General features: G+C 39.1%; 1 protein-coding gene across 1 annotated transcript; it reads right to left on the bottom strand.

Annotated features, from left to right (window-relative positions):
• Nucleotides 1–22,462: 22,462 nt before the first annotated feature.
• Nucleotides 22,463–56,025, bottom strand: GYPC (glycophorin C (Gerbich blood group)). Its single transcript, XM_033003918.2, has 3 exons — nt 55,850–56,025; nt 26,178–26,228; nt 22,463–23,201 (listed from the first exon to the last, which is right to left on the bottom strand). Exons 1-3 carry the CDS (start codon nt 55,881–55,883, stop codon nt 23,005–23,007), a joined length of 282 nt encoding a protein of 93 aa, XP_032859809.1. The 5' UTR covers nt 55,884–56,025; the 3' UTR covers nt 22,463–23,004.
• Between the last annotated feature and the right edge of the window lie 16,064 nt (nt 56,026–72,089).

The following is a 72,089-nucleotide window of genomic DNA, read 5'->3' as shown; positions in this document are numbered from 1 at the left end:
TTCAAGGTGGTCCTCATGTGCCCTTAGTGGATAGACTAGATAAGGGACAGTAAAGCAATGGCACTGGATCCCAGTGCAACATCAGAGGTTAGGGTTGGTCCAGGGGCAATGAAAGGACAGTAATTATATCCACCACAATGTTCATCATTACTCAGTGAGTGGTACCCATGAGCTTTATTCAGCATTTGCTGCCATTATACAAGCCAAATCCTCCTCTACATCTTTCTGGTCTAGAGGGTGTAAACCTCACATGTAGCACGAGCTTTCTAATATTTGTGGTGTCATCTGAGGATGAATTGAACAGGATAACTGCAACAACAATTTTATTGTTGTAGTGAGAACATTGCTTGGATGACATAATGCTGGTAAAGGTGGTTAAATCTGACTCCCTCAATCCTGCAAAAGCTATTTTAGTTTTCCTCTTTTTTTTTTTTTATTATTTTTTATTATTTGGCTTTGAAACACCCATATGAATTTTATTCAGTGTTTCATAGAGAACAGGAACAATCCAGGGAGGAGAAGCCCAGCATGCTTGGTGTATATTTCAGACACAGATGGCAGCTTTATAGCAGAGAGTTTGTGTGTAAAAATATTGAAGAGACAATCAAAACACCCCATGAACTCAAACACACTTAAACAAAACCATATGAAAATCAAAGCAACAATTTCTTGGGAACGTGCAGGATACTATTGAATATTATAGATCAAAGAGCTAAGGGTATAGTTTCCCTGTGTTTGACAGTTTGCCTGCCAGACTTACAGGCCCTACTCATGGCAGCTGAGGGAGTACTCCAAAGAAATAGTAACACAATTTTCAGAGTTCCCAATACTGACTTGTGCACATATATTGTAGTTATTTGGGGCTAAATAGTGTCAAATTACTGAAATTTTCAGTTTCAGCCAGATTTATCAAATTCTAATGCAGAACAAATGTTAAAGGCTAAAAATATCCTACAAAATTCAATAGCATCAACTCCTGTGCATGGTGAGATGTGTATCACGGGGGTGACATGGGGTGCTACCATAGTGCAGTGTTGGAAATTAATTTATGCTATGACATCCTGCACTAAATGAGAAGATGGGGCATGACACACAAGAATTATTCTCCCAAAGCACCACAATTTTCTATGGAAACCATTTTTTATGGGAAAGGAAAAAATTGGTGTTTGGGATATTTAGTTTTGTTTAAGTCAAAAAGTCAATTTTATATGTAAGCAAAACCATTATTTTACTTCTGAAAGATTTTTGAATTGAATATTTTCCTTGTATTAGTTATGAATCATCCCAGATGAAAGAATCAAAATTAGTCTCCCCTTTCCTAAGCCCACACTGCTTTAACTGCTACTAAAGCTCAAAGTCTGAAAGAGAAAGAGCAATGACCAGCTCAGTACATGCTCATTCTGGGTTCATCTACAAACAGCTTAGAGAGCTACTCACTTAGCTTCTTACATCAAGAGTTAGGAAAGAGTAAATTCACATGATAAAATAGGATAAGATAGGATAGTGTCATCTTTTCTGATAGAACAGGAGGGTCTCTTCAGATCTGTGATTTTGGACAGGATGGGGAAAGGCCCTGTCTTATGTCTCTGCTAGGTTTCACTTTGTTATAACTTTACCCTCTCCCAACATCTCTGGTTTTGTCTGTTTTTCTGGAAAGGATAATTAGCCTTCAAATGATAACAACCCCATTACAGAAACAGCAAGCTTTCCTCAGAAAGGCAAGAACAGTTCAAACCCTGTCAGGCAGGGAAGAGCAAATCTCAAGGTTTCTTTCCACATTTCCCCTCCCACCCTGTGGCATCCAGCTGCTACCTCCAGCTTTATCCTCTCTGCCTTTCCCTCAAGAGGTTCAATTGCTTTCATCTTTGCATTTACGGATCTTGCAATGACCTGTCACAACATGAGATCCCAGCAGCAAGAGGAAAGATACTGATTTAGGCTGGGGGTGGCTGAAAGCTCATTCCTTTTATTCTTCTTTCCAAATCCTGTTGAAAAGAAGAAGTAAGAGTTTCCAGGGAGAGAGGTAAGACCTCCCAGGTCTTCCCAAAATACAGCTGTTTGTAGGTGCCTACTGCAGAACTGTTCATGTGCATTTTACCAAACAACCCATGATCACAAGTGCTTTATGCATAGTAAATGGAAGCAGTGTTGCTGTCCTCAACCAAACCTTATGATCGGGTATTGAAGAGCTGTATTTAATTCCCTTGCAACTATGTATGACTTCAAATGCAACCATCCCCAAGGTCTGCAAGTCTAAGATCTGGTTATTTTGAAATACATGGTCTATGCTCTTCCTATTACTCTTCAGTCATTCAGACTCTTAGTAGTCCAATATTCACAAAGTGATAACAAGATAAATAGAATCTTATTGATGATGGGTGAGGATGGTTGGTTGCAAAAATCATCCCAGAGCCCATGCCCTTCTGTTTGAACTCATACTGAGCAAGAGCCCCTGCACAGCTACCCAGGGGAGGTATAGAAATCCCTTCTTCACTTGTCTATACTGTAGTGTTACATTGCAAAGGAGACAGGCCTGAACTTTTGGTATGTACTGCCCATCAGGCTGGGTGCATAGCCCAGCAAATGTTAAATTTAGGGTTGCAAAATGCTGAGTGCTTTGTGTCTGAGGCATGATGCATATTTAGAACAGAGTTACCAGTGAGCACTTTGTTCAAGAAAAGGGCAGGGATTGATTGTAATATTGTTCTAAGCAACATTGATCTAGGATGTATAAGGAAGCTGCTTGGCTAAAGGATTTAAAAAAGCAGCAGCCTGCGTGGACACAAACAAAATAAGGTGTCAGTGATGAGATGCTAACACAAAGGGTGAAAACCCAGTTGTCTTAACCCCAGGAAGCTGGGCAAGAGGTGGGAGCAAGGGATAATCTCATATTTTCAGTGCACAAATCAGGTGAGAGGCACAAAGTCTGGAAATGCATTAACAGAAACAGTTATTAACAATTATGATAATGAATTGGTGTGAGAAAGAAAAGTCACTATGATAATTTCAGAGCATTAGTAGTGAGCTCAGTTTTATTTATTTTGCTAAAAATATAATCTGCAAAGAGAACTTTGATGGAATGGAAAACTTTTTTGTCAGGCATATCAAAATAGGTAATTTCAAAATTTTTTTTGTTTGCTTTTTTTTTTTTTTTTTTAACTGAAAATGCTTTTCATATAAGAGATTCATCTAGATGGACTCATCCCTGCTAAAAGTTTTGTTTCCAAAGAAAGCAGCATTTCTTTTGAAAGGGAAAAGTGTTTGGTTAATAGAATTTCCAGCTGTCTTTAAAACACTAAAAGCTTAAGGAGATGAACATCACAGCAGTGTTGCTAGAGGTGAAATGTAAGAGGGGATGTAATGTGCATAAAAGGGTTATCCTGTCTGATTTGTCACAACTACTTATGTTGAGTCCCCTGAGAAGTGTTGTGAATTAATCTTCGGAAAAATGTTGAAATGTCAGTAAAATCACACAGTACATGCTACATTCTGATTTCCTGGGCTTCAGCTCCAGCTCTATAGACTTTGCAGGACACACATTTATTTCCATCAAACCACTTCTGAATTCTTCACAATTGTACCTTGAGTAATTTGGTATGAAGAAAAGCCTCTGAAGAACAATGCATGTAGTATGCCTATTTACTTTCTGCCTACTCCAAAGGGTGCTGAAACTAATGAAAGGTTTTCTGATGACCTCAATGGGCTCTGGATTTGGCCCATAGAGGGGTGGCAGACTTGCAAACAGTGGTGTTAGAAAGACTGGCAGCCAAAAAATAATAATTGCTAGAGGTATGCAAGATGAGAGGTAATTTCATTGGGCAACTGAGTTATGAGGCAGCAAGAGAGAAGTCTTGTCTTGCTGATTTATAAATTGTAAATCTATGTACTTTGCTGTGGCGACCCAGTCTTCTGCTGCTTATTAACTTGCATCATTCGATTTGCAAATAGGCAGACACACATGTAAGTGATTTTGGGCATGCTGCTATCCCATTTGCATAGCAAATAGAGCCTGAGATGTGCATGAAAAATTCCCTGGACAAATGTATGTAAGTTTCTTAAAACTTTGGTTCTGTCTTGAAACATGCAGGTGGTTGAGTGTCATCTCAAGGAATGGATGATATTTACAACATTCATTTTAGAGGTGTTTGCTCAGAAAATAATAGCCTAAGGTTTCTTTGGACCTTGCAAATCACTTCCCCATCTTAAAGAATTTATGACACAAAATATGTGTGTAAGTTCAGTGCAAATCCGGGGAAAAACTTCATGCCCAGTGCTGTAGAAGTTTTACTCCTCTTTCCACAGAGGCTGCATATCCCTCTGCTTACAAAGAATAATTTCCTTAGTGTCCCAATAATTAGGTCTGCACTTCCTAGTTTTTCTAGTATTTTCTTACAGATGCTTATAATTAATAATAATAACAATAGTAACAACAACAACAACAATAATAATAATAATGGCAATAATTATAATAACAACAATGGCAATAATAATAATAACATTTTTTCCCCATTTAGATATATTTACTATGTGGAAATCTTATCTAGGCAGAGTTTGAGGATGTGGGCCATCTGTCCAGAATTTCTAGCTGTTCCAGACATATGCATATACATAAATAGTCCAAACCACCCTGTGTCTCACAATTCCTTCCTGATTTTATCTATTTATAGCCTGGAAAGCTCAGATTGAAATTTGGGAGTCCCATTCATTGGGTATAATCTCCCAGGTATCATCTGCCATTGCATTGAACCTCTTACCTGAGTAAGCGGTACAACTCAGATACACCAGAATTTCTCAGCTGTGAGGTGGACCTCAAGGGTAAGCATAAGAGGCCCTTAAGGCAGGGATCTAGAAGAAGCCGTTCTGTTGGCAACAAGGAAATATGACCATTTGCAGTGAGGAAAAAGGGATGCAAGTTATGGAGATAATTTGAAGGGCGGAACTGTGAAGTATAGTATTTAGGAGAGACTGAGGCAAGTATTATTTACATCAGCCTCTACACCTCTGCTTTTGGTGAATTCTCAGCAATAATCTATTTACAAATTTATGTCTTTCATTACCTTATTCATCATTCCCATTTTCCTTCTCTACTGACTTGATTCAAGCGAACAGCAGCCTCTGAAGCATGTGGGGAGAAATTACAGCATCCATCTTTAAAGTGACCTGCCTTTCTTTTTAAGTAACTTCTTTGCCCTACCCAGGCTTTGGAGGGTTTATGCTGGATAATGTAAAATGACATTAACTGCACTATTTATATTACTGCAAAGTGACTACATGATGGGATAATTAGCAGTGCTATATCTGCTGGAGTGAGTGATAACACTGTAACACATTTTTGTGTTAAGCAGCACAAACAGTAATGCCTTCAGGTTAAACAGTACCTGAGCAGCTGATAGGCCTCCTGCACTGTTATTCCCGGAAGGCAATATCTACTGGCTTCATTCGTGTGTAAGGCACAGTTGTAATGCTTGTTTTATTACTTTTGCAGTACCTGTCCTCTATGCACATAAATGATTTTTGCAAGCAAGCTTTCTTGGGTCAAGTATGGGTATTCAAGACATTTTGAGAACAAATAAGTTTGTGTAGATTTGTAGATCTGCTAACTAAAACATGATCCTTGAAAGAAAAAGTTGAAGTGCTTGGCCAGTCGGTCTCACACTATTACTCCTGGATGGAGTCCAATAGCTTGTTCTGTGTTTTGTCTTACCTATTACTTCAGAAAACACAGCCAGTCTTGACCTGAAGTCTTAAAAGTGTGAATGCGATCCATTTACCCATGCCTAGATAGAAAGATTCTAGCTTTGCTGATGAGAACCCTGGCTCCTTTTAAGTATTAGCACAGACACAAATATAGAGAACAAGAACCTGTTATGCTTTGAATCACTGTATTTCAATGGTTAATCACACTCATTAAAAAATGTTTAACATGATTTTTTTCTATTCCAATTTCCATAAATTGTCTGTTATACTTTTCTTTGCAAGATTAAAGGACCACTTTGTATATGCTATTTTCTCCCCAGGAGGGTTACTAATATACTAACCATGGCTGTCTCAAGTCTTTGAGATAAGATCAAATTCAGTCTCCATAAATATTCTTCTCCATCCCTTGAGCTATGTTTGTGTCTCCTCCCTACACACCCTGTAATTTTTCAACATCCTCTTTAAAATGTCAACACCAGAACTGGACATGCCATTATGGAATGCAGGAAATATGCCAGCATCAGATGAGCAGTGCCAGACAGGGAAAAAAAAATCACTGTAGTGCTTGCTTGCTGGTGCATCCAAGGAATGAGTTTGTTCACCCATTATATCATCTTTTCAAAGTATGGTGAGTTGTTTCTTTGTTATGAACTATAAATATGATTCACTGATGACTGGGGTTCGGTTCCTCACTTATGTTTAGATCAGTAATATTGTATTTCACTTAGCTAAAATGCACTTTGTTTGGATGCACCAAGCTTTCAAAGAAAAATCCGTTACTGTCCTTATTGACCTTTATTCATCATGCCACTCTCTCTAATGAGGAGAAATTCTATATTTATCTCCAGCTCACCTGTCGGATACCCCATAGCAAGGTGGACTAGGAACTCTACAGCTCAGGCTTGTAATTACGTAGTTCTAATGCAGAGCTGTTTGATGTTTCACAAAAAGACAAGAGAAGTTCTATTTAACCTTGGTAAAGAATAGCATTATGATTGTGAAAAGAAACTAGAGAGTGATGTGTAGGTGAAACATTGTGGTAATGTTCCCGTGCTGTCAGCTAGTGTGAAATATGCCACCTCTATGACTCAAATTTATTCTGTCTGCATCCTGCAGCTGCTTTGAGTTAGCAGAGATTCCTGTGACCTATTTATCTGGATTCCATAAGCAAGTCCATCCAAAACAAGATAAACTCTGGGTTCAAGTCTGTTAGGCATCCATCAGGACATTGCCTTGCAAAATATCCTAGTTCAGTCCAATGAGTTCTGACACAACAGTTCGTTATCTGGGGAAGAGAACAGCTTTTCATAAAGTGGAAGCCAAATATCAATTTTTTTAATATCAAAGATACACATGAAGACAGTTCTGAAAACCCTCTAGTGGTCTACAACAACATGAAGGTTAAAATGCTGTCTGCTGCATAGAAGCATGGACTGCAGAGCGCTATCTTCTTGAATAAAGCTGCTGCCAAAAAGGTAGTGTCTTGCTGACTGTATTATGTAGAGACTAGGTGTCAAGCTTTAAGTCATTTAACAGAAGTTGAGGACAATGAGTAAAACATCTAAATACCGTATTTTTCTAGCTAATTTACTCACATTTTTTGAAAGCACTGTTGTAGTTTCCCTCATATAGGACAGCTCATGTTACTGTAGCTGTCTTAAGTAGCTGCTCACAATGTAGACAAGACTTCCAACTGACATGAGGGCCACTGAGGATGTAAATGGAAATAACAGTTGGCATTTGTCTGGATGCAAAGATGCCTAGGGTTCTGCTGAGAAACCACCAGGGACAGGTTCAGAACAAAGAAAAGGAAGTACTGTTTTATTACATGTGTTGTTGAGCTGCGTAGCTTCTTGCTTCATCATGTCTGAGACAAAAAAAAAAAAGTATGTGAATTCAAAACATTACCCTATAAGTTAATAGAATAAAAATCCTTGCAGTCTGAGAACACAAGCACCTTTCTCTATTATAAGAAATCTCTAAATTATAAATGTTTGGAGTATATTTTAGAGAAATAACACTGTAAGCTTCCTCTATTCTTGTATTCTTCCCTTTTGTACCTGCAATTGGTAAAGACTGGGAGATGAGGTACTAGGTTACATGGACCTTTTTTTTTGTCACAGTAAAGCTCTTTAATGTTATGCTTACCTTCTTACAGAGTTATACACATTCCCTATGATACCAGAGTCAGCCTCTAACTGCTTCTTCAGTTTACTGGGATATCAGTGCAAGGAGGGTGGGAGAGATTTGTTGGCCTGAATCAACTAGGGACAAAATAAACTGGAAGAAGAGGTCACTACACAAGGAACCAGACGTTATATTCACTGGTGGGAAACAACTACTCTAGTAGGAAAAAAATAAGGGCTGGATGCAGTCAAGAGGTTGATAACAGGGTAACAACAAGAGAGCAGGGTAGAGAGGTACTGCCCACCAGTGTACTTACTGGTCTCTACAACAGACCAGAGTGTGTGAGCCATGCCAGGGGTAGCTCACGTCTCAGTGGGAATCGTCCAATGTTGAGATCTGACCGAGAAGCCCACAACACACTGGCTGAGGTGTGCAGGGAGAGAGAGAAAGAGGATGGAAAAAATTGCACCCCCTTTAAGTATCCTGTTCTGCCAGAAAATCAGCCTGACATAAAACTGCCATATAGAATTACACAGAAATATGGACCTGCTCTCGTAATTCAGAGTATCCTGTTCTCCAAGAAGAGCTATTTTTAGGTGCTTTTCACTAAACATCACTGTATTTTCACACTGTAGTTTTTCCTCCTTCAAACTTTCTCCACACTTCATCTTTGGCTACAAATGCATTCTGAAACTCAAATGAAAGTCATTATATTTTACACCCCTCTAGCCAGATCAGAGGATTGACTGAGAAAGTTCCTTATAAAAGCCTCTCCCCAGCTGTGGCTATTTACTAAATAAGAGAGAATTAGCTTCTTAGTGGAAGCCGGCACATAAAAGTTAACTAAACCTAGTTGCTGTTTTAGATTTCAGACCCTAGATGACTGGTAGGGCTCATGGTTCTTGGATAATAGCAGTATTTTGGGGAATGGAATCCAGGTGTGCAGGGATTGAGTCAGTATCAAGAAGCAAGGTATGCTGGGAATTCTAAATCATTGATAAAAAGCTTCTCGTGATTGAAGACCAAAATAGCTTTGGTACAATATGAGTTCAGGCTGAAATGAGTTTGACGCACTTAATGGCAAAGTGCTATTGTCAGTCTTAGTAGCAAATGCATAAATAAAGTCTTTGTTATTGACATTACTAGGTAATAAGTAAGCTTTCTGAGATACCTCAAATGCATAGGTCTACCTCTCAAAGGCATCTCTGTCCAATTTTCTGTTAGGCCTAAAGGATCTGAATGTGTATCTCTATTTCTTACTATGAAGCAGTTACTGATAGGAAGGCTACTTCTGAAGATAGGGTTCAACTCTGACTTAAAAACTCTAATCAAGCCAGGGGTCTTCAGGCGGGTTCTGTTCTCAGTTATCTACGTGGAAATTGGTTTTATCAAAACCAGCTGATAGTATAAGAGCAGACGGGTGGGCAGTGTATGCTCTATGTAACTTTGTCTTCTAAATAACCTTCCTTGTACTGCTACTAAATCACAATATTCCTTCCCAAAGAGTATCTGAAATCACTTCCCTGCAGAACCAAAGAAGCAGAAAAATGTATCATATTCCTCTGTTTTCTATTTTACTCAGTCATGTACTTAATTAAAAAAATAGGAAAAATTACATAAATATTCAAAAATAATTGAAATTAATTTTCTGAACATTGAATCTTCACTCGCAGCTCACAGACTGAAGAGGTGGTAAAAGAAATTTGTTCTTCATATTATTTTATGCTTTATATTTAAGGGTGATGTCTTTACTTTGCAAAGTGCTTGGGTTCTGGATAATGGTAGAATGAATTCTATTTTCTATTCCTAATCATCTTGTCTGTGACTAACTCCAAATTTTACTCTCCTTACGTGCCTGTGATAATTTCTGGCTACCATGAACAGGATTACCCATTCTAAGTCCTATAGATCCAGAAGCCAATTCCTGGATCTCTGGGAATTCTGAGTCAGTGAACCATATTGTATGTGGTCTTTTAACATTAATAGGCAACTTATATTATATTGGCATTTTAGTATATATTTTTTTAAACTCCATGACTTTCCAGTAATTCTGATCAAAAGTAATTACACTTAACAAATCCATATTTTTTTCTCATCTGTTTCAATTTATTGACATTACTTTAAGCTGATGCTGCTCATAGAAAATGTGAGCAAAACTATGTGCCTTCTTAAGAGAGACTATCCAGTTTACACCCAATGCAAGATCTTGTGCAGGAGGTGAAAATCAATTACAAGTTATTTTTTAGTCCTCTAAGACAATATATGCCTGCAGTGTAGAACTTTCAAACTTTCCCGCTTGATCTGAATATTCCTGTGAGATAAATAACTTTGGACAGGCCCATAATACTGAAACACTGCCAAGAAATCTTCCTTTTGAAATGAGCAGGAAAACTTGTTTAAAGCACCTTCCATCTTTGAAAGCATTTTCCCCTTCATAAACCTTGAAGTGCTACAGCAAAGATGGAACTCTCTGTATACAGAAGCCTGCCTGTCACTTATGGAAAACTCAAATTTCATATATCAAGGGCTTGTGTGAAAATTGCTTTGAGTGTTAATTGCCCAAATGATTCAGCTTTATAAGAGCCTCTCTTATGTACTCAAGTATGTCTCATAGCATGTTGAGTGCCAAGCTCCAATAGAGAGCCAGCTGTGCTCTGCTCCCAGATGTTTGAAGAAGATAATTCTTGCCCATCATTTCAGTCCTCCTCCCAAATCCTGAGAAATTTGTTTAATGAAGTCATTAATGCACAATAGCATATTTCTTCTTTTTTTCTGTTAAAAAAATTCTCTCCCTAGAATGTATGCGTTTGCCTTGTCTTATAATTACAGTAGCACATTGTCAGATTAACTGTGCTGAGGAGATAAAACAAAAGCCATCAGTTCTGCAAAATTAAGACTCTGCCAATATAATTTAGAATGGATCAGATCCCTCTGCTTTCAAAGATGCTGTTTGTTTGAGGTCATTTTAGTTCTTCAATTTATCTATTGCAACATGAATTGCTGTTCGAAACCTAAAAAAATATATAGTCAGTCTTAAGTCTTGGATTCAAGCCTTTTCATAACTATTCTTCACCCAAATCTCAATTTTCAACATGTTCATTTATCAGATCCTTGACCAATTTTCATTGCTTAGTTTTTTTTTAAAGTCAAAATAGTTGCACTGAAGTCAAAGGTTCTCTGTTAATTTATAGCAGCTGCCTGTGGGCTGAGTTGAAACCCTGGGTCCAAACAACAAGAAAACAGCATTTTTACAGGGAGATCCTACCTGGACTTTGACTATCAGTGTGCAAGTGCAGAGAATTTCAAGGAGAGGCTTTCTGTGCTAAAGGGCAATAAAATACTTTTGAGATCCACAGTTTGATCTTCACAGTGAGTGACTACCACCAATTCCTACTCCTATCTGACTCAGCTGTCAGAAGGGATTTCTCTCAGACTATGTTGTAACCGAGTTTGAACCACCACAGAGAGGTGCTGGGTTAATGCAGCCTGTCTTTGCAGCCAGGCTGCTCTTGAATCACAAGTATATAGCTGTATTTACACAATGCAGGTGCTGGGCAATATGAGTTCACTTTCCATGGTTCCCAAGGTACACTGGTAGAGCTCTTCTGCCTTCTCAGGTCCATGTGTTTGTGTGTTCATCCACCAACACAGCATTTTGAACCCACAGGTTTTACAGCATCTAGTCCAGCTGCCGTTGCAAGTTATGGACTCTGCCCAGCATCTGTAGCCTCTTTCAGCCATTGTTAAAATTATTACAAAGTCCATTTTTGATGGTTCAGTCAGAGGTGATAAGACCCTTTGGGAAGCATTTTGTCTGTAGCTGATAGACCTCACAAGCTGGTGGCAGATGTTGATGTGGAGGTCTTTGTGCTTGCATGTAGATCTGAGAGATGTGAGACAGTAGAGCTCCTTGTAACTGGAATGGAGCAGCTGCTTTGAAACAGAGCCACAGCCACAAAAATCTACACAAGTCTGGGGCAGCCAGAGCGACTCAAGATACTTCTCTTCTTTATGAATCTAAGTGAGGCATTTGCTTGTACCTCTATCAAATTATCCATCCAAAATTAGGAGATACAGACCTGATCTTGTTCCTACTAGTGTTAATGGGTACAGTGGTGCAAAGCTTAACTTTCTCTATATGGGCTTAGCAAAAGACCTTAAGAAATACAATTTGTATTTCTGTCTTGTCTTGTTAGCTGGAATATGAAATTCTGTGGTTTGCAAGGTTGTTTCAGCAAGGTGCTGCACCGCCAGGTTATGTTGTTCAGAGTAAGTATGTGAGATGTATTGCTGTTTCACTCACCATCAGCAAGAACCTAGAAAACACAGACAGAAAGATACAGGCAGAGATTGGCCATCCACCAAGGTATGGAGATCTTTTTACTTCTGCTTTTTTACATTCAAATTTTGCCTGTAGGTAGAAATACTATGTGGAATTACACTTAGATTAGCAGCCACAACAGCCACTGACGTGACAATGGAATGGGTATGTAAATGTTCTGCATCCCAGCTGCTGCATAAACCCTTCTGGAGCAGAAGGCTATGTATCTTTGCAGGCATTATTTTCTTTTACTCCTACCAGGAATTTCACCAGCTAAGCTATAATGCTGTTAAAAAACAAAAAAACCAAAAAAACAAAAAAACCCCACTTTATTAAAGTCTCAGGGCAAATCAAGGCACACCCAGAGCCCTTGCTTGTATGACTAATGAAGTCCCTCATTCCTGCTTTCTCAGATCATTATAGACTGTTGCATTTCTGGCTGGGAATGCCAACTTGGTCAGCCTGGATAACTCACCTCATAGACTTCTTGGTCTGGCTGCTTGCTTTTGTCCTTGATTCCTTTACAGACTTCCCCATTCCAGTGTCCTTAACTGGAAGGACATGGAAAATCATAAGAATCCCAGTTTGCTTGAAAGCCAGTCAATCTTATGACCCCACGTGTTTACCAGATGATACCTTTATACAGTTGTTCACCTTGGCAAGTGGCCTTATCTCCTGAGCTCTGCAGTATTGACAATGCATGCCAACTGCTTTTAACTAATAGTGGATTTTTCGTATGAGAAATACTTTTAATAGAAGTGCTGGCTCCTTGTTACTTCAGAAACTTCTAGAAAAATAAGCCAATGTTTAACTATTTAATCGTTAATTTGGTATAAATGGATATCTCAAAAATGCATTATTTTCTTTATAATTATAATGAAATGCATAATTTTTATTCTGATGGACTTTGCTAAGCAAATAAACTGTAATGGGCAAATGTAGCTGCTGTTTTGGGGAAGTCATTTTTCTGATCCTTAACTCATAGAAGGCATGTGGTGACCCCATATGGTCCATAAGATACTGTACAACTGAAGGGAGCCTGCTAAAAATTATTTTCTAGCTGCAGTGGGATAAAATATTCATGTAAATTTGTTGGTGGGGCAGAGAGAACTAAAATTTCTGTTTTACTGAAAAGGTATACTCACTGAGTTTGTATCATGATCTAGTGGACAGAGAAGTGAGGGAAGTCACTTGTAATTTTTATAAGATGTCCCACTGTATGCTTATACCAATACATCTTTTGTGTATTAATTATTCCTGACCAATGAAGGATGTGAGAGAAACTCCAGTCTCAGCTGAAAGCTTTTAGTTGTTTAGCTAAATCTGGAATACTTTCTGCTTTTACCTTTAACAATCACAGTTTCAGTTCTCTTTATGACCAATGGCTTTTAAGATACCAGTATGTATAATTGCAGAAGTCTTCACCTTTGTGGAAGAAAACAGAGTGCCAAACTTCTTGTTAGGAATCACTGAGCTTTACCTGAGATACAGGGGATTTTTGATTTACTTGCAGAATCCAAAGGGTTTTCTGGTTTTCTTTAGAACCTGCTTCAACTAGGAAAGCGAAAGTCAGCTTTGACAATTTCAATTAACATGCAATGAACATCCCATAAACTGACTGCTAGTAAAAGTATATACCGTGACCCAGGTGCATCCTTGTGCAGCCTTGCACTGATAGATGGTGCTGTAATTTTTTTCAGGCTTTCTGGAAGAATATTAGCTGGGAGTTAAGACTGAGGAAATACAGTCTCAAAGTTGCACTCACAGCAGCAAGATGGAGAAGACAATGTTGGAAGATTGTTACCAAATAAAAAACAAGGATATGTTTTTGCAGATAATCTGAATAGTGTCTAGAGAGATACACAGTTTTAAGAAACTGTATAGCATTTTCTCAGGGGCTCAATTTTCCATAATAATACCAATAAAACAAAACAGAGTCCTTGGAAGGTGTGAATTCCTGCCTGTACTCAGATCTAGGCAATGAATGATTATATATATTTTCCCAGCTTCACCTTAACTCAGTAGTGCATGTAGAGAAAGAGGGCAAGACCTGGGAAGACACTGCACAAGAAAAATGTTTATTAGAGAAAATGACACAAACACATTACATGAATGTTACTACAGAGGGAAGACGAAACAAACATATTACTTTGCCTTTGTGCAATGTTAACACATTTTACTATGCAGCACAGAACTGCTGGAAAATAGTTTTAATGAACAATGACCTCGTATTCATTTGTTTGATTAAAAATATTTTTTCCTCAGACTGATTATTAATTTACTCTATTTCAGAGAAGAGACAATTATGAGGAGTTAAGAGATGAATTTTTTTCAAAAACAATTCAACTTTGGTCAAGAATTGGTTTATAGGAAAGGTATTGTTTGGTCCATGTCAGAACAATATTCTGGTAGTGTTTTATTTTAAAACTCCAGTGTCCCGTTGCTTTGAATAGGGAGGCTAACCTTCTTTGGGAATGTGACCTTCACTCGCAACTATGCCATTACCTTCCTTACCAAAATGCCTTATTGAATGGGGTTTCACAAAACTGTTTTGTCAAGCTGTAAGTTTTTTTGTAAGGGAAAAAAACACCCCACAAACAAACCAACAATAATCCCCTCCCTCCCCTGAAGACTGAATCTATGAAAAGGTCAGCCAGAATCTAATAAGAAACTTCCTAATCCTACAATAGAAGAGGACAAAGACTGGACTGGAGGTCTGGGGAAAAATGAAAAAATTGGGACAGGCTTTCAAAGTCCATATAACTTACAACCCTGAGTGGGACAGTAAACTGACTTGGTAGATCATATAAAGTTTAAAGTAATCTGATCCTGAACTATTTGCTCTTTTCCTTGGGCCTGTAATTCATTGTTCATTGCAGTCAGTGAAGCTGCAGAGATGAGAGATCTGGTTAAACTTACACAGATCTTCCAGATGTTTTTTTTGTGGAGAAAGGGGAGAGAGGCATTGAATATGAAGACTAAGAAAAATAATTCTTTGGGGCCTGAGCACAAGTCTCTATGACTTAACTTTTGGCAAGTGTTCAGCACCTCGCTGTTCAGGGGAATCATCTTGTTCCTAATTCTGTGTTGTGCTTTTCATTTTTCATTCTGCTTTCTTATGTCCCACTGTCAGAAGCATCACTCATGTCATGCAAGAAGAAAGACTGAGAGATTCCTGAGCTCCCTTCATGGAACAATGGTCTTTATCCCTTTACCAGAAAACTGAGAGATGTAATAATCTCTGATTCTGCAACTGCTGTTCTGGTAGGTAAGTTGTACTGCTGCTGAACAGAAAAGAATCAAGTTATTTCAGTTCTATAGAAGAATTTCTGAGCACAAGGCTGTTTTTATTCATAACATTACAGGAATATTAGAAAAAGTATGTAGAGACTTGAGGGTCACACATGCATTTGTGAAACAAAAATATATGAATGGAGAGGAAAGCAGAAATTGACAGTAAAAAATGACATAAAGTGTAATTTAATTGAAATACAATATAAAATCTTATTTGGGTTAAATATAACCTACAGAGGGCTTTATTAAAATGCTATTGATCACTCCATTAGGTGTTAGAATGAATAAAGATGATTGTTCCCAGTAACCAAGAATGTGATGTTGAGTTGCATTTTATCAGCATATCCATATGTCACATTGAGAAGGGCTTTCAAGTGAATCTGCTATCAATCCCTCAGGGAGATTAAATCCTTTCTTTCGAAGATACTGGAAACTGTGTGACCACTCAGGTCTTTCTGGTCATTAACCAAACATCATAAATTAGGAAACCTCTCTACATGTAGCCCTAGCAAGGCTGGATGAAAATGGTTTAGGTGTTACACCTGTCTTTTTTTTTTAAGCTGAAATAGAAATGTTAATCAAAATATTTTCTGGGAAGCAGGTTCATTGCTGCAAGGTCTGGACCCTTTCTCAGTGTAGTTAAAATATCTTGTACTGAGGCTTTAGGTTTAGCACTGATGATAGAAGTGGTGTAAAGCAAATCATATATATGTATAAGAAGTTGCTATATGATGGCACATATTGCTGAAAACTCTTATTTTCATGTACTTCCTTTTATTTGGTACCTTTTCATTTACTCAGCTCTTTGTTTCTCCTGTAAGCTTGTCAATTACTTATGTAAGCTTGTCAGCTATTGGTCATCCATAAAGGATGAATTTGATCTCAACACACTTTCATCATTTCTTGGCAAACAGCCTATGGCAAATCTCCATGGAATTACATGCCATGCAGTGGCACTGGTTACAGTAAAAGCCATCATCGTTTTAAGTTGCTGAATCACCTCCAATAACACTGAATCCCATTGTCAGATGTAGTAGAAAGTCAGGGTCATATTTCCATAATGTGCGGGCTAATAATGGAGGATCCAGCGTGTGGTCTTCAGTAGTCCTACCTCTGCTTCTCAGCCCAGAAAGAACATTGCTAATGACCAGTTGTCTATTTCTGGCCTCCAAATAGTCCCACACTTTGAAGTCCTATGGCACATGAAAGGCTCATTTGAAGAGCTGTTCTTACCACAAATTTTCCTCCTATGGATATTAAAACTTAGATGATCCACTGTCTTCCTGGTACCTTGCAGGTTTTCGCCATTTTGAGGCAACTTTTTGACCCTATAACATATCACTTAAAGACCTACAGGGTTTTTTTCCACTGATAGCAATGATCTTTGAAAAAAAGGGTGGCAGTGGTAAGATTGGAATATATATAGTATTAAGCATAGCCTCTGAATATTCAAGGAGAAATTGTATGGAAAACGTGAAGAACAAAGCAAAAGTATTCATGTTTGGTAACAGTAGGGTGGAAGGCAGGCCATCCATCAGTAAATACCCTTTAGATGTTTACAAGCCTGCTTAGAATTTTTAAGAATACCATGCTTAGGATTATAGACCAGTGCACAGATTCACACTGGCTTCCACGGGATAAGGTTGTTTTACAGAGAATTATGGTTTGATTTCTTATTTAAAGTTTGACTTCTTAGATCTACCAAAAGCTTTTCTTCCTTTTTTAATGCAAACACTAGCAGTATATCTTTTAGGTTTTTCATACTCTATTAAGAAAAATTCTAACCTGTTATTAATTTTTGATCTGCATTCTTAAGAAAACAATATGATTGGCAGTTCTAGAAGTTCACGGTATTTTAAAAAAGAACAAAAATATGAGAACAGTTTTTAAATGCTGAAAATGACAACTTTAATTATAAAGTCATTTGTTTCTTCATATTTTAGCTTTATTTATTTATTTATTTTTATTTTTATTTTTTTCCCAATTCAAAATATAGTAGATTTATACCAGCAAAGTATTAATAGCTTTGGTAAATACAAACATTATAGTCAGCTTTAACATACAATCAGCAGTAAACTTTGAATGCTCCGTATTCTCTATTCTTGTCATAGCAATGCTGCAATTCAAATGGACTTTAATACAATGTATCAGATACTTTCTACCATACATACAGTTTGAAGCAACAGAAAAATGGTGTAAAGGCAAGAAGTTATGCTGAAAGATCAGCACTTATAAAGATTTTAACTTTAATTTAGTGTGCTTCTTTCTGACACGGAAGGGAATATGTTTGTTTTTTTTTTCAAGAAGGATAAATATAGTCAGCAAAATTCTTGTTCTACTGAATTTAGTGGGATTTTACCCCAACCACACAGGGAACAGTCATGTAGAAGATTCCTTATTTCTAGTCACTGACAATATCACCATCTTGAACTAGAGAAGGACCTCCACTACTACAAACGTTTAATTTCTTTGTAATATGGTTGGAATTTTTACTCACCATATATGTTTTTCTTTGATATCATTGGCTTACTTTATTAACTACTTGAATTTACAGGCATCAGATGTGTGTTCATTGTTTGTTCAGGGGTTCTTGAGTTTTCTGTCTTATATGAACTGCTGCTGTGAAGTTTCTACATTTTCTAAACATACAGAGTTTTTTATGTGAAGAATGGAAAGACTTTAGAAAATGTAATAAACAGCTCTTACTACATTTAACGTGAGTTCTCTTTTGGTGTGTATTTACCACTATTTTTTGATTGGACTTGCATATTCAAGGAATTCAGACACCTCATATAATTCAAAGAAATTTGCTGTCAGCAGTTACCTTCAGCAAATACACTTTGATTTCTCCAAACAGCAATATCTATTTAGTTTATGAAAAACTGCTTTCCATCTCTATTGGCATCTAATTACCTTCTCCTACTATATATCTTTTTGCTGATTTACATCTTGTCTCAGCGTTTCCTGTATTCTGTGAGGAATCCTCACAGGCTCTACCGAGTGATGTTATTTTACTTATCCTTCAGCTATAAATGTTTCAGAACCTTGTCTGCATTCTATGCTGAAAGGAACAGTCCTTTTTATTTTATTTATTTTTTTTTTTTCTGTCCTGGTATTCCCCCAGTGATCCTTAGGTTTGATTTAAGAGAAAGATCAATGTTGATGTTCTGATAGTCCCCCAAATTGATTTGGTCCTGTTGTTCTAAAAAGATAAAAAAAATATATAGTTACCTTGACTAGTGGCTGATTAAATCCTCTGCAGGACTGCATTAATGTGCAATGGCACATTGGACCTCAGGAAAACCTGGAATGATAGAGGCCAAGCCCCAGACAAAAATGTGTACTGGGTCCAGTAATGGGTGGCTAGATACACATTTGGGACTGACTGCTTTTGGACAGAATTACTCTGCTGAGCTCTGATGCTGCTACAGGGGCTGACACTAGCAAGCAGTCATTTTTGTGTAGGAGAGGACTGTACGTGTATGCTCCAAAAATTAAAAGAAATTGAATTCCAGATGTTAAGGCAGAATGGTAGAATATTGACTCTGTGATGACTATTTTCAAAGCTTGACAAGAAGAGATGGTTTAAAAGGAGATTTATTTCCCTTTGTAAACAATCATTTTTTTCAGTGAGAGAATATGAAAGCTCCATGGACCCACACTGAAATCTCACCAATGTAATCAGAAATACTGTGTTTAACTCTTGTCATTTCCATATATCTTTAAAAATTGTCTTGTATTCCTACAAATCATTTTTATCTTCTCTCTTCAAACTCCAGCAAATATTGGTCATTCTGATGCACATCTTTCCTTTATGTCATTGAAAAATGACTTACACTTTTAAATGTGGACCTGTGGCTTTCTATGCAATGTGGGATTCAACAAGCTTTCACAGGGCATTCAGGCATCAGGACAAATCCAAGTTGGTTGAGGGATCATCATACTGCTCCCTTGTTTAGTGAACACTGCAGTTTTATAGTACTAATTTTAACTAAATACAGAGCTTGCAGTGCTATTTTAGACCCGTTTTCTGTGAAAATATGGCATATGTAATCACTCTGTAAATCAGTCTCAGATCAGATTGATCAGGTTTGATCAAATCTGACACAGGATTGTCAATCTGAAAATAAAACTTCTTTGACAATTGGTTCTTGGCTGGCAGGGAAGGACAGAGCATCTTAATTGATAAAAATAGATATATAGATACATAAGTAAATGACCAATACTTTGCCATAAGGAAGTCAGTAGGGATCCAGATGGGATCCTGGTGGACTGCAAGCAAGAATAGCAATCATGCCTGGGGAGATGGGACACCAGAGAGCCGCAAGACAACAGGTCACGGCAGTAGAGGGACCTGGGATAAAAGTATATGGGGGAAAAAGAAACTGTTTCCTTAATTCTCTTATTCAGGAAGCAAACTGTAAGAATCATTTAATCATCAGTGATGAAAATCTGTGGCTGCCAGCCGAGATGTCTCAGTGTTGTACACAATGTTTGTTTTAGCACAGCATGTTACTTGCAGAAGGATGTTTTGCTAATTAGTCCTAAAAGTTATAGGAAGTTTGTAATGCACTCTTTTTACAGGTAAATTGAATTGCTCAAGACAATAGAGTTACTGTATGAGTAAAAAATAGTAGGATGAGACGATTAAAGTGCCAGTCGTCAGATGTCATGAGCTTTCTTCATTATAAATCAAAATTTGTCCCGAGAAAACAAATAAACAGAAAATCTCCACAAACCATCTCTTCCCTCTGTTCAGTGTGCTTGAGTCATTTCTAAACACACAAAGCCCTAGAACCCAAAAGTACACTGTAAAAAAATAAACTAACTGAAACCATAGTTCTTGCCAGAGTCACTGCTCTGCAAATATTCAAAGTGGCTCATTACCAATAGAGAAGCTGTTGCTTTATGCTTGGACTGTTTGTCAGCCTAGATGAATAGGGAAAAATGGGATAAAGAGATTTAATTAAGTTACTAAGAAGGCATATAATCAAAGACCAGTAGTTGCATTCAGTTCAGATTAAGGGGAAGCAATGACGTAAAGTTTGGTGTTGACTGAACTAGGGAGAACTGCCTGAGCTCCACTGAACTCATGTTGTACCACCAGAAAATCTGGCTTCTGTAGTTCCAATGTGGACAGTCTGCCTCAGTCCACCTTATATTTAAAAAACTCACACACACCCCAAAAAAGACACTAATTAGTATTATTCTGTGTATAAGGTATGACACACTTGTCTAATTATAATCAGCAGGATCAAGTTGCAAAAAACAGAATTTCATGACTGAGGAGGGAGACAGAAATTTATTCCCTATGTCCCTCATGCTATCCTCGAAAGGCGATTTTCTTTAACAGTCAAACTAACATTACATGGTTCTGGATATATGAAATGGGACAAAAGGCTTGTAGTCCTCTGTAGGTTTTGCTAGCACTGGAGGAATAGTTTTTGGTGTTTCCATGCCTTGTGTGGGAGATGCAGCAGAGCTCAAGTCACCCATTTTCCTCTCAGAGGAAATATTTACATTTTTGTTGAACTGGAGGGTCAGGGGTCTTCAGTTTTACAAACTAAGTCTTACAGCTAAGATTAGTGAATTTCTCCAGCACTTGTTCTAGAAAAATAAAAACAGATTCCTTTTTCAAAAGTAGTAAAAAGATTAAGATAGTAATGTATCTTAGAAAGAAACAGTCAGGTATAACATATAAAAATATGAGTTCTGCTAGTGCTGGATTTTATGCATTTTATACTTCACTAGCCACAGTATATAATGTGATTGTGCAACGGTATATTACAAAATATATTTTAAGCATTTAGTAAATTTGGCACAATTTTGGTATTCTTTGGTTAAAATACAGACATGAGGGGATTTAAGGTTCAAAATCAAAGGTACTAGAATTCTAAGAATAAATCAGAGTCCATCTCTTTCAGGTACTGAGAAAAGTCTGAGATTGTGATTGACAGACAAAAATATCCCATTTCTTCACTTGGGTCCTCAGAGTCTTTTGTTTTTCAGACCTGTCTTCTCTTACAGCATTTTTGTGGCCAATGTTGTTAACAAATACTGGAGTCCAGGAGTTTTCCAAGCTTTGGTGCCAAGAGGTGAGCACAAGTGATCAGCAACAATGTCTTGAAAGCACAATTGTAAATGACTTTATATATATGTACACACACATATAGATCAAAACATAAAAATATATTGAGTTGAGCAGAGCTCATCAGTATCTTACTTGTTATCATGCATTTCTCCCCTTCTATTTTCAGTAGTCCAGGGCACCATCGCAGCTGCGGATGAGCAGGTGCAGAGAACAATTATCCTATTTCCAGAGCTAATTTCGGGCTTCAGTTAGGAAACCAACTTACTAGGGTAAAGAAACTCATCACCATTGATTCTTAGGTGAGGAATAAGATCTTCTCATGTAACCCATCATGACTAATCTATTTATTTATTTATAATAAAGCACTGATGGTTGGTGTAATTCTCTTACCTAGCAATGCAAAGGCTATACAGAGGCCATACAAAGGGAGACATCAATACAAGCCAGTGGGATGCAGATGAACAGGCTTCTTTATAGTGGCAGTCTTATGGTTGCATTTGTAAAAGATTTATTGGTATCTGAACCAGAATTGAATTCCTCTCCCTACGAAAATCCAAAATCCTGCTGGCAGGCGTTCAAGAGGATTTTCCAATGCAAAATAAATAAATAAATACTCAGGCAAAAAAATCTTACATGGAAAATCTCAATCTGCTCAAACCAATATTCCTTACCTTTTAATATTTATTTATGCATGCATGAAGGGAACTCACCAATTAGAATAATATTTGTAAGTCTACTGACTATTATATAATACATTGTAAATTCCAACATTTTGCAGTTCTCAAGCTGCCATGCAGAGAAAATTAGAAATAAATCTTTTGTCCTTACATTTTCCATGTTTCCCAACAGTTTTATTTCTTTGAAGTATCTTTGATTTTTATATATGTAAGATTCAAAAAATTAAAAAAGAAATCCCAATCTAAATCCCCAAACAAACAAAACAAACTCCCCTGTGCCAATAAAATTTCACATTTAAGGCGAGGGGGGGAGATAGATGGGCTACAAAGATACTTTTGTTCCAGCTACATCAGCTTTATATAGTTTAATGTTTGTTTTGTGACCATTTGAAATTCAGCTTCAGGTAGTTCTGTATCATATCAGTATAAGATGTATCATTAACTCTGAGAGGATGTTTTCCATTGTCATCTGCTATTTTCACCAAATGTCAAGTATTGACATTTGCTATATTTATCTGGTTTTCGTGTATCACTCATACTGAGATTTTGTTTCTTCTTATCTGATATTGATTTTAACTGTAATCAGCTGTGTTGCTAATAGAATCAACAGGCAAGTATCTGGCATTTAGTTCTTCACCAGTAGAGGAAAAGAAACAACCCAGTGACAAAAAAAGTAAAGAGATACTTTTCATTAGCATGTTTGCCTGTATCCTCACATTATCCATCTCTTAGCACTTCTGTTGATGTATCATTTCTGATTGATTCCCTTGGAGAAGTCTCCATGGAAATCATGCCTCTCAGATGAAATATTCCTTTTTGCTCTCATCCACAGCTTCCTGGAGAGCGGGGTCATTTTTCAAAGCGGCATCTGCACTTTCAGCAAACTCGGTTCCTTTTGCCTCGTTGGTGTGGTAGGTACCTTTATGCCTGTACATGTACCGGATCATCACCACCAGCAGGCAAATAAGGACAAATACCACTGCAGCAATCACACCTAGAGGAAAGAGACTAGTTAAATGTATTGCCAGTCGTAAAATATGAGAAGTATCTCACAGCCGGACATCACAACTTGAATTACTTGACAGGGAAAAGCCCATGTATCATAAGATGTTTGCATGTTGCAGTAGCCAGAGTCAGAACAGAGTCTGACACTGCAAAAAACCAAGGTAGGATGTAGATAATGAAGGAATGCATGTCAAATTCTCACTAGCTTTCTTTCAAATCAGTGGTTTGATGTGGTTGAACTAATTGAAGATAAAAGTTTGTTACAAAATGAGGAGAAATAAGAGAACATAAAGGAAAACCAATAGGTTTCTTTCATCCTTCTCATAACATATACCTAGGGGAGCTTGCAGTCCCTGCCTCCACAAGTGTACTCAATTTTAGGAGAAGTACAGAGCACTGAGTATTTCTTGGGAGACATTCAACAAATAGCAGGAGCCATGTGACTGCAGTACTGCAAGCTGCCAATTCATGCTGTGCTCTAATTAAGAAAGTCTGATTGTAATGAATGTGGAAGTGACGCGCGAGAGAAGGAAGGGATTCTGGGTAGATCTTTCCTGTCTACTGGACTAAGGCTAATTACTAGAAATGTGTTGACTGGACAAAAACATCCATAGGTAATCTAAACGTGCATAGGGCTAGATGGTGAATGGAAGCACTCCTAGTGAATGAAAGACAATTCAAGTTTCAGGAGACGCTGTGTGGAGGATAGTGTGTGCCCTTGCTTCCCAGAGCCCTTTCTTTTTTTTCATACTCTATTGTGAAAAGTAGAAGTCCATAAAAGAGAGGCACTCCTGACAAGTCCATTTTTAAAAAATTATAAGCTGTATCCCCTTCATCCCAGATCAAATTGTTCACTTAAGTATCCTGAAAATAAATGAAGTGTTTTGAAGTTTATTCAACTTGTATATTTAACACTTTTTGCATACAACTGGGATGTGCTTATAAAGACTTTAGCTGTGATTCTTTACAAGTACATGATACTGAGTTGATTTTATATTCATATAACTCCAGGAGTAAACCAAACATTAAAGAAGCACACAATAAAAAGCACCAGAACAGGACATTTTTAGAAAAATCCCATATGTGGAGTGTGAGGCTGCTATAAGGATGCAATAGGTAGGAATTCTTCTGGCTTCTTGTAAACATATACAGGTCAGGAGGCTGCAAGTTACTCCCCTTGGGCTTCCTCTGCTGTCAGTGGTTGGTGTGTGTGGTGAGCAATTCCTGTTCTAGAACTGAATTCCTATGTTTGGTCAGATGAATTGCTCCCTGGAAATGCCTACTACTCTTCAGAGACAATGGGGGTTACGTAGATAGTATCTCTCTTCTGTCCCCTGTGCTCGAGATATTGGGAGTAGTAGTGGATGGAAAACTAACCATGAGCCAGCAACATGCGCTTGCAGACCAGAAAGCCAACCGTGTCCTAGGTTGCAGCAAAATAAGAATGACCAGCAGGTTGATGGAGGTAATCCTACTCCTCTACTCTGCTCTCATGAGACCCCTCCCAGAGTACTGTATTCAGCTTTGGGGACCCCAACATAAGAAGTACATGGTCCTGCTTGAGCAAGTCCAGAGGAGGCTACAAAGATGATCAGGGGACTGGAGCACATCTTCTATGAAGGCAGGTTGAGAGAACTGTGGTTGTTCAGTCTAGAGAAATGAAGGCTCTGAGGAGACCTTATAGCAGCCTTCCAGTACCTAAAGGGGTCCTACAAGAAAGCTGGAGAGGGACTTTTTACAAGGGCATGTAGATAGAAAAAGGGGTAATGATTTTAAACTGAAAGAGGGCAGATTTAGATTAGTTATAAGGAAGAAGTTCTTCACAGTGAGGGTGGTGAGACTCTGGAACAGGTTGCCCAGAGAAGTTGTAGATGTCCCCTTCCTGAAAGTGTTCAAGGCCAGGTTGGATGGGGCTCTGAGCAACCTGATCTAGTGGAAGGTGTCCCTGCCCATGGCGGAGGGGTTGGAACTAGATAATCTTTAGGTTCCTCCCAAACCAAACCATTCTGTGATTCTATGAATATTAGCAATGTAAATAAAAATGATAACTCTGCATTAAAATATATTCCTGAAATGTCATCCCGCTGATTTTATGGTGCCTGGTTCTCGAAAGTGAAGTTACTGCTAGGAGAAATGAGATTTCTTATACAAAGAACTTCAGGTTTACAATAATATTGTAGTTGCAGTGGGGTCTTCATCAGTTTTTAGGGCCTCACTGTTATCCCTTGACACAAGAGGCTTTAATAGGCTTTGGATGTAGCACAATATTAATAAGCCTAAGGGACTAAGTACAAATCAATTTACCTGCTACTTGTTCATAGAAAGCCGAAATTAAAGTTACGGGAGATGGGACCTGAGGGAAATATTGCAGAACCTCACCAATTTGCACTAATGATTGGTATACCCCCTTGTGAATGACTGAAATTAGTGCGTTAGCATGGAAATGAACAAACACAATAAAAATAAAAAGACAGGTTCTTTCCGTGAACATAGCTTTACTCATTTATTCTGACAACTGTATTTAGTTTAAATGCATGAGAGTGCTTTAATGGAACACCAGGAAATGCACTGTGGTATATTCTGTAAAAATAAAGGGTCAGCTGGTATTAGCTAGCATGGCTCAAATCAAAGGTGCTACACCAGTTCTGTATTAAATTATGATCTTGGCCCAGTGAATAATGAAGAATATCAGAGGTTGATTTTACTGCAGGACTGTTAGGTATTTTGTCCTAAAATGAGGAATGGATGCAAGTGGCACTGCTCACTCTATGGTTTATGCTCATTACCTCATCTCGTTATCTTGCCAATAGACCCTCTGGGAGCAGATTTCCCACTGGCCTAATTAACTCTAATTGTGCCGCTCCTGTTGTCTCCTCAGCAAAGCAGGGGGTTTCCAAAATGCAAGAAATCAACCAACCTGCTGTTTTAATTCTAATGGTGCTGCTCAGTACAGTCTGTTACTTACCTCCAATAACAGCCACATCTGCTCCAGCTGCGGGGCTCTCAATATCTCCATCTATAAATAGATTAGAACATACAAAAATTAATTAAAGAAAAAAGAATTGGATCATATGTAACAGCAGTCACTGTACTGGTGGTGTTGGTGTATTATTTTAACCTCTGAAACTCGGAACTTAAACAAGATCTCTTGTTAGCAAAAGACATTTATGAAACTTCTCATTAGAGTTAGCTGTACTGTAACAGTTTTCTGTCACCATAACACTGTAAAATAAATAGCTAGAACATTATGCAAACTATCATGGCCCTCAGGGAAACACCTACTGTTTATTATGAGCACTTACCTGTAACATCCTTTAGTGAATGATTAAATTAAGAGCATTTAGGTATTGTGATTACTCTCAGAAAGGTAGCTTTGGGGAAAAAATATCGGTGCCTATTTATTTTCCCATTTATGGCTCTTCAGAGTATAGTCTGTATCTTGATTTGATGTAAATTAATCTGGCTTTATTGATTTTAGTTAGTATTTATTTATCTTCAATATCTTAGTTTTAATCTTAGCATTTGTTTTCTTTTAAACCTAAACTTGGAATCGAGGCAAGCCTGTTATATGTATGGTATAAAACACACTCCCCACTCAGAGTAAGTCTGAACTCAGTGCTGATTAATCAATTTATATTTTTTACTGGATTATAATTTATATAAAAAAGGTAACTTTGCAATTTAAATTCAAAAGAGAAGTACCTGACCATGTCTTTTTAAGAAGTAAGAAATTGGTCTGAAAAGTGGTAAGCTGCTGAAAGAGCGGTTAGAATTTGAATTACATTTTGATCTTAATTATAGAACTTACTAAGAATATTCAGAACAACTAATGAATAGCCAAAGTGTGTTAAAGGGCAGAGGAAAAAATATCCTAAAAAACAGTGAGGGTTTTTATCTCCTTATAATTTGATATAGACCTTTAAGAGAAAGTAAATTAATATAGACAATCATTTCTTCACTAGCTTCCACTTAGTTGATCAGGGTACAATTCTGATCTTGTTTTCTTCTACTTATTTAATTTCATTGGTATCAGCCCACTGAATTATGTGGATGGCTGAGAAGATGATGAACTCCTGGAGCTTTTTCATGTAGGTTTATGACAATATACTCCTTTCTTTGTTTATTATTGTACTATTTATACAATTCTAAATGATATTGGTTTCTGAACAAGGTAAAAAATAACTTTATGTTAGATATTTTTTTTACTTCCCTTTGGTAAACACAGTGGATAGAAAAGTTCTCTGGAAAAAGTAAAGATATTAATTCTAAATCCTTCTATGAATTCAACAGTGGCACTATGGCTGATATCTGGCTCCCCTTTTACTACATCTGTGATATATGATGCAAGGATAAGACACTATCAACAACTTTCTCCTTAGTCATGTCTGGTCTTTTATATCAAATTGCAATAAACTGAGGAAAGATGAAATTCAAAGGATCCCTCTTTTCCCAAACACAGGAGATACTTCTTCTAGAAAGTAGAAATAATTTCCCCTCCCCCAGAGATCTTTCCCACATTTTTTTCCAGCTATACACTGATGAAAAGATTGAGCATACCTTGTGTAATTTCAAAACTCTAATTATGTCTCTGTCCATTCAAAACCCATGTGCCTCTGAAGAGATTAATTGCTTCAAGGTCACACTCTTCTGTATTTCTTTATACACCAAATATATGTTGCATGCCAAAAATCTAACCCCTCTGCAGCAATCATATACTTCAAGGTGTGAATTCTAAAGTGCTTCCCTAGCCACACAGCTTGCTTCCAAACTTTAATTCCAGATCAAATCATTATCCTTTTGATTATAAAAAGGTATATGAGTAACTCTGCTCTTTCCTGTCATTCCCAGGTGACTCTCAGATTCAGATAACAAGCAGGTACCTTATCTCTAGTACTTGCCACCACAGTGCTTTTTGATAATGGATTACAGTATCATCACTTTGTAGAAAAGCTTTCATTACCATACTGTACTTTCTAAGTTTTCAGAAGAATGCTGGACCCATTTTGAGCTACTGTGTAGTCAGTACTAATCTGTTAACCTGATGATTCTGTGCCATTCAGCAACCAGCTCACACCATGATGTGGCTTCACTCACCACAGTTCCCATTTTACTGCAAGGACAAGAGTCTGACTTCTCCATTGTGTGTTGATTTTTGACCACAGAACAGTCTTGCTGTCCTCCCAGATGGCCTATTTCTGCATCACCCAGAGTGGCAGAATGCTGCAGCTACCACCATGTATTGGGTGTGTGTGGCAAGGTTTTGGTAGCAGTGGGGCTACAGGAGAGGCATATGTGAGAAGCTGCCAAAGTTTCCCCTGTGTTCAACAGAGTCAATACCAGCTGGATCCAAGACAGACCCACCACTGGCCAAGGCTGAGCCCATCAGTGACGGTGGTAGTGCCTCTGGGATGATGTTTGTCGTGGTTTAGGCCTGATTGGCAGCCAACCACAATGCAGCACCTCTCTCTCCCTTCCCCTCCAGCAATGAGAAGGGAAAGAGAGCCAGGCTTGGGGTTCAAGATAGGACTGGGATGGGGGAAAATCCCCCTTTTATGATCACAAGCAAAAGGCAGACTCGTTAGGGGAAGAAAAAAGAACATACATTTATTACAGACACTAACAACACATAACAGAGTAAGACAGTGAGAAGCATTGCCACATCTTGAGAACACCTTCCCCCCACCCCTCCCTTCTTCCAGGGCTCAGCTCTGCTCCCGATATCTCTACCTCCTCCCCCAGTGGCGCAGGGGCAGGGAATGGGGGGTGCAGTCAGTGCTGCCACTTCCTTCATCTTCGGTGAGGGGAGTGTCCAAAACTTGTTCCCCCCTGCTCCATCGTGGTCCCCCTCTCACAGGAGACAGTCCTCCACAAACTTTCTCCTACTTGAATTCCTCCCATGGGCTGCAGCATTCCCCACACTGCTCCGTCATGGGTCACTAACTTCCTCCGACTGGATTCTCTCCCATGGCTGCAGCCCTTCCCGAGCTGCTCCGGCGTGGGACTCCCCCGCATGCTGCAATCCTCCCAGCGCTGAATTACAGCAGCGGGGCTGCCTTTTCCCATGAGACCCCGGCCTTCTTCGGGCACAGAACCTTGATCAGGCGAGCAGGAACAACAGGCTGTAAATCAATGTCTGCTCCACCGTAGATCTCCGTGGGTGGCAGGGGGGGGCACCCTGCCGTCTCCCCACAGGATACAGGGGGGTCTCTGCTCCGGCACACCTCCCCACTCCTTTCTTCCTCCGTTCCTCCACTGACCTTGGTGTTCAGGCAGCTGCAGCCACTCCTCCTCACAAGTCCCACTGCCTGTCACCACGTCCCTTCTTAAATACGTTATCGCAGAGGCGCAGTTGATTGGCTCAATTTCCCAAACAGAAGTGGAGCTGTCGTGGAGCTGGGGGAGCTTTGAGAAGCTTCTCACAGGGGGCCGCCCCGATAGCCCCCTCCCCTGCCACCAAAAAACTCCACCACTCACTCAACCCAGGACAATGTTTAAGAAAGGAAAAAAAAAAAAAAAAAAACAAAACAAACTACACACCTGCAGCCAGAGAGATGAGTGAGAACATATGAGAGAAATAGTCCTGCAGACAGCCAGGTCAGTGAAGAAGGAGGGGGAGGAGATGCTCCAGGCACTGGGGCAGGTTCCCCTGCAGCCCCTGGTGAAGACCACGGTGAGGCAGGCTGTGCCCCTGCAGCCCATGGAGGTCCACTGTGGAGCAGATCTCTGGCTGAAGCCCATGCGGGACCCCACGCTGGAGCAGGTGGATGCCCGAAGGAGGTTGTGACCCTGTGGGAAGCCCATGCTGGAGCAGGGTCCTGCAAAGAACTTTGGCCCCATGGAGAGAGGAGCCCACGCTGGAGCAAGTTTGCTGACAGGACTTGTGTCCCCGTGGGGGACCCACACTGGAGAAATCTGTTTCTGAAGAAGCTACCTCCTCCCCGACCACTGATGCAAGGGTACGGGGTGGGTGCCAGGCACCCACCAAAGCCTTTCCCCCTTCTTAAATATGTTATTCCAGAGATGCTATCACCGTCACTGACGGGCTCGGCCTTGGCCAGTGGTGGGTCCATCTTGGAGCCAGCTGACATTGGCTCTATCAGACATCGGGGAAGCTTCTAACAGCTTCTCACAGAAGGCCCCTCTGTAGTCCCCCTGCTACCAAAACCTTGCCGTGCAAACCCAATACACACTATTGACCAGAAGTTTCCAGGGTCTGCTCCCAAATCAGTTTTGGAGGGTGCCCCTCAATGACTGTTTCAGACTCTGAAATATCACTTTGTCTAAAAATAACTATGTGATTCATGGCATTATTATGATATTGCTAGGCAGGGGGGGAAGGTATCAGTGTCACTCAAGATTCAAGCAGTATCACCCTTCATGAAATATAACTGAGGAAAGTGCAAAGTATGTGCTCATGAAAAGAGGCCATCTTCCCAGAGCAGAGGTGAGACAAGAGCCACTTTTCAAACAGGAATCCATGCTTGGACAGGAACCTCAGCGTGGTGTCTCTAAACTTCAGCTCAGTCTATGTGAGAAATGCACTGCATTATTGTAGGACTGAATCTTCACTTTCTGAGGCAGAAAAGATATTCTGTACTGGAGGAATTTTTAGCTGAGCAACGGCTGTAAGCTTTGGCCTTCTTGTACCTTCTATATTCTGCTCTTTTTTTTGTGTGCAGAGCACTTAGAGGTCTGTGTTTCAGTAACTGCTGTTGCACCTGCTTTGGCTATTTTCCTTTGTTTCAGGGACACCTTCTGTGTTATCTGCTGCTAAAATGTCCTTGCAAAGCTTCCTCTCAATGTTGTACTGGCCCTTGTTCATAGCTACAATCTGTTCTCCAAAGTGTTTAGACAGTGTTGTTATTTAGTGACATTGGTTACCAGGACACACAGAAATCAAAAGATTGTGGGAAAACTCGTTTATCATAAAATCTCTAGCCATCAGAATGGGTTGACTAAATCAAGAGTAGAACATACAAATCAAATTGCTTGTTGTTGGAAACTATGTTTCTAAAAACCAGAATGAAGGGCAAGAAATGCCTTTGTACCATGACCTGAAATCCATCAAATTCCAGTTCTGCCCATCAACTTACAGATAAAGAATTTTGAAATAGAACGACAATTGCTACCTGTCTAATTCTCATCAATCAAATAATGCTGAGGAGGCAGCAGCCTTTGAAAGCCCCAGAAATATTCCTGACTTAAATACTGCAAGCAGATCTCTGGCTTTGTGCTTCAAAGTTGAAAAGCCAGTACAACTAGCTTTTATGTTAATGTAGCCAGTGGTGAGTTTTTCCTGCTAAATTTGTTGGTAAATTTCTTAAACCACCTCCTCCAGGTGTGATTTTCCAATAAAACTTGACTTTTATTAAGTTTGATAGTTTTTTCTAGTTTAAACTGATTCCATTCCATTTTGGCTGAGAAGCACCTGTTTGAAGGAGGCAGGTCCAGCAGGGAAAATGTTTGTGTGAGGTTCAGAACTCTCCTTGTTTTGCTATGCACTTCTCTTGGCATTTGTAATGGTTTCTTTTGTTCTTTAAATTACAAATTTGAGGCACTAAAAGCCATAAATCATTTTCTGCTCAAGGAATATGACATTTTCTTTAAAATAATTTAAAATTTCTTTTATTTGCCCTTTCTTTCATACCTGAGCTTCATTCAAGTCTTACTTTCCAGGCCTTCTCTACAACATCAAAGGCAAAATGAGCTTTGTAGGTGAAAACTGAGGTTTTGTCATGATTTTGTGACACCAGGAAACAGGTCTTTAAGGAAAACACAAAGTATTATGAGAATCCTGATAAAGATGCAGGCCTTATCAGTGAGCTACTTTAGAAGCATAACAATGTTAAGACATCCAAACTGACAAACAGTTAAACTTACATGTTGATGGGAATGACCGTATTTGTTCCCAAATTATTTTCTCCCATCCAGCATAGAAAGCCCAGTTTTTAGATCCTGCTACTTGTAGAAAACAATACCTTAATGTGCTTCCGTGGCTATGGTCAGTGACACATGGGATAAATTTGCAGAGATGTTTAATCTTTCTAATTTTTCAGGAATTGTTTTTGCCTGCTAAAGGAGTTTCCAGCAAAACTCCAGTACTTGTATCCTTAGTGGTTTTGCAGTCAGCATTGTAGTTAGCAATTTAAGTACCTACATGTTTACTTGTTATGGATTTACACATGAAAAAGGTGTGAAAGGAAAGCTGTACCTGCAAAGGGATCCCCACTTGGCACATTTGATATGAATTCGTGGGAATCATCCTACAGGATAGATCTAATCCACTGGTGCAAACTACCAAATCTCTGCCGTGTAATCCACAAGGACAATTTGATGGGATAACATAGACCTTACCCTAAACTTCTCAGTATCTCTCTCATTTCCTAAAATAATGCTCCAAACTAATCCTGGACAAGGGCTTACTGCTAAGTAGTGTTGAATACAGAAAGAAAAGACCAAGGCTGCAACTCATGTTTTCACAAGTTCCTTGCAGCTGTAGGTAATACTGCTGTTTGGAGTGGGTGAGTCAAGATGAGTGAGTATACAGATATCTACGTGTGATAAGCAGCTTTTACAACACAGTTTTCAAAGACACTCAACACTAGTCATACAGCACTGCTCCTGCTCCTGCCTTTTGGGATTTTCCTATCCACAAGCTTGTGCTTTTGATTCTTAGCAACCTAAGCCATCTCTTATCATGATGCTCCATTGCTGCCTGCTCGTGGTTACAATCTCACAGGAAGCCTTGGCTGCTAAATTACGCTCAAGTAGGTTTCTAAGTGCTTTCTTGGGCAACCCATTTTCTTTCTTGATGTGCCTGTTCATTGCATAAGAAGTGCTTAAAATTCATTCAATCCCTGTGAATGATGAGCTGAGCTCCTTAGGGCAGTCATTTCCTTCTTACAGCTTTTCTAGGTGTGCAAAGTAAGAAATACACTGTAAAATTGCATCTTTAATCAGCTCACCTAACAACCTTTTGAAAAACACTGCTGCTAGTGGGACTTTTCCAGGTGAGGAGGAACCCAACCTTCTCCCAGTATATCCATGGATATGTTTTGCAGAAACACCCCAAATATTGACTGTGTTGTTGCAAGAAGTGGTGTGTAAGCAGTCCGTAGCCTGAAGTGTGTCTTTAGAATTCAACTATTAAATATTTAATGGTTTTGTCTTAAATATCAATACTATCTATCTGTGCACTTCCAGTAAACAAGGGAGAATAACATCCAGTTCATGATCCAGGCCAGATATAAATGGAATTTAGAGAAGCATTTTGCCTCTGTATTGATCTTTTGGACATTCATACATTTGAAAGAGAGCTTTAAGTATAACTGGAGACTAATGAAATACAGTTTACTCAGTAATACTGAGTCTAGTAAATTATTGTCTATTTTTTGGGTTCTATCAATTGACCTAGCATAACATACCATGCCAATTTTGCCTTATTTTAAAGAAGTTGAAATTTTAAAGGAAGACTGCCTTTTCATGTAAAGAAATCAGGTGGGGTTTCCAAAACACTCATCACTGATCTAATTGCTTCCACTGAAGATGATAGTAAGGTATTTGATTGCGTTCAGTAAAACATTATGAACTTCTGAAAGTATTGAGGAATATACAGAGTCTACCAGGAAACTTTCGCAATTGTTAAAAATCTTTGCTATAGTTTATGCAATTTATTTTTTTTTAATATTATGTACATAACAATGTATTTATTACAGCTATTCCTTTCCCAGGGGCTCTTTTTGTTCTTTGTATGCTCTTCTGAAGTCATCAGTCCTGTCAATGGTAAAACAGGTCTTAAAGTGTCCCTATTGTCATCATTGATGCAAGACTTCTCTTACCACACATTTAGTATGGAAGAACTAATGAAGTCTTAACATCTCCATTGTTTATGCAACTGTGGTATGTCCTCCTTGCCCTTTGGTTTATGTTTGTGCCTTGCCAACACATTGCATTCATGAGAAAATCATTAATCTATTAACCTTAGCATACCGATTTAATTTACAAGCTATAGTTAGAACTGGTTCACTGCAGCTGCATGTGTAAAAATGAGTTGAACCAACTTCTAAAAACTTCAGGTTAAAAATATGTTAATTGCTCGAACTGCTCTCTGGCCTGTGTTATGATATCAGATGCATTGCACTGAGGCTTTTCTGGATTTAAAAAAAAATTCATTACCTATTTTAATATTTTCCAGTAAGTGTGCAATGCCCTGCCAGATCTGGCATCTCTTATCCCAAAGGGTCATCAGCTTGAACCCATCAACTTGACACATTCTGCTGAAAAAGCCATCACTATCTCCCATTAGATAATGAAACACATCAAGGCTGTTCTTTCAAAATTAAGGAACAGTTTCTCATCTGTCAATCTGGACAAGAGACAGAATAATTTGGCTTCCATTTATATACTAAATTATTACAAGGAAAATAGTAGTGACATATAACAACAACCGTATGATCTTTGGAGTAAGTAAATGGACTGTGATTCAAATGTAAGATATATCATACAGATTAAAAATATTTACAAAATTAAAATGTACTGGGCCCAATCCTCTTGCTGTCCAAACTATCAAGTACTTTATCTAGCAAGTCATTAATTCTGAAAAGACAAAAATCCAGTCTCATTCAATTAAAATAAAGGTCCGTTTAAGACTTTTCACACTTTGTAATATAGTGAAGATAAAAAGATTTTATCAAATTAATTTATTAGTTTAGGATTGTCACATAATTTTAGCAGTTCTCATTTGATTCTTGTATACAGTGTCAACAAAATATTCCTGTACCATTCTAGAATGTTGTTAAATAAGAAGGAAAAAATATGTTTTCCAATGTTTGAGGAAGTAATGGCTACATGCACACAGTTTCTCCTTCTATTGTGAAGCACTTGAGTCTTGGGAAAATCAAAGATGGGGAGATACATTAAAAATCAGCTTATCAAAGAATAATCATATGATATCCCTTAATGATAAGAGGGACAAGGAGAAAATGTTCATGAAATTTGGGAAATCGTTTTAGGTGAAAAATAATAAAGATCTTTTAAAACTGAACAAATATTCTATATTTTGAAATAAAAACAGTAAATTACAATTAAAAAAAAAATAGAAGAAAATTGTGTTTTAAAGGGTTACATAATCTAAAAAAACCCACAGATTTTTTTAGTTAAATCAAACTTTTCTGTTTATCCCCCAAAAGAGCTGACATCCCATCCCCCCACCCCAATTCCCCTTTCAGTTTGAACCACATATTTCTTTTTTTTTTTATTTGCACTTAGTAGAGACATACATTGAAGAACTTCAGCTCCTTAGCTCAGGGTAGCTGAATACCAGACACCAATTCTGATAGCAATTATGCAAAGTGCATCAAGTAAGAAAATTAAAATTATATTCCTCTCTTAGAAATTCTATAATTGTTACAACCATAAAGCTCCCATACTGAACAGTACTTGAGAGAGAGCTTATCATAGGCCTGTGTAGCCCCTGGTAACAGATATTTAATGTGTCCTGTGTATTCACACTAATGTATATATACAATAAAAAATTGATGGAGAAATTCAGATGGATCTATCTGCTGCTTATAGCATCAGGAATGACAAGAAGGTTTCAGGGTCAGCAGTAGAAACCCAGAGCAGAGGAGAAGTTAGAGAAAGGAGGTGTCCCGCCTGGCAATTGAGCTCCTTCACAAACAGGCAATGAGGCTCACAAAAGGATGCTGTAGAAAACTTGTCTTTAGAGACGGAATGTGGGAAGGCACCAAGGTTCATGCAGTGGCGGTCTTGTTGCTCATGTATAATGGCTGGGTTTTGCTGTGCCCCTATGGGAAAGCTCCTTGATGTCTGAAGAACAAACAGTGCCTTCTTATCATACAAAGGGTATATGAAGTGTATGGACCTGGAAAAAGGTCTAACCTTTTTGAAAAAATGTTGCATGTAGCAACTTGCAAGTTGTACCCTGTTTTGTCTGCCTCATGTTTATAGTCATATCACTGCAAGAAGTTCCTTATTTTTCCATGGGAATATGTTAATGTAACCAGGCCGTCATTTACATTTTTCCTCCACAACCATCAAAGTCAGCTCATGCTCCAAATGTACAACATCTTGCTGGGGAAGATAAATTGACCTGGTATTGCTTCATTAAAGAAGGAGTGACAAATGGGGTATGAATCAATTCATAATGTACAGTCCACAATCAAGATGTTTTCCTGCTTGTGTTTTCCTTCCCCCTCCCCGCTCTTCATCATAACAGTGTAGTCCTTTTGAGGTCTTTTTAATTGGGAAGGTTTTGAAAGAAACATTAAATATCCAGTGAATCTGCCAGATAATTTCTGCTTGACTTTCCTCCAAAGTCAACAATTTCAAGCACTAGTCATTTTTTGCTGAATTAAAATGGGAACAAAGTGGCCATTTGCTCATTCACTGAGATCAAAGTGGAATGGAAAGGAGTTGCTGGCTTAATTGATTAACCATTGCAAATGTTGCAAATGATCATAGGTAATCGAAGGACCTGAGTCTGGACATACTGAAAGCCCATCTGACAACCTACAACAGATACTTAACTTGTAATTCCTGAGAAACAGTGAATGAAAGAAGCACACCTCACTGACCTAAACTTTGCATGTTAGAAATATAAGCATAATATTTTAAGCTAAAGCCTTTCAGTGAAAAGTCAGAGACCAAAGGTCTTGGAGGACATAATAATACCTTCCCAACCCCTTGAGTAAATGTTTATATGATGCAGTAAGACAATTTAACTGCTAAACTACTTGTGATTATTTACCAAGATGTGCTTTTAATTTGTACCTAGCAGGTTTACCAGCCTCCATCCTGACCCTCAGGCCTTTTGACCGTGTCATCAGAGGATAAGCTGATCTCTGTGTTTCTTGATGTTGCTGTGCTTGATTTTATGACCTTAATAACTTCTTAAGATTAGGTTTTAGTTTACATTTGAAGCATATCCTTTTTATGGATGTGGTACTATTCAAGGCAAATATCAGCTGAAATCAGTCCCCCCAACTAAGACAGACTGAACTGTTTGTTAGCATTTGAAATATTTTCATTGAATACATTCAGCAGCATTTTTGCACCGATTTTCTGCTACTGCTGTGTACCTGACTGTCCTTGTAACCTTTACAATTTTTGACTCCATTATTCAACTCCAGCTGTTTTTAAAGAAAGAGCAGGCAAAGATAAGCACTTTGCCTCAATTTTCATGAAAACTGCAGACTGGAGAGAAAAAGAAGTCTAGGGTAGTTCAGCAGTGAAGGAAAGACAGAAAGGACTCAGTAGTTTTAAGCTCTGTTTAGCAGCAGCCTGTTTTCCAGTCACCACGTGCTTTCCAGTCATTGTGTATGTAGGTCCAGAGGAGCTGCAGCAAGATGCTTCCCCTCCCCGTGGGGAGCCACTCTGGGAGGGAGCCAGTGTATGTGGGGTGTGAGATTTAGGGGACAGAGGTATAAATCCAAAAGGAAGAGTGTTTCACTGGTTCTGGTGCTGACAGAAAGCTTGTTTTAATGAACACTGACATGAAAGGAAATAAACATGGCCATTATTCTATTAAGACTGATAAATGTCTATTTCACATTTTGAGATGAAGAAGCTTGACCTTGTGTTTAAATTACAGGTGATATAATCAAATTACAGGTGATGTCACCTGGAACATGGTGAAAGCCTGTAGTTATGTACAAAGATATCTTGACAATTCAAAGAATGTAATGCCAGGTTACTATCCTTATAAAAGTATAATAATTTTCCCAACATGGGCAGGTTTCTTCCTTTATATCTTGTTCCCACCACCAATATTTTGTAGCAAAGCAGTCTGACAGGTGACAATTCTTGGAAACAGGTGCTCTCTGTGCTCTGTCCCCTAGCTTATTTGATATGAATTGTATTCAGCTACGTCAAGCTCATACACAAGTGCTTGCCTAAGGCACTGTCTGCTAAGCATTGCAAGTGGAAATGTCAGGATGTTTAGCATATGCTCTTCAGGGACACAGAGATCTTTCCTGGAGCACACTGATGAGGTTAATATTATTAATGGAGATATCTGTAGAAAAAACAATCTTCCAAATGCTTTAAATATTGAGCATATTAAACAAAGAAAATAAAACATATTGAAACACCTTAGAAACTTGCAAGGCAAATAGTAGCTCAGGGCAACAACATTTCTCATTTTCCAAGGATTCTGCAATGAATATGCAGATTTCTTTTGCATATCTGCTCCATTTAAAAAGACAAAGCCCATTTTATTGTATGGAAAGCATTTACTCATCATTCCAAGCTGTCTGAATTGAGTTGGGCAATTTCAGTAAAACTTCTTTGCCATCTATCATTCATCTGAGCAATTTTAGACAGATTGTGCAATAAATGTTAAAAAGAGGAAAAAAAAAAGTCTCACTTGTCTATTATTTTTGGACAGTTGTCTGGCATTATTTGACAAATAGCATATTGAATGCATTAAGATAGCTGAGCATGAAAAAAAACTTCATTGAAGCTATATACTGAATGTTTTTCAGCGCAGGACTTACATTGTTATGAGATGCATTAACAGCTCATTACTAATGTTCCTCTCTCCTAATGAAACATAAACAGTAAGTACCATGTAGGTGGAGAGCTAATAACCAGCCTGGCAAGATGTTTGACTACTAGAAATGAGTTTATGTGTTCTAAACTCTCTCCACAAATACTGCAGAGAGGACACTATTTGGCAGTTGGCCTAGATGATTGTTGTAGGTCCTTTCCAACTGGAACTATTCTATTATTCTATTCTATTCTATTCTATTCTATTCTATTCTATTCTATTCTATTCTATTCTATTCTATTCTATTCTATTCTATTCTATTCTATTCTATTCTATTCTATTCTATTCTATTCTATTCTATTCTATTCTATTCATTCCGACATGTATTCTTAGAAGAAGATCCATTCAGCTCCAACAGAGGTGTGATGAATCCTGGGGCACGGAGTGGGAATTTCTCTTCCCATCAGCCAAGAGGCAAATCTAGAAGACTAGCTCAGGTTAGAAGCTTAGATTTCTGGAGTCTATAATTAAAGAAAATAAATCCCAGCCATTACTCTTAGCATTGCCTAATCATCCCTTTCCGAAGCCTGTGCTGAGGGCTTAGACTTTTTTGCAGAGCTTTCAACATGCACTGGTTAGAAGCACTAGATCTCTCCTACAGGTGCTTAAATAGTGTCTCACACTCTGATTTTGTCTATTAAGTTGCAGTCATATTTATGGAAGCAGTCTTATTATGCCAAAATTTGGTGCTACTATATTCCTAACTAGAAAAGAGTTCCATTTAGTTTAGTCTCCTAATAAGGAGTCCTTTTGGGTTACTGCTCACTGAAATGGCTCTCTGAAGACAAATGTTGACTTTCATACAATTTGGAGAATGGTAACAATTTCTGAGGCTTCTGATTCTCTTTCAAATCCAGTTTGGTTAGTGGATCCAAAAATTCTTGATAGGATGTGACAGATGGATGAACAGATGATTAAGCAGACAGATAGACAGCAGGAACACACAAGACTCATTTCAATAGGAAACTGGACTGAAAACAGAACTATCAGTGAGTACTTGGATAATATTCATATTTTGCTCACCAATTTAAAAAATGACATGTTTTTGAGACCATTTCAAAGTTTGTAGAAGATGTCCTTAGTGGTTTAAACAGCAAATGAAAAAACAAAGGGACATTGCTGAGATTTTTTTCAGCTCCTTTTTTTGGTCAGAATGTTACATTTTTATAGTTTGGACTATATTTTAAACCTTTAAAACCAGATTTGACTTGGACAGCCCTGGCAATTTCAATGGAGGATTAATGTGTGTCGTTAAGCAAAGAAATATGGTCTAGTACTTTTCAATAGCAACAAATGCTTGCTATGGCACTTCTCTGATCAACATATTTTTGACTTATTGTAAAACCTTCGGTCTGCTCCTTTCCTAAATATTTGAAATATACATGCAGGAAAGCTGAGAGTGAATTGCTGTGATTTGAGCTCACTGCTACATTCCAGCAGAAAAAGGCATTCTTGTTCCTAACCCTTTTCCTTTCAAGCTGATCCAGCAGAAAATCAGCCCACCAAAAGGAAAGAGGTGGGGGGTATTTACTTACTGGCAAACTGATCCAAGTCACCATGTAGTCTGTTTGTCAATCTGTTAACAGGGAGGGGTTTGCTAGGTGCAGACATAGAAGGCAAACCCATTAATGCTCTTTTGAGTGGGTGAAGTATTATAAATCTGCACTCAGAAAAAACAAGTCCCCCAAAAGAGAAGCATAAAGAGAAAACCAACTTGATTGCTCTGAACAGAACAGAAAACTTGAGGTTTTAACAGCCAAGTGACTCCTTTGAGATACAGTATCTCTAGAGGCCATAGAAAAACTTGGGCTAGGTATTCCCTGTGTAAGAATATATTGGAATGCACAAAGAGGTAAGGCCCCTCTCTCAGCTGTCAAAAGAGGGACCCTAGGGCAGAGCTGTTACTCTGTACCTCCCTCGCTGCCTGGAGGGATGCTGCTCTTTTACAGCTGAATCAGCAGCAATCACACTCTGCAGCCCAGCAGCAGAAGTCACTGCTGTTCCATTTACACTTGTATCAAAGCAGGGCACTCTTCCAACACACAAAGTGAAATAACAAATGGTGTACATACAAGGTGGGATTTGCAAAAGCTCTCTCAGTTAAACTGCTTCTGCTCCCTTTGAAGTTGGTGGCAGATCTCCCACTCACTCCAACTGCTAAGTTGGGCTAATGGTGAAAGCTTTTAAAAACTATTTTATGAACATTAGAAACATGATAGAACCAAGAATTCATCATCAAGATTGTCATATATAGGCTCTCCCCATTCTCTCTGTTTTCCAACTTCCCCACTTAATTCACCAGTTGATGCTCTCTAACACTGAAAAAAGTCTACCTTCTCAAGCAGTCAGGAAAGACCGTGTGAATTTCTCAAAGCCCTTTCATAACAAACCCAAACTATTTACCAGTGCCTCCAAAGAAGTCTGCTTTGAAACAGTATCATAAGGTCAAGTTATCCCACTGAAACACCTATTAATATAAAGAGAATAAGAACAAAAAAAAAAAAAAAAAAAGCACAGCCCTGGAAAATATGAAGTCATAAGGAGAGTTCAGCCAGAGCAGATTCTCATTAAACTTTGTTTAAGAGCCAAGTTCCACCCTGAGATATGTGTGAGCTGTAGTTTATTTCAGGGGCAGTTGTGCTGTACTTCATGGCAGGGCAAGGCTTGGACACAAGTATGTGTCTGTTACAAGTCAGAGAGGAGTAAAGACCACATCCTTTTGCATTTTTTGGTTCCATCTGCATGGATGGAATAGAAAACTGAACGAAGTGGATAAAATAGCCCACACTTTTACAGGGCCTTTCTGTCACTTTTAATTCCTTCTTCTGCAAGACCTGAATGCCTGTATTTCTAAATGCACTAAGCTACTTTCGTGAGATATGGCAGTCTTTCCCCATGTTCCTGCCACCCCCATGAGAGTTTGTCCTGGTTGGGGCTGGAATAGGGTTCCTGTTGGTCTGGCAGCGGGAGGAGCTGCAGCCCCCTGAGACCCCAGGGGCTCCCCAGGGCCCAGTGCCCTCACCTGTGTGCGGGGGCGGGGGGAGCACAGCTGGAGGGATGGGCCCCGATTGGCCGATAGTCCATGTCACGTGACATCATGGTCACTATATAAAGGCAGGAGTGAGCCAGGAGGGGCTCTCACTTTTGGGTGTGTGGCTGTGGGGCCTTTGTGTTTGGGATCGATGGCCGGGAGCAGGCGGGTGGTGAGCAGCTGTATGGTACGTTACCCGTTGGTACTGCTGTCAGTGTATTATTCTGTTACTGTTATTGAACTGTTTGTATCTCAAGCTGTGAGTCTCCCTTTGCCCCTCCGATTCCCTCCCCGTTCCCATGTGGAGGGAGGGTGGATGAACGGCAGCATGGCATTTAGCTGCCAGCCGGGCTCAGATGATGACAGAGTTAAACACACAGGAAGAAGCTCTAAGGCTTATCTTACTGGCTTCTTTGCTCTTGGGAGTCCCTTTAGGAGACAGTCAGCAAGAAGTGTTCCCTAGGGTATGTACATGCTTTATAAATAAGGAATATACACAGCAGTCTGGCTTTGCTTCCTTAAAGCCATCCACTGAACACTTTTGTCTGACAAGTAGGAGCTCCACTGAATGAGGGCGGAAGAAGGAGTGGCAGACTTTCCCTATCCCACTTGCATTCCCAGACCAGGGCTAGGCATGTGGGCACCCTTGTGCTGTGCTGAGTTGCATGGATAGCTTCAGGCAACAGCCTTTATCTAACAGCTCCTGCTGCACAGCTGGCTGTTAGAGGGGACAAAATGATAAAGCCATGGCCACATGCATTCCTGCATGGCTCCTGGAGGCACTGTGGTTGCCTGGGGGAATAAGGCAGGGGAGTGCCTTAATCCTGGACACAAGCTGTGCCTTCAGTAGTGCTGATCTCTCAAGGTTGAATTCCTTCAACTACAAGTTAAAAGAGCTCATTCAAGAAGAGGGGGAGGTAAGGTTCAGTCCTGCCAAGAGCTGAGTCTGGATGTGAGCAGGAGGTTAAAGTATTTTATATGAGAAACTCTGGTAAATGCAAAAGCTTTTATACCCCAAGGCAACCTTTTTAACATTGAAATGCTAACTCTGGCTCAAGAATTTACCATTCCTCAGATCCCTAGATGGCTGCCCTGTGCTTTAACTCTCCATTAGGCATCTGCTACTGGCTCTAATGGGGAAGACGGACCATCAGCTCCATGCTCCCCACAGCATTTTCATGGGCAGAATTGAAAAAGTGTTTAAGTCTTGCACACCCAGCACCATCAGGATCAAACCTATGTTGTCAATCACTTGTCATAGATACTGTAGCAGGTGGGAAGAGGTAGCAGCATCCATGGGAAAGAAAGTCTTTTTTTCTTAATACTGGTGTAACCTAACAGCCAGCTGGTGGTGGCCAAAGGAAACACAGAGGCAGCTCTGGTAATGCCACAACATTGCTTCATTGTGCAATGGTAATGCAACAAGGGATGTGAAAAATTGATATCAAATCCCATTAGCTAGAAGATGGGTTAGAAATATCCCAACAAGGATGGGGAATGGGAAAGACAGGTATGTATGCCCTGGGAGTCTGGAGAGAGGATACAGCCCTTGGCCACAGCTGACGTGCCATGGATTTACACCCTGTTAATGGACTGATTTTTCATTTATTGCTACATCTCACCTCACCGAGGATTATGTTCAGTTTGGGGTAGAAGTATCCTCTTAGGGATATGGATGCTTATGTCCACAAACAGCAAACTGTTACCTTAATGTACCAAACAGTGAGAGAGTCAATTGCAAAGCTGGACACCCGCATTTGTCAGTATCTCCCTGTATGGCTTCCCTCAACTACCCACAAATCCTGGACCTTGCTGTGTGCTGCAGGCATCAGGACATGACCAGGGAAGGTTGATCCCTTAGGGTTTGGGACCCTCTTCTCTGATGTGAGCTGTGAAGTAAATCACTTAGGTGGAAAACAGCATGTGCTAAATTCCAGTTTCCAAGTCTATTTTCAATGAGGAAAATAAACCCCTCTCCTCCAGAATTAATCACAGACACAGTCTTTAATTACAGGACATGTGGACTCCTCCTCCCCCCTTCCCCTAATGACTGCTGCAATTTCATATCTGATAAAAGTAGGCATCCAGACCTCCAAAGGGAGTAGCTTGTATTTCTCCCTCTGGCCAACTCCAGCAGCTGCCAGTCTCTGCAACGTCCTGGGCCTGAACCACATTTGAAAGGGAGGGAGATTTACCCAGAGATACAGTACTCAGGTCACTTAAAAACAGCATGTTAGAAGCAGTGACATGGAAGTCATGCTCCCATCTGCTCTGCTACTGGCCTCTGGAGAAAACAGGACACAGGATATGCTTCCTGCCTGGGGAAGGCTTGTAGCAGCCTGGGGGAGAAGTCATGACCTTTTCCTTAAGAGAAATATAAGTCATGTAGAGGACTAGGGGCGGAAAGGCAAGACACTTAAAAACAGTGTCATGCAATCATACCTCCTCTTGCTTTCCCTGCCTGTGTTTAAAGATGATCCTTACTTATTTAGCAATGACACATTTTAAACAATTTCATCCCTCTCTGCCACCCCATTGTTGCTCGAGTCAGTCATGAACCTTCTGACACAAGTCAGATGCTGTTGAAATGAAAGGTTTCATTCACTGCAAGCAAAGGAAATCAGAGGAGGCACCCCAAGAGGAGAAAGACTTTGTTCATGCTCTATTTCCAGCTCACAAATGGTTATGTCCCCAAGATGCAGAGATTAAGCATCTCACACAGAACGTGGGAAGAGGAAGAAGATTCTTTATCTGAGAATCACAGATTTTAATGGATTCCAGAAAGCAAAATCTTTTACAAAGGAGCAACAGCGAAGTTCAGAGAAATGTAAAGACATTTATCTCCTCAGTCACATTCCTGCCTGCAAAAAAGCAGGAGGGGTGATTTACTCCTCCTTGGTACAAGGAGTCCCTTATGGATCATTAATCCACAGGGAGAATGAGCTCAGGAGCCAGAGACATCTTTTCTTAATGTTTAAGAACCTTAAATCAGCAGGAAGTATTCTTTTTTGGAAGCATACAGGATCAGTTTATCTTTATTTGCTCCCCACTACCCCCTGCCTTCAATAGTGGTTCCTACAACAGTTCTAGTTACCACTAATAAATCACTTTCCCTTTATTAAAATCTGTGGTGACAGTAGATGAGGCTGCCATGAGCTAAACCAAGGAATTTGAAGCAGAGTAATATTAAGCAGTGAGGATCTGAAATCAGCAAATTCTGATCCAAAGTCCAGTGAAATCAATATGAACAATCTCAATTTCTAGAGTACAAGTATCTCAATACCACTGACTTTGGCAATGCAATGATAACTTGCAGAGAGTAAGGTATTTCCTGAGAAGCTTTGCAGAAATGTGAAGGAGACACAAATGGTAAACTATTTGTTTATATGCCAGGGCCACAGGTGTTTAAATTTTATGTTTGCAATGATCAGAAAACACGCACCAAAAGTTACAGTGAGAAAGGGTTTAAGTCTGGTGGACACCTCTTGTTATTGTGTTCTCATTTCTTTAGAAGTAATGAAAAGAAAAATCATCTAATTTTGTCTCACTTTGACTCTCTGGAACCACTTCAAAATATTTCCACAATGTTTCAGTTGCTGTGTGAGGAACATTAAAGACTGGTTATATCTATTCACAATACACAGACATTTACAAAATGCCACTATCCTGTAGTGGATGGTATTTTATACTCTTTACCTTGGAGAAAAAATGTGCAGCAGGGAACTACATTTCTGTATTCAAATCTCCCAAGAAACACTCATTCTGTGCTCAGATTTGTCAGGTTCCACATAAGTCTGGTAAATCCACATCCTTATTGCTGTAAATGACTTACAAGATCAGAAATATGGCTGAAAGAGAAAACCTAAAGCTGGCTGGTGTCCTTGGGTTTTATGTTCTCCTGTGTGTCTGTGTGTGCATGCAGCATCCTTTATTTTTTCTCTCTCAAACACTGTGGCACAGAGTTAGGCTTTGACAAGTTGAAAAGATTAGAACAATTATGTTTACATGTATTACCACCTGCTACTTAATTTCTTTCATGGTTCTTAAATGTTCAGACATGTGGCTTGGAAACACACTACTTTTAATGCACTTAAAAACTCTGCTGGATTTCCAGCTTGCTTTGATCTCTGAATTCTAGAGACTATCTCAGAAAATACAAATAAATAAGTTTAGGGGAAAAATATTTTCAAGGAGAAAACCCTAAAGTCCTTCCAAGTTGATATGCTTTGCCAGTTGATGTCATACCGAAGGTTGCTTTTTGAATTTTATCTTTATGCTTCAGGAGGCCTAAAACTCTGCCCAGAATGAGCAACTTGATGAGGTAACTTGGGAAGATGAATGTGGTCAGTGCCCCTTATCATGAGCACCGAAATGGCAAATAATTGTTTGGTGATTTTTGTTTAGAAAAGAGATGGAAGGAGAGATGATTTCTGTCCTGAGGAATTTACGGACTAAACAAAGCAAAAAGGATACATTTATGCAATGGAGAAAACTGTATTTTGTTAAGAAGGAATGAGAAGAATGTGAGAGGAAAGATGGTTAGAGCCTGCTATTAATCATGAGTAGGAAGGAGACATTGATTGGAGAGCTGCAAAGAGAGGAAAGACTTGGCTAACCCAGGTTATGAATAAACCAGCTTCTTTCTGTAGCTGTACACCAGCATCTTTTCAATCTCTCACCACATGAAGTCAGCATACATCACTGATCTTGTGGTAATGGCTTGGACTTGAAGTAATCTCAACTTGTCCGCTGTACAGCAAGTAAGTAGAAATAAGAGCTGAGTTATTGGGTCAGGGTGTGGGATGGTTAACTTAAGAAGAAGGGAGCATAAACTGGGGAGAAACGGTGAGGCGGGTGGGCAAGTAAGCAGCATGCAAAAGGTGTTTGGAGAGACCAGATTTATCCAACTCTACAGGAGATGGGATAGAAGGTGATTTTTCATTTTTTTAAGGACAATCAAGGGTTCTGGCACTAATCATTGCTTGAGTTCCAGATGTGGAAGAGAAGACATCTCTCAGTGGGAGATGAGAAAGTGCCAAAGGCAATCAGCAGTGCTGCAGAAGAATTGGTCCCTTTCCATTAAGTGGACACAGCCTGAACAAGAAGGACTGACAAAGCACCCTTCTCCTCCCTGACATGGTGCTGTTCTTCTTGGCTGTGCTAATGTTAGCAGAAGCCATTCACTCCATTCTTCATGACTGGAGCAGGGATAGGATGAGTAATAGGAAAAGTGACAGGGTGTGCAGGGCATACTGAGTGGCTTTGAAAAAAGAGTCAGAAAAATGACTTCCTCTTCTCCCAAAGCAAAGGGGAAGCTGGAACGGAAGCATGGTTCTCAACGGCAGTTTTGTTTACTGCCCTGCTCTGTTCAACAGCTTATGCAGGATTTTCTGTAGAGATGCAGCCTAATCCTGTGTATATCCCCCGGTTTCCACCAAGGACTTAATTGCCATTAGTAACTGGTAGTATAGGCTTCTTTAACATAAAAAAGTCCCAATGAATTCAGTGAGGGGAAGATTGGATTTTTATGCAACAGCATCCAAAAATCAAAGTCTACTGATGTAATAAATGAAAATTTAAGAGAGACAGACAATAATAAACTCTCCCAATTGTGTGATCCAGGATTTAAAAATTGTGTTCCAGGTTGTAAATAGGAATTCCTATGTGATGTCAGGAAAGACCTGGAGGGGGAAGGTGTTTCATATCAATCTGCGAAGATGAGACAGCAAAGAGAAACCGATGAAGAAGAGGGAGGTAGATGCAAGAGGGGGTGACTCCCAGAATAAACAAGGCCTCCGCCCAGAGGAAGACAAGGGAAGATTTATGTCTTCCTTGCCTGTGCTGTTCTTTCTTCCCACTGCCTTACCAGTGTGGAAGGTCCTTGAAAGAAGGGAGGAAAAGGCATTTAAGAACTGAGACCTGTGTGTGTCTCCTATGCTGAGATACAAGCACTTACCTGTGGACTAAGAAAGGGACAGATGGGATGGATTAGGAGATACAGAGAGTATCTGAACTAGACAACTTGAGAGGGCACATGTGAGAGAGAGGTAATGATAGACACTAGTCCCCTCTCTGAGAGTTTCTTTGTATCATAGATACATTAAGAATTTTATTTTTCGCTCTCTATTGGATGGGACAGAAACTGTGTTCGTGACACTTGAATGAACCATGAATAGTTAGAAGAGCAACCTCTGATAGATCATGAGTGTTGGTTATTAAAGCCTCAGGAAATAGTAGACACTACCGAAAACATAATTTCATAATGAACTGGTAAATTTCTAGCCCTAATGCATGCTATGAAAACCTTGAAAGAGGAATTCAACAATATACCGATATAGATCCCAGAAGATGGAAATGAAATATAAAAAAACAGAGTGTAATTTTAAACATACTTCATAATTTTTGAAAACATACACAAGTTTCCTGAATTCTTGGATGACCACATTTTCATAGTAACTGTTCATAATCCACTAGAAATACTTTTTCCCTCTACTCATTCATACATGTAGCTCCTTAGTCACCTCTGGTTAAGTGACTTGCAAGCTATTTGTTTTACCTAAGGATTATTTGGTTTAGCTAAAGTTGGTCATCAAAATCTGATTTTTCATCCCTTGTTAAATGACTGACATTTTTGAAACATCCAATTCACAGATAAGAAACATTTTGCTTTTGGCTTAGTAAGAATGCTTTTGCAAAGAAAACAAACTTATTTTTCTTGTGTACAGAGAACAAATTTGCCTACACAAAAGATTCAAGTTAACCTGGAGTAACAATTCCGTGACAGCTATTCCAGTATAAATTTATTTTCCCATAACTGTTTGAGGTGGACACAGAATTACATAATATGACTGAATTGAAAAAGTATTCCCTTTCCAAAGAAGGATAGTTATTCTTTAGAGAATAACTTTTATTTCAGAATGACTATGCTAAAATGATCAGTTTTTCTAGAAAACTGCCCTGAAGATGCAACTACCAAATTCTCCCAGCACAGATGACCTACTAGAAGAACAAAACCTGACCAAATCTCTTGCCTGCTTGAGGTTTAAACTTGTACCGTTCACTGTCTACAGAAAAGCACAGACTTGGCCTTTCCTAATCTGTGTTATTCCCTTTTAAATAGCTTGATCCATGTGGAATATCTACTTCCTGCTTGTTTCTTAAGTCATTATCATTGCTTCTTTCTCTGGATCTTTCCTTATGTGGACATTGGTCCTCTAGTAGTTTCCAAGATGGATTTGGTCAAATACTGTAGATGCTTATATTCAAAACATGGAGTGATTCAGTGTCTATGCCATCATGATCTGCTAGGCTCTGACTGTATGTACAGTCAGCAGAGAGACACCTGAATCTGGCATCTGCAAGGGATAGTTTACATAAGGGTGTTTTGCCAATGTTTTACTATATCATATAAAAATGATATTTTGAAACATTTTCCAACCTTTTATATACAGTCAAAATCATGTTCTTGCTTTATTTCTTGTTACTGAGTTTATGCCTCTGCCAAGCCTTCAAAAATCTAGTAATTTTTTCTGCTATTTTTGAAGGTATCTATCATATAAAAGGGAAACATGAGCTTGTGGGTCTTGGTCTGTGAATAGAGATGTGGTCAGGAAAATAAAACTCTCCATACCCAGAAGTCTGAGTTGTGAAAAGCCATATAAATAGTGAAAAGGGTGGTGTGCATATATATATATATGTCTGCGTATATATATGCATACTACAGATATACAGTATATTATATATAAATACACTCTGTGTGTGTGTATATATATAGGTATATGAAGAATTCAAATAAATTTTCTAAGTTTGATGTTACTAAAGTCATCTCTGCAAATCTGAACACCTACACATATGTAAAGACTTGATGTCTGATTCTGCATTGCTGTGACCTTGTCACACATGCTTTTTATAATGTGGACCACCTCATAAAACTAGACATTTTAAACATGCAGTCCCCAGTAAAATAGACATTCATCACTCATGATAACATGGAGCTGTCTCAGGGTGTGTTCAAAAGCCCCCCTGCAACTTACTGATAAAAAGCTTAACTCCATTTCAAGGCTTATCTGAAGAAGAAAGAGGTAGACCCTCATGAAATAACTGATTTTTTTTTTTTTTTCCTAAGATGAAAAAGAGACGGAGAGGGAAGGAAAAAAAGAATCACTTTAAAACTTCAATGCAGTAGAACAAGTTTAACCCATTGAGAATTTAAGTGAAGTTTTCTGCTTCATCAGGAAGAACCCTGTGGTGAAACATATGTCAGAAGAGAAGAAGATATGAGAAACTGGCCTCCTTTGCAGATGAGAAGATTAATTAAGAGGAAAATCACTTAGCCAGATGTCTCATTGGTGAAACTACATGTGCAAGGTGCATCTGCAATAAGGGAGCAGCACAGCACAGACAGGGCATTTGATTTCCATGCTAACATTGAAGAGATGGGAGTCTGCTGTGAATTAGATCATGCTGACTCTTGAAGAAATGGAAGAGTTCAGATCTTATTTCAGCTACAAATTAAGAGCTCCATGTCTGTTGTTATAACGTTGCAGTATCGTTACTTGATGCAGTTGAGTTATGGGTTACAAATAAATAGTTCAGACAAGACAGTCCTTTTCTCCATTCATGTTCATAAACTGTTGGCAAACCAAACCTGATTTGTCCAAGTGCCACTTTTCTTCATTCGCCAAGTAGTTTTTCAGAATGCTTAGCAGCTGGTGATTTTTTCATCAACTCATTACTGGGGTAACACTGTCCAATTCATTTGACTTAGGAACTTAAGTCTTTCAGAAGTAAAACACAGTCTGCCTGCTGTCTAAATACTTGTCCAGCTAAGGTGTTCATGTATTCTTGTCACTGCACCATCTGGATGTCCCCAGATTTTTCATGCATTTTCTATCACAGTTTGGATGTGAAGCTAGTGCCAAATGTCATTTAAGTTTTCTGATTTTTCTGTGGGAAACAAATAGGCCGGTTGCTAAATGACGTCTGAGCTACATTATTTTCCCAAACACTCATTACAAAATTAGAGAGTGGGAAGAAAAGAGTGTTTGCCCCAGTGGATCTACTGGAATCGTTACTGACTCCTATCTCCCAACAGCTATAAATGCCTTCCCATAGCCAAAAGCTGCCTCTCCAGCAGTGCCTCTGGAAAGCAGCAATTTCTCCCCAACCTGTAATCTGTCCTCTCTATGTAGTCTACCAGCCTTTTGAAGAAAGGCTGCCTGTACAGCACCTAGCACAATCAGATCCCTCTATTGGCTTGAATTTCTCAGTGCTATAGGAATACTAATCCCTCCCCAACAATAGAGACAGGCACTCCACAGAGCAGACACACAAACAGACTTTCATTGGAGAATGCAGTCCTGAAAGCCTGTTTTACAAAAGGCTTTGCTGATTGGACTCAGTTATTTGAACAGTGATGGATACAGGGTATATTCCACCAGAGTCTAGAAAGAACTGTGCAGCAGTATCAGCAATGAGATGCAGACACTGCACAATTCTGTAATACTAATAGGCTTAAGCACATAACCAGCCATAACCTGAATCTTTAACATCTACTGTGTAAATCATTGAATTTTTTTTTCTATTTCCATTTTTTTTTTTTTTTTTTTTTTACTGAAAAGCAGTGCCCGGAAGTGCTGAGCACTGTGTATTTAAAAAAAGTAGTCTCCTATTTGGGTGGACATCCCCTCTATTCCCTCTGGTTTAGCAGTTTGCCAACATTTCTGCTGTTAATTACTGAAATTTCAGGTACGTTCTGAGCCTTTCAATTTGCAGAGTTTCACATCAACATCTCATGCAATGAGGGTGTCAGGGAGAGCCCTGGGGTTTAAAACTAAATTTTCCATTTCATATGCACAGTGGTGGGAGACAAATATATAAGCAGAAGCATTCAATTTACATAAATGTTTGTAGGGCACGTTTTGAGACTTCTGTGCTAAAAATGAGAGGTTATTATAATCCATAGGTTTCTTTGCTTATAATTGCTCACAGGTTTACCAGTGAAGACCAAAATTTTCATAATCAATAGCCTCCATTTTTGTTTATTAGTTACTGTCACAGACAAGTGCTTCTGTTGATTAAAGGCAATGAAATCAAATGTATTGCCAAGGCAGTGAATAACATGATTAAAAGTCTATGAGGATCATTTGTGGCTTTTCACAGGCCCTGTGTGAAAGGTAAGTGGTATTGCTACAGGAGCATTTAAAGAACCATTTTGCAGCCCCAAAATATATCTCATAATGAGTTAAAAATAGGGCAAGGCTGTTCTCAGAACCAGACTCATCATTCACAGCTGTAAATCACTTTGCCTTTATCAAGGGTCACCTTTGCCAAGCTCTCAGCCTCTCTGGAGGGCACAGCCCACACATACTTGACTCTTTTTGACAGAAGCCCTAGCTATTATTGCAGCAGGTGGAGAAGCTGGGAATGATGGAGCTGAGACCTCCCACTCGTGGGACAGAGACAACACCAGGGTCTGCTACCCCTGAACAGTGCAGGGCTTGCACCTGGGCTGCTGCTGAACTACAGCTGGCAATGCAGATGGCAAGCATATGGCTCACAAGGTTTGAATTGCTTCACCCTGTTCCTGACACTCTTCCTCTCTGGAAGCATGGCCTGAGTCCCCATTTTGCCTCCTGGTTTCCTTTTGGGCCACTTCTACATAGCACAGACTGCACTACTTCCCTACCCATCCAGAAAGAAGACCTTGACTGCTGGTAGGTGATGAGAAAGAAGCCTCAACAGACTGCTCTCTTTAACCTCTAAATCCTTTGCCACCTGGAATTTGGAGTATAAGAGACCCCAAATAAAACATTCCCAGCATGCCAAGTACTGATTAAATCCTGTGAGGTGCAGAGCACCTTCACAAAGGGGATGGACACCTTTGACCCCCAAGGATGGCTTTGCATAGATCACTGCCTCCCCAGACTGCACTTTCAACCTGGTGACATTTATTTGTGTGAGTCCTTTACCTCATGTGAGCCTTGGACCCATTGTCTTGGAACTGGGTCACTGCAATCTAGAAAGAATAGAGAAAAAGCTGCAGTCTGAATAGGGATTGCCAAGCCCGTGGAATTCCTCAGATTTTGTAGTAAGTCAAGCAACTACTGTCTGTAGATCTGAGCAGAGGTGGAAGTGATGCATTAAAAATCAGGACGTTCACATTCATTAAGTCAGTCTAGATCCTTTTTATATATTATTATTATTAATAACATTAATATTATATATAATATAAAAAGAAACTGTATATATATTCACAGCATAATATTTTATTGAATCTAAGCCAATGAAATTCAAGCCCAACTCCTTTTCTGGCTTTGGTAGCACACTTTTTGACTTAGGTATTTCATTTTTTTTTCCAGCCACATACAGAAATGACTATTAACAATGAACGATGGAGTAAATAGACACACACTGCTTAACAGCAACAGGCTGAATTACTGGCTCCCTTGCTTCTCTGTTGAGTATACAGAGAGGCTACTCAGAGCAATGCTATATCTGAGCTGGGCATGGGAAGTACCCAAGGTTAGATGGTGTGGCATCCCAATATAGAGACAGAATACATTTGCAGGGTTCACAGAGTTGAATATTCTAAATATGAAACAGTAGTCTGTTCCCACCTGGATTGCCAAGATCATTCTGTATTTATAGAATGAATAAAAACTTCTTATCAGCCTTGAGCAAATACATGGAGATAAGCGAAGAACACAAGCAATTAGGTAACTTAACACTGTTCAGTTTACATGAGTAGGCAGCTGCTCTGTGGTCTCACCTGCAGGTACTCGGCAGAGAATTAGTATGTTCAGTATAGTCAAAGGTTTTGCTGATTCTTTATGAATTTTCACACCCATTTCAAAGATTTTCACTGTGGTTATGAAGCAAATTTGTTTTCCCAATTACTCTGCCTCTCTGTCAAACATCTGCTGTCCATGATGTGCAGTGCCTGTCAATATACTGATCTTTCAATATCTTGTTTGTTGCAAAAACTGATGGAATTTTACTAAGAAATAAGACCCTTTTCCCCAAGATCTACCCCCAAAACCTTAACCATTATAAATACAATGCACCAAACTTCTATTATACAGAATCATAGTACTATCAGACTTCCCTCTAAATTAATTTTGTTCTTAATCTGTAAATTTCATCTATGTAATTAAAAAAAAAACAAAAAAAAAAAAAAACAAAAAAAAAAAACCCCAAACCAAACCAACAAATCAAAGACAGACTGAAATAAAATACAGGAACACCCTGTCTTAATCAGTAATGGAAATTATGAGGGCAAATAAAAAATTGATAGTCACTATTTTTCTGTCAGAATGTTACTTCTATCTAGATTGCAAGCCATTTATTTTCACTGGCAATCATATGATCTTAAAATGATTCAAGCTGAGAATTCCTGCCTGGATTTTGGAAAAAACAAGAGAACCTGATGCATCAGCTTTTTTTTGTTATGAACAGACAAAAGGCCCCACGGGGTACTAACTCCTCATCCAGATCTACTCTAGGGCCTTCTGTGGGGTCCTCTGACAACCTGGGTCTGTCAGAGAAGTGATTTGTAAATTATTCAGGACTGTAGAGCTGGTCCTAGACTTGTCACCAGGCCAAGCCTGTCACCAAAGATACACGATTGGTTCTGGACCCTTGCTGATATTGCACAATGGCCAAAATGCACCTCAGTGAGTCACGATCATCCTCTGAACATGCTTGGAGAGCACCAATGATAGTAATTTACTCTAGCTTTTCCAAATCCAAACTCTCAGAATCATGAATTAGCCTACATGTTTCTTTCCTATCAGTAATAGAAAACAAACTGTAATAGGAACAATAGAAAAGAAGCTATAATATTCTAAACTGTTAAATAAAATAGAATAAAGTATAATATAAAGCTAACATCTAACCTTTCCTCTTGGTTAGAACTTGCAAAAAGGACTAAAGTGTAAATAGAAATTGCTGGTCAGGATTCCAGAGATGATGCTCACTGTGTCATTTCTGCTGTATCAGCCTGCCTCATTCAAAGCTTGGGAAACATCATCAGTATCAACATCCATACAGAACAAATCAGCAGTCTCTGGATCAAATCCTGAATTGTAGGCAGCTCCCAGCAGTGATGTCTGTACTTTCTGCCTTCATTACTGATACCATGGTATGATAAACAGTTCTGCTATTGGCAGTTTGTTTATTAGAAATAATACAAAACTGCTGTCTTGAATTAAAACAGGAAAGATTACACTAAAGCCATAGAAGAGATATGGAGCTGTTGCAGCACTGAAAACTCAGAGTTTTCCCATTGACTTTTCTCATCTTATCAAATCAGAAACCACGCCCTTCCCCTCTGCTTTCTTTTTAGTACTGTCTCAAAATGAACACTACCATGCTGCAGCTGAGCCTCTGAGTTCACTTGCCTAGTTGGGTCAAATTCTTTTTTTTTCAAATTTTCTGAAATATCCAGAGTTACACTAGCAGAGGACTTGCCCTCCTGTACCCTCTCTTACTGAGAAACTAATTTGCTTTCCCTTAAGCCCACGTTTCTAAATTTCCAGGAGCAGAAACACATTGTGGCTTTAAATATAGACTGTCAGTTTGTGGCTTGTGTCTCATATTACACACAGACAGCTTGAGACTCTAAACACAAGTTGGGCAGCACCATTAATATCTTAGAAAAGCGTCAGTACGCTTTCGAAATGCTCTATATTTTCATTCCTGAAGGCAGGGGGAGGGAAAAACATGCAAATTAAACTTTTCTAAGCCATGGTTTAGGCGGAAACATTACTAACTTTGCTTGTTTTTTTTTTCAGGAGCCAGAGTTTGCAGAGCCTGTTTCAGTTCTTCACACACACGCACACACACAAACATAAAGAATATAAAAGGAAAACAGTTTCATTACAACTTTTTTTCTTCAGGATTAGTCTCAGGCGTTCTTGTTTTCTTTTTTACTTTTTTTTTTTTTCGCCGTATGAAATGCATTAGACAATCTTTTTCTTAAGCGGCAGACTGATAAATGCACTCTTACTGTAAGAAGGGGGGGGATAAGAGTACTCACGTGGTTGAGATGTCGTATTGTTTTGGTAACTCATAATTTACGCCTTTGAAAAATGCCTTATTTGTGTTGACAGTCTCTCTTCCCTGCTCAGAACCGACGGCGGGATTGAACAGAACAACTGGAAGAGCCCAGGAAAATGCTCCTCTTGTTCAGGCTCTCCTTGCCTGGCTCCTGACCCCTTTACAACTGGAAAAGGAAACAGCACATGTGTCATTCTCTTTTGCCTGTGTAGCTCACATGAGCGGGGAGGGGCACCCATTTGCAGATAGCAGTAACTGTATTCAAGTTTTGCAAGTTGGATGTATTCCACCCCTTTGCTTTTACTAGCCAGTAACCAGTGGAAAGAAAATGCTCTTTTCATTCTTAGCCAAATTTGGACGCACCTATTAGATTCGCTTCCCAAACTCCTACCCACTGCCGTTGATATTACTTTTAAGTGCAAAATTTGCTTCTGACTCCCTTCCCAAAATGCCTATCATCTGTGGGTGATACTAAAAGTAGGGCTTTCAATTTTAATTTCCCAGCAGCATCCTTAACACTCACAGTCTGATTCTGTCCTTTTAACAGGTGAAAATTAAGAATGACATTTATTGGGTCAGAGGAGTTACGTCAGCATATAGCATGAATCTATACTGTGCTCAGAAGAAGGAGGAACCTGTGGCTGCAGCACAGGCTGAGGCACAGGTAACTCTGCTCCTGGCTGTAAGACATGCTTCTTATGGCACCTTGGGCAAAGCATTTAATTTCTGCCTTAGTTTGCCATCTGTAGAATAAAGATGATGCAACTGATTTCCTCCCAGTCTTGGTATTTTTATTTTAATCTGCAGGCAGGCATTGTTTATAAATAGGATATATTTACTGATCTTCATGGGTTAGTTTACTCATACTCCACAGCAAGTTTTTCAGCCTGGACTAGGCTACAAGCTTCCTTATTTATATTGCTACCATTTAAAGCTACCTGATTGACTATCCACATGCTATAGTGTAATCAGCAGTATGTAGTTATTGTAAGTGTGCATACATAGTCAGTGTGCAGCTGACATGGACTAGGGCTTCTAGATCATACCAAAATACAAGTAATTTAAAAGGCATATGTCTTAGACACTAAGAAGAGTGGACAAAGTTCCCATTTTCCTAGTCTCTGTGAGCCAGCATGAATTAACCACCCATCTGTGACAGCAAAAACATAGTAACCATTGGAATGGAAGTGGAAAAAAACAGTCATGAAATTTGGGCTGAGACTCATCCTGTTTTGCAAAACTGTTGCAGGATATTTCTGTGAAATCAGCTCAGTGACCTCCTACAAGAAATCGATGCTGCAAACTTAGTTCACAGTGTTTATTTAACAGTTATAGGATGAAAAGAACAGTGACTTATTTACATGCCAACAACAAATAACAGCTTGTTTGTGAGTATGGACACAGTAAATGACCTCAGTCAGCATTTTCCACACTCTGAGCTCGTGGTAGAGAGCCCTGGAACATTTAGTGACAGAGCAAGGCAAGGCACAAAACAAAGAGGGAAAAATAATAACAGAAACTCCTGACATTGCTCCACTGTCTTCAACTCTATACCACTACATTGCTTTACACCAGACAGCTTCTCTATGAAAATACTGATGGGCATGCTATTTATTACCTCTTCTTCTATATTTCTGCAGGTAAAATTGGGGCTTTCTGCCCTGGGGCACAAGAATTGTTGTCATGCAAAGTTATTACATTTAAATCTTTCATCATCCTGATTCCTGAGATATTTCAGAACTGCTGTTGAGAAAATACTTCTCAGATGCTGCAGCTGAACTGAAGGACGGAAGGTATTGATGCCTTCATTATGTTACTGATAGTGGCCTTGACCGTTCTCAGGAATTTTGTGGTGGAGTACTCAAAATGGCATACAGGCACCTAAGTGGGCTGCCCTAAACTAGCTGTTAGCTCCTAGTGCTTCACCCCTTTCCATCTATGCAAGATGTCCTGCATCTGTATTCGTTGTTCTTATTAGGGCTACTCTCTTACCACCAAAGTCACGGGAAGAGTTATACTGAAGTTTGCATAAGAGGATTCTGGCACAACCAAGCCCATGTGGGAAAATCCTCTTTAACACCTTGGGATCATTACTTTTCTTAGGACTTCTTTCTTTGCTTATTGAATAGACTGTGGTTCCCAGGAAATCAGAGAAACATTTCCCAAGGCTGTTGCTTGCCCTCAAGCAGGCCATTAAAGAGACCCTCCCTGACCTTTCCCTCTCATCATTAATGGGAAATATGTGAGGTTGAAAAGAGAAGCAAACACGACAGCTCCACACAACCCAGCATGCTTCTGGAGGACTATGAGACCAGGGCGAAAAACAAAGACCAGCCCAGTGCTCTCTGCCTGCCCCGACCCTCAGCCGACTGCCCCTGGGGGGAACAGGAGGCACCAAAAGAACCCAGAGCAAAAGATGATGGGGGAAATTTCCAGCTTGTCTGAACTCTCTTCTAAACTTTAAATACAATGGTTGCTTCTGGCAAAAATGTCCCCCCAAAAGGCGAAAGAGTGAAGATAACAGAAGGGTAACTGGAAGCATTTTTTATCTAAGGGCTGTGGCATTCATACAGGATCCACCAGATCAGTGGGATAACACAGGTATGCTGGGAAGTGTGTCTGTTAGCTGTGTGGCTTTCATCATCCAATTACTTTATCTTCTAGGGCCACCATGTTCCCATTAACCTACAGAAGAAGTATGTTTCCTGCCCTGGTGAATACTTTTGTATCTCTAACCTTTGAAAGCTCAGAGTGTTTTTCTGAGCAAGGAAACCAAAATTCCCTTTTTGTCACAGTAGTGCTTTCAGATGTGACAGTCCTTTAGGTCCAAGAGTGTTAGCTCAGAAGTGGGACCTCTTTTGCCTCTGATACTGCAACTTATCCTACTCCTCCTAAGCACAGCTATGTAATGAATTCATTGTCAGGCCCACACAGTTCTCTTTGATACTATCTTGCTCCAAGATAAATGATATTTCACAGTCATTCATGGTTGGCAAGTTGATGCCGCATGCTGCAGCTGTTGTTCCCAACAGGAAGGGAGGGTTTAGGCTGCACTCGAAGGAAAATAAATAAATAAGCCAAAGTAAAAAGTCTCTCTTCAGGAAGTCATGCCTGACAACAATTGGACACAAGATTAGAAATCCCTATCTTTGCTGGATTTTCATGACAAAACATAAAGCAAAATCTGTAATCTCAGCCTGTAAAAACTGTGGCAAGATTGAAAGAGACTGAGTGGAAAGCTCTCAGTAATATCCTTCGTTGCCTACCCTGCACAGCCTCCCATGCTCAGAGGGAGTGTTTGGATCAACTACCTGGGCCTTTGAGGAGAGGATGTAGCAGTGAATGAAGTGGTTCTTGCCTGGTTGAGTTCAAGGTGAGTCTTATGCCTGTACTGGCAGCCACATTTTCCTGAGCCAGTGGTGTGTTCCACCAGGCTGTGTGCCATGGTCACCTGGCCAGCTGCTGTGAGAGATGGTGCTGGCTTTCTCCTCTCCTCTGCTGACTACACACTTCAGCCTGTCTTAAATATGCCGGGCTGGTGAGCTATGTGTGGTTGGGATGGATCCCAAACTTTGTAGACTTTCTGCAGGTCAAGAAGAGATATAGCTATGGTGCAGCAGAAGCTAGGCTGAATCCTGAAGGAGGGATACTTCATATGAGGAGTGCTTCAGGGAAGCATTTTGGCTTTGGACACCCTGTGAAATACCTTTTTCTACTACTTACTTTCCTCTCCATCTCTGGAAGGAATAATAGTCTATTTACTTGTTACTTTGTGCTGTAAGGTCTCCCCTCTGAATTCAGTCCTCTTGCGTCCTTCCTGTTTCCCATTTTTTTTTTGTGCTAAGAGGGTGGGGATTACTGTCTATAGACTGCTCATCCTCTGTGCAGGCCAGCTCAGGTCTAGTGTAATGTCATGGAGATTGAAACCTTTGTGACCATGCAAAAGGGATCAAAGTAGACTTATTAACCATAAGGGACTGTATTGCTAGAATAATTAATGTTTTATGTGGTGTCTATGCAGCCAGTGATTGTGAGTGCAACTAGCTTGTGAAATCCTTGCAGCACAGAACAGGAATTTTCTGCCTACAGTCACAACAGTAATTGTTACTGAACGAGTTCTTGACCCTTACATAAGGCCAAAAGAGTAGGATTTACTTTGGAGATAAGAGATGAGCTCTCCTTCCTACTTTGTATCTCAGGCATATGTCTTTATTTTTACCACCTCCTTGACTTCTACTTGAACTTTTGGGATATACTCCTACCCCTGGAACACAGCATACCCCCTGCTTTGCCTTGTCTCACAACTATTTGTAGTTAAAGAATGTAGTGAGCCTGTTTGTCTTTAAGGCATCCCCACTTATGCTGTTAGTTTATTTGGAGTAAGTTCTTTTCCATCTGTGTCTGTAAAGTATCTGTGTTCTCAGGGGAAACTCCAGTGTCACTGCAATGCAAATCCTTCTCAAAACATGACATCACTTTGCGAAACTGAAATATAAGTAGAATCTACATCTTCTCTACAGCCTTGTGCTTGGCTTTCCATGAACTGTAGTTCATTTAATGACACCATGGAGGGAAAATGGGTAAGGTCAAGAGCTCAATGGACAAAGTGTTGCAGATTCTCTGTGACTATCTATAATGTTGTCAAGCCCAAAGATCAGTTAGAATGCCTTAGAACCACTGATTCCTGCCTCCTCTCCAATCGAATACCTGACACCACTGAAAAGCACATCATCTGCTTGTACTCTAGATCAGTCAACAGGATGTTGACATTCTGTTTGATAGTGCACATTTGGGACAGTGGTAACATGAGCTGGGTAAATGTGGAGTGGGTGAATCATACTATTGGCTCTTGCTGAGTTCAAGGAATCTGAGAGCAGGCTTTGGTACATGGATTTCTCATAAGAACTAAAAGATAAATAAAATAAAGTTAATAATTCTGAACTTTAATACAAAAAGGAAGACTTGCTCACATGAAACAGAATTAAACACTGGAAGTCATCATTCCTAGGGGATCTGGTGTAGTTAGATCTTCAGTTTGACTGAAAACCGTCTTTCTTGTATACGTGGTTGGAACTATGTTACCTGTAGCATAATTTCAGTAAGTTGTTTTTTTTCTAGATTGCTTCATAACTCCAAAATGACCAGAAAACTCAAAGTTGAGAGTCCTGATGCCTGTGAAGCCTAATGTGTTTTGTTACCCAAGCGTTAAATTATGTTTTCACTTTTAGTTAAGTGCAGGTCAAAATCTTCTCAAAGGTTGCTTGTCTGTCACCTGGACTGTCCTTGTGCAACATGAACTATGGGCTTGTCTCAGCCTGAGATCTCTGGGAGGTTGGATTCTAAGCTCTCTTGCAGTTTAGCAAGGGCTTCAGCCTCCTTTCTACCGTTTCTAGTCTGGATGTATCAGACATGGGTAGGACACACCCAAAGTTGAGATCTTTCTAGTCACAGTATGAATGCTTTGACTGGCAGTAGCTGGGGTATGTCCAACAAGGGTGTTGGATAAGTGTGTGTGCTTTAAATTCGTTCCTGAGTCTGCTTCCCATGTTGCAGCAACACAGAGCCAAACAGACACAGTCAGATTGGCAGATGGTATTTCCTGAAATATAATAACACTGGGTATTTGCTCTCATTTTTAGCTTGCATGTACTATCCTCTCTAGAGAAAAAGGCATCAGATTAAGACTACTTTCTTCTATAAGTGTAAGAGCAAGAAGCTCTTGCTTCTCTTCTGTACCTCTGGTCAAGCCACAATTGGCAGTCTCAGTGCAGGATTGCAAGCTAAATTTACTCAAAGGTACTTATCCTACGAAATTAATGCTGTCCTGGTAATTTTTAGAATAATACTTTCTAATAACTGTGCTAGATATCTTCTTCATCATATTGAGGTTGTAACAGTCTTCACTTTAATTATCAAACTGCTTTCCATAGCCTTGAATCAATTATAAAATCAGATACTTAAGTGCTGTTTCAACCCACTATCTGAGCACAAAACTGACATGTGATAAAGGCATAGTTACATTGAATGAAACTAGGGCACCATGAGGACGTGTGTGATGACCCTCAAGACCCTGTTGCTTAGCACTGCTCCTATCACTGCTTTAAAAATAACTCCACAAAATTCCGAGCCCTAGGGAGGCTTGAACTTAATTTTCTCATGAGTCATGTGATTTTAGTTGTTTTTATTTTAAAACAACTTTAAGCTCACATAGTTTTTTCTTTCATTCTGCAGCTCGTCTGAGCAATCATGAAGATGTTTGTGTTTACTGACTTAGTCAAGTTTCTTCCTTTGTTAAGTGATTAACTAAATAACCAGAAGACATAGTCAGCAATCCTAATGGAGTTCATTAGAGTTGCACCAATAACTCAGCTCTGCTGCAGGAAGAAAAGGTTTACAAGCAGCTAGCACAGATCTGGGTCCTCCCAACCTCCTTCAGGATGTGTTCTCCTTTGATCCCCGGCTGAATGTTTACAAATCCTTCTCTTGGAGTCCATTCCCAAAGTGGCAAGTGGTTACCATATCCTGCATTCAGGGTATCCCTTAGGACCACAAAGATGAAGTTTGGGAGCTCCCAAAGCAATTAATACTTTTATGCTGGTTGTGTTTCTTTTTAGGTTTTTTTTTTTTTTTTTTGATTGATGGTTTTTTTTTTGTTTGTTTGCTTGTTTTGTTTTCTTTTAAATCTTGTTCTAAACAGTTCCTAAACCAATAAGCATAGGATCCAGGGAGCCCTGGCTAAAATCCTGGTGTAAACTTATAGCTACAGTAGAAATAATTTTTCCTTATCTGTTCACTGTTGTAATATAAGGAAAAAAAACCCATGGTTTTTGTCACCTGTGATATGAACACGTATGTCTTCCCAATGCAATTATGTGACTGGATTTACTGACATCATTCAGACAGTTCTTCCCATTGCTTCAGAAGACTATTCACAGAAATAAAGCAGATGAGAAAGTGACTGTAAAACCAGAGCTCCAGGGAAGACTCTCAAAAACAAAACCAAACTTTAGACATGTGATTCCCCACTGTCTTTTAGTGAGACACAAGTGGGTGCTTTATTTTTCTTTTTAATTTTAGAAGAAATTCACCCGCCCCTGCTTAATTTGTAGCTTGTAGTTCTCTCAAATAGTAACATATTCATCTCACTGAAGTGAAGTTCCTAAGCCACTGAAAATAAATTTGTCTTATAAGCTTTGTATAGGGAGTGGGAGAGGAAGAGTTTCCCAAGTGCAACTAAATGCATTGGATGTGGCTATCCTTGAGGTCCACTCCCCAGTGAGTCCAGGTAAAATAGGATATGGTCTTAAAACCAGCTAATCTGCTGGTCCTTTTATTTGTGTTAAGTAAGTTTTTACACAAAAATGGATATAGCTGTCTTCTGTGATGGAAGTAAAAAATTGGAATGATCTATTCTAATAATAAATTGCATGCTGATTATTTTTTTTTTTTTTTTAACTGCAGCAAAGGCAATTCAGCTGTATCTGATTGGCCCTACTCCAAGATTTCTGACGTTCAGCAGGAGAAGAATATACATCTGCAAAAAACAAAACAAAGCAAAAAAATCTCAAACTGCGCATGCTGGAATGGCAACAAGCCCAACTACAACAGCTTACCAGACCCACTCACAATTAATCAGGCACTGGGACAAAGAATGAATGATTTTGCTGACTAAATTATACAATGAGTTTTGTTTTGTTTTAAAGCAGAGTCCAAATGTTTCACACTGGATATAATGTCACAGATTTCCTTGAAACTTATTTAAATGACATGTGTGAACATGGCTGAAAATTTCAGCTGACAATTCTTCAACAAACCTGTAGAGCTACTTTTTATTGTCATTGTGTACCTTGGACATGGTAGACATTAAACTGCAAGGAAAAGGTGAGATGATGAAAAAGAGTACATAGAGATTACTCCTTCCTTGTAGTGAGCTGCAAGCAAACTCTGCTGATATATACATACTTCACTATGAAATCTTCAATGCTTTATTTGGAAATAGTTCTCTTCCTTATTAAATCAAAGAGCTGCCTGGGAAGTTATAAGTCAGGACAATAAAAATAACTACAGGAAAAATATATGAATAATCTAAACATATAAAAATCTATACCAGGTAAATTAATATGAATTTTGGCTTGTGAAGTCAGGCTGAAAGGATGTAACAGGGAGAGTTCAGGAATGGAATTGGTTTAGATCAGGAAGCTTTGGGAAAGATTTTAGTTCAGAAATCTCTAAGATCACTGGATCTTGTCAGCTTTTTTTAAAGATTGAAAAAAAAGCTGTAGCAATTCTGTGTAGCACCAGTGCTACACTGCTGATTCATCTCTGGGAGCTGAAACCTCTATTGAGAAAGGACCAAGGAATGCCCTCATGGCTACTTTGATTTAAGAAAACAAAGCATGATCTTAATTTTAAGCACGTGCTTATGTCTCTTTCCAAGTTGAAAGCATGCTTAAAGATTTTGGTGATTACTGAAGTCTTCCTATAAATATTCATATGTGGACATTCCTCTACAACATCACCCAAATTAAATTTCCTGATTATACTCAGACTCTATGATGAGTCAGTGTATCAAAGAAACTTTTCAAAGGGTTAGTGTCATTTTACGTAATTTTACTGACTGAGCTATTAGTCATATAAACTATTCTAGTGTTCTGCACTCCCTCTGGAGTCAAAGGAGGAGACAGAGGTTTCCAGAAGGTAATTCTTTCTGTGGTTTAAATTAGGTGTGATGAACTACATCAAATCCAATAATTCTGTCTCTCCCCGAAGGAAAAAAGCAACACCATTCTTTGCTGAGATACAGACATAAAGGATGCTGCAGCATTTATAGGAATATTTAAATTTACTGTTTCTATTCTAGTACCATTTCATGTTCCTCACAGAGGCCATCCCTCTTCTACTTAGCAAATACAAATGGACAGAGTCCCTACCTATACCATGTAAAAATGCTGATATGCTTTGGAATAGTGGGCCATCAAATCCTCATTTAGTAAGTGTAACTGATTATATGCGCCATGTAGCATGAATAAACACTCTGTGTTAATTAACACTCTCTATCACTATTTGATATAATTATTTGAAATTTCACCTGACATCATCTTCTGTTTTTTTCTTTTGTTAACATCAAAAAATAATTGTCAGATATCTTCTGAAATGTCTTGCTGTGGTGGGCTGACCCTCACTGGATGTCAGATGCTCATCAAAGCTGCTCTATCACTCCCCTTCTCAGCTGGACAGAGAAGAGAAAATATAACAAAAGGATCGTGGGTTGAGATAAGGACAGGGAGAGATCGCTCACCAATTACTGTCACAGGCAAAACAGACACGACTTGGAAAAAAAAAAAATATTATTACCAATCAAATCAGAGTAAGATAATGAGAAAATAAAAACTAAATCTTAAAGCACTTTCCCTACACCCCTTCCTTCTTCCCTGTCACAATTTCATTCCCAATTTTCTCTATCTTCTCTTCCCCCAGTGGTGCAGGAGGACAGGGAATGGTGGTTGTGGTCAGTTTATCACCTATTGTTTCTGTTGCTCCTCCCTTTTCAGGAGGAGGACTCCTCAGACTCTTCCCCAGCTCCGGTGTGAGGTCCGTCCCACAGGAGACAGCTCTCCATGAACTTCTCCAATGGGGGTCCTTCCCACAGACTACTGTTCTTCATGAACCGCTCCAACATTGGTCCCTTCCATGAGGTGCAGTCCCTTAGGAACAGCCTGCTCCAGTGTGGGTTCCCCAGGGAGTCACAGGTCCTGCCAGGACCCTGCTCCAGTGGGGGCTTCCCACAGAGTCACAACCTCCTTCAGGCATACACTTGCTCTGGCGTGGGGTCCTCCATGGGCTGCAGATGGAGATCTGATCCACCACGGACCTCCCTGAGCTGCAGGGGCACAGCCTGCCCCACCATGGTCTTCACCATGGGCTGCAGGGTAATCTCTGCTCCAACGCCTGGAGCACCTCCTCCCCCTCCTTCTTCACTGACCTGGGTGTCTGCAGGGCTGTTTCTCTCACATATTCTCACTCATCTCTCCGGCTGCAGTTGTCATTGCTCAGGGTTTTTCCCCCACTTCTTAAACATGTCATCCCAGAGATGCTACCACCATTGCTGATGGGTTTGGCCTTGGCCAGCAGTGGGTCTGTGTTGGATCCAGATGGCATTGGCTCTGTTGGACACAAAGGAAGTCTCTAGCAGTTTCTCATAGAAGCCACCCCTGTAGCCCCCCTGCTACCAAAACCTTGTCACACAAACCCAATATACCTGCTTGTAGTTTAAATAAATTCAAAGAAAATTGTGTTATTTCATGTTACACATAATGACATAAAAATTTAATTGCTTGAGAAGCACAGTAGTTACAGCCAAATAAATTTGGACTTATTTTGTGTCTTTTACAGTAGGTTGGGGTTTGTAGTTTGTTTTTGGTTTGTTTTTTTTTTTTTTTTTTGTTTGCTAGCTTCTTTTGTTTCGTTTTGTTTTGTTTTTATGCTAATTCAAGTCCTGACTTTTCTCTGAAAACACCTACTGGTCTGTAGTCACTTTAGTCCTTGTTAATATTCACATTAGTGAGAATGGTTGCTCTCAGATTTAATGCATTCAGAAATTTACTTAGCAACATTGTATTACTATTGTGTTAATAGATATTTATAATACAACTTTCAATATGTTTCTTGATAGAGAGATGGAGATATAAGAGTTCTAATAAAAGAGTAGATTTTTTTCAAATGAAGCAGATAGTTAACTTCTACTAAAGAAGAATAATTGCAAATACGTAATAAGTTATGCCTCTGTTTATCATATATTAACTTTTAGAACATCTTTCAAGCTTAGAACTGGGAATAGCCCCTAGAAAACTGAATCTTACTAGCTACCATTAAATAATACTTTTTTTTTTTTTTTTCTATAGTACCTTCAAAGTTTGGGAATTTTGTTGTACCTAAAAGACTAATATAATTGAACTTTGGGCTGTGAGATCACAAATTTGATATCTGCACAAATATTGCTGTATACATTTTGTAGATGCAGAAATAAAAGAGAGAAAGAGGAGCTTAAATATACCTAGGGGATTTGGAACCAATTCCCATATAAATGTTCTAGCTTAGAGTGTCTCATCTAAAATATAAAATAAAAATAGAATACCATTGTCTTGCTGATATCTGATCTTACTGAATAGAGTACCCAGATATGGTCTATGGATAAAGGCACTGTGGTTCACAGTTTTTATGATGTTTTGTCCTCTGAAGGTATTCAAAATGTACAGTTCACTTGAAAAAAAAATCAGAAACATCCTACACCACATAACACTGTTGTTTTTTCCTTGTGTTACTATATATTTCTTTCACTTCTAACCCTGACCTGTTAATCTACCATCTAAATTCTCTTAAATCACTGGTGATACAGCACAACTGATTTGCTGTCTATCCACCCCAGACATGTAATATGTTAAAAACTGCATCCAGTTAGCTGTACCAAATAACAAATTAGCTGTACATGTATATGAACAACCTAACTCTGTTGTTAACATATCAGTTAACATTTTTATATTGTCCACTAAAGTCAGCACTGACTTAGTAGTCAATGCAATGACAAATCGAATGGCCATGGGCAATAACCAGACATTAATTCCACACACACCAAAAAAACACAACCAAGTATTTATGCTTGTAGTCAGCTTTTTAATAGTGTCGGGTCAGTGTCTTTCAAGTTTTCGAAGGTACGTGGGGAGATTCAGTAATTCTATTTATGGGTTTATCCTAATAGAAGAAGGAAGACTGAATGTTTCTAGCAATTCTCCATACTCTGCTAGTGAGCTGATATTGCAAAATTGCAGTTTGCTGGCAGAGAGGTAAAAGTTATTTGGATTCCTTAGAGAAACAGAAGCTCCCCTACAGTATACTGACAGAAAAGTTTGGAAATACTGAGTTTTTTGATCACTGGGAAAAAAAAAGATTTAAAAGCATCCTTCAATGCAAATAGTATCTAGAAACACACCTATAATATTGAGATATGAAGGACTTTTCTCCATTTAGAAGTCCATTAGTTGAATATAAATCAGGTAATATACTTATGTCATTTACAAAATGTAAAAATGTGGACAAATCTATCAGATTAAAAATTATATCAACATAGTCTCTTCCTTGCAAAATATACACAAGCACAATGAGAAGTCACTGCATGTCTGCTTTACCATGTCTTTGTCACAGATAGACGTTGATAACTTTTGACATTTTTTTACCTCCCTGCTCTGCTGAGAAGTTATCTTCCATTGGGGTCATGGAACAGCACTGTGGTTAGAGCTCATTGTGGACAAGTGAGATCACTGATTTCATGCTCCCAGGGTGAAAAGCCTCTAGGAGCAGTCTGGGTTTCTGGGTAAGCACTCTGGCCACTACAGGATTTAGGTGCTACCTTGCATTTTCACTATCGAGCACCTGTTTTAAATACTGCATTTGTCATTGTGAATGCAGGATGTTTGCTATACAGGACTTATTTGGGGTCACATTTGGACTTCCCCGGAGTCCCACCGTTTCTATGATGTGAAGTCTATGTGGGAATTCACTCAGTGTGAGAGGGTCTGACAACCACACAGAGCAACAGAGGTTACCTGTTGAAGCAAGGAAGGATGAGTACCTCTCTTAGGCATGTTAATGTGCCTTTTCATGTAATTTAATTTTCCTCCATTGACTGTACAAGGACTTTTGCTCCCTTACATAGACTGTCTGGATTTCCTTGGAAGACCATTTGACTGCTTGAAACTAAATGTGTCCTTTCACTTCTAAAAAAGTCTCATCAGCTGCACATCTTTGTAAAAAGTCCGAGATGAACAACCAGTGCTTGAGCTCACCTCTTCTGGAAACTGTGATGGCTTGAGCTAACTTCTATGGTCTTGTCAACATTTTGGAAAACAAGAAGCAGCATCATGGAGGAGCTTTTTTCTTTTCCATTTTGAATGATAGATATCTTTAAGCATACTGGGTTTATGATTCATATACGGCCAAGGCCTTGATGCAGAAATACATCTAGTTTATCAGAAAGAAGATCAAGAAGTAATATGATTATTGCTCACAAGTATCTCAATGGGAAGGAAAAATCAGGTACTAAAAAAGGTTTTGAATCTAGTAAAGTTTAATGAGAATTAACAATTGTGCATTTATTCTGTCATAATGCAAGTGAGAAAAAAAAGACACAATTTTTTAACAATCAATATTTGGTACAAAGTACTGAGAGAAAGTATGAATATTTCTATTTCTTGAAATCTTACAGGTACATTGCTGGAAGATTTATGAGTCAAACAAGTTATTAGTTCAATATTGTTCTGTGGCATGAGTGGCCTTGAAGATATTAATCTGTGAATCAGCCAATGAAAATCTATGGCCTGTAAAGGGCAGAATATCTGATGACAGGATCGTGATGTCTCTTCTGTCCCTACAGGCCACAGGACGATGAAACTATCTGTATTAGCTCACTCCAGACTTTGTAGCACTGCTCAAGAAATTAACTGTAAACCACCTCCTTGGTTCTGTCTTTATGTGTATATAAGTAGACTTGAGACCTACAAATTAAGTCATGAGCACAGAGGGTGGGGAATGTCAGCAAACAAGCTATCAGTGTGACATTTTAAAGCTGCTGAATAACTGCAGAGTGATATGCAAGCATACACGTGAAGCATATGGGGAGGCAGGAGACATATATCAGAGGCAGCAGCTGGCATATCAGGTCCAGGAGAGCTTCTATTAGGAGAAGAAAATAGATTGCAATTCCAGTCAGAGTGTCTTAACTCTTCTCTCCTTGCCTATGGAGATTTTAATTTCTTCTATTTGTACAATCTCAGTAATTTATTTCCAAGATTAGTCCTTTTACTATATGTTACTTCTGGTCTTAATGTCCTGAAGCACAGCTTATTTTCTGTTATCTCACTGTAAAAGTGGGATAAACCTATGGGATTTGTGCTCAGTACTTTGAGCTCAAAAGAGTAGAGTAACTTCAAATTTATCACTATGTAACTCAGAGTGATATTAGGTGTTAATATAACCCTTCCCTGAGAAAAAGAGAGAGGGCCAAACTCTCAACTGATGTAAAATGATAGAGCTCAGTTGGAAATAAAAGAGATTCTGACCTGGGGTTCAGAATACTTAGAAACTACCCAGAGAGAACAACTGAGTAGGAGGATATATTGTTTTCTACTTTATTCCATGACTTCAGCACAACTACTTTTCTCAGCATGAGCCCAAGTGATCAAAATTTCTCACTATAGAGTCATTCACTACAGACTTTCTTTGCTATCCTGCTGTGGACGTTAGTGCAATGCCACGAGTTCTCTTGCACCTGCAGTTACGACTTCTAAACAGATTGGTGTCCCCTGGAAAGCATGAAACATTTGTCCTTGTGATGTAACCTCTTCTTCCCTGGTGTGACAAAATGTGATCTACCAAAAACAACCTGCTTGTTGTTACTTTCCCAAAGTGGTCTCAAAAAGATGTGGTGTTACCAACAAATGTTATGATGACAAAACATATGTCAAAGGAGTCAAGGATGGTTTGGTATATGAAAATGAGAAGTAGAAGGCAATTGTATGATTTAGTAAAAGGTAGTAAGATAAAAAGTAATAGCAGTTGAAGTATTGTAGTATGTAGCATTTTAGTAAACAATAGGAAATTATGTAAAATTGCAGAACAAAGATGAAGTGCGGAAGAGCACCAGAAAAAGTAGTGGGAAAGAAATTCTAATTTCATTTAGAAACAGTCAGAGGAGGAGCAAAGAGAGATGATGACTATACTGTCTAGAGTAAGGGTGTAATAAAGTAAACCAAGCCACCTCTGAATGAGATAGTCTGTCTGTCTCTGTCGTTCAGGGTGTCAGGAAGCAGCGTAGGTGTGCCAATAATGTGTGAAGCTCATCTAGAAATCAAAGCAGCCCCTGTAAAGCTCTGTACTTCCATAACTGTACTACTTCTAGACGTAGCACTACTAAATAAACTAGCTTTTCACAGCACACCCTCATCACACAAAGTAGGCTTTTTCTACATCCCCTGTAAAAGGTCACCCATGAGGTTCAAACTGGTCATCCCCTGGAGCATGGTTCAAGAATGTGAACCACAAAGGCAGCCATCCTCTTGTTTAATGTAATGAGAAAGTCAGTTTTGTCTTTAAGTCAAACTTTATGGAGAGTCATGAGCTGAGCCAACTCACTGCTATCTCACATAGCTCTCAGCACTGAGAATTGGGGTCCTTCTTCTCTGGTCTGACTCCAAAGAATGCAAAATATATATATATACATTTTTTTTTTTCTTTTCTTTTTTTTTTTTTTTTTTTTGTCTGGTCTGTGTTGCAAATTGTTGTCACCTCAAGTTTCAGCACTGTCAGAAATGTTTACCTCATTAGAAGGGCTGAAAAAGCAATGAAATAAAATTAAATTACTACAGTAGCTTGGGTATTAGTGACAATGTAGGAAAATGATAGCAACAAGAATGGCTGAGGAAGTTTTACAGCTCCCCAATGCCTAAGACTGTAATAACGATTCAAAACAACTGTTATTTCTTTTTGATGCTTGCTTTTAATATCTGTTCTTTTTTTTTTTGGCATCAGATTCCTCCAAACCATGTATTAATGTTTCTTCCTTTTATGTTTTGTGAAGTCCTCAGGAGTCCTTGGGTTTTCTGGCGTCTGGATGTTATTTATGAGGCATCTGTTTTCAAAGCTGAGGGCACCTGTTACTGAATTCACTCAGCTTGAATTATATGAAGTGCAATTCTACTGAAGTTTCTGGAAGGAGCTTGTATTGAAGTGGTGCCATGTGCCTCAGAACAGAGCTGCAGACTCTGGAACCAAATTACACCCTCTTGGAAAACCCTTTGTAATATAGTGCAGGTGATCATATGCCAGTAGGCTTCAAAGGTCTGTGTTGTATGCAAGCATTTCACCAGAAAGAGAAGATATCCTTGGGAGACAATGAAGAAAAAGATGGAGACCACTGCAGATGAACTGTCACTGATAACATTTTGACAGAAAGGCGGCTTCCAAACCAGCAACATCAGTGATGAATCTTGGTATTACTTCTCCAGACTGATGCTGGTGGATACCTTCACTAGAAAAAGGTGATTTGTCAAGGTCAGGGCAGATATTTTATTATTTCTTTATATAGAGTAACCTGTTATAATTTTTCATATATAGTTATGCCATTGTTTATCTAAGTGTACCAATAAAAACTGTCTTGGCAAAAAAGCTTG

This window comes from Tyto alba, unplaced genomic scaffold (genome assembly GCF_018691265.1).
Source record: "Tyto alba isolate M040663 unplaced genomic scaffold, T.alba_DEE_v4.0 Super-Scaffold_7, whole genome shotgun sequence".
NCBI lineage: Eukaryota > Metazoa > Chordata > Aves > Strigiformes > Tytonidae > Tyto > Tyto alba.
This window is presented reverse-complemented; position numbering and strand designations above follow the sequence as displayed.

Bases quoted from the DNA above. Each gene is read 5' to 3' on its own strand.
- GYPC (XM_033003918.2), bottom strand. From the start codon at position 55,883: ATGAGTTACCAAAACAATACGACATCTCAACCAC. The intron at 26,229-55,849 runs GTGAGTACTCTT...ATCTATTTATAG, and splicing joins CAATACGACATCTCAACCAC to ATGGAGATATTGAGAGCCCC. The intron at 23,202-26,177 runs GTAAGTAACAGA...TCTTTCCTCTAG, and splicing joins AGATGTGGCTGTTATTGGAG to GTGTGATTGCTGCAGTGGTA.